A 72,089-nucleotide genomic window follows, 5' to 3' on the forward strand; every position below is an offset into this window, starting at 1 on the left:
TGCATACTTCAAAGCTGTAGAAAAGCTATATGTGTTAGAACTGTGTTTGTGTATGGAGGAGAGTTGTGTGTGTATTTTGGAAAATTGCGTGTGTGATAGTAGTAGAGTTGTGTGTATGCAGGAGAGATGTGTGTATGTAGGAAAGAGGGTGGAAACTTATCAATGCTATAGGACCTATGCAAGAACCTAACATGATCAAATTTGACTCATGACAATACAGCTTTAAAAAATGCATTGGCAGCAATTGTACCGATCATCTACTTTCAATGAATTATCAGCAAATTGGTGAAAGTACACCTATTAAAAAAAAAATAACAGCCTCCTCCATATCCCCTCTAGCTGTCCTGTCCATCACCAAGATAGGTGCGTTTTCTGCCATTTTAGGTAGAAGTAATGTTCAACCAATTTGCTTCTAATTTAGACAAAGTAGTAGGAAAGTTTATCAAACAAACTCTACATATGAGTTCTATCTATTTTACAATACGTGTAATATGTATTCACAAAATGTCCATTTTCTATATGTGTGAACTTCACATCTTTTTTTCTTTTAGTAAGTTTTAGTGCATGATGAGGTGGTGTTTACCTATAGGATCCACCATCTCTTGGACTGGGCACCATTGATGGTATTTATTGGGCCCCACGTTCTTAAGTAAATCTCAATATTGCTTCAAAAAGGTAGCTATGCATATACAGTTTACAGACAGAATGTTAACATATTAAGCAAGAGTGTGACAACTTATCAGTGCTAAATGTGCCATAAAAAAACCCAGCATGTAAAATTCTTAGCTTTGACAAGTGACAACATATCTGGCAAAATGCATTGTAAACCAAATGTAATTTTTAGCTGCAGTAAATTTTAGACAATCAAAATGATGCTAAAATGTGTGTGTTTCTTACAGTCTAGAGGCTGCTTATTCTGATGGAGGAAAACACTGACAGCATCCTTCATGATCACTGAAAGAACTGTTCTCCTTTCTCCTGCCCCACACTGATCTATCTGATCGGTGCAGTGCAGGGGAGAAAGTCACCAGGACTTGCACGGATGTTGCGCATCCTGTGTAGCTGAAAAAACTTCTGCAAGACTAGCCCTTGGACCTCTTTATGAAAAGAAGAACGACACTCCTGATATGTGAGGTGGCATGGATAGGGTCCCAATCAAACAAAGTTGTTGATTAGCCATTGAACCTTTCAGGTCATGTGATCAGTCACATTCCTGGAAGGAATTTCAAGATGTGGTAATGTATACGATGGATGAGTGTACATATATATATATATATATAAGTGTTTGTGTGTGTGGAGCTGCATGAGTATATAAGAGAGCTGTTGGTGTATGTAAGAAAGCTGTGTACAAGTATGTAGCAAAACAGTGCGTGTATGTAACAGAGGTGTAAGTGCATACTTCAAAGCTGTAGAAAAGCTATATGTGTTAGAACTGTGTTTGTGTATGGAGGAGAGTTGTGTGTGTATTTCGGAAAATTGCGTGTGTGATAGTAGTAGAGTTGTGTGTATGCAGGAGAGATGTGTGTATGTAGGAAAGAGGGTGGAAACTTATCAATGCTATAGGACCTATGCAAGAACCTAACATGATCAAATTTGACTCATGACAATACAGCTTTAAAAAATGCATTGGCAGCAATTGTACCGATCATCTACTTTCAATGAATTATCAGCAAATTGGTGAAAGTACACCTATTAAAAAAAAAATAACAGCCTCCTCCATATCCCCTCTAGCTGTCCTGTCCATCACCAAGATAGGTGCGTTTTCTGCCATTTTAGGTAGAAGTAATGTTCAACCAATTTGCTTCTAATTTAGACAAAGTAGTAGGAAAGTTTATCAAACAAACTCTACATATGAGCTCTATCTATTTTACAATACGTGTAATATGTATTCACAAAATGTCCATTTTCTATATGTGTGAACTTCACATCTTTTTTTTTTTTAGTAAGTTTTAGTGCATGATGAGGTGGTGTTTACCTATAGGATCCACCATCTCTTGGACTGGGCACCATTGATGGTATTTATTGGGCCCCACGTTCTTAAGTAAATCTCAATATTGCTTCAAAAAGGTAGCTATGCATATACAGTTTACAGACAGAATGTTAACATATTAAGCAAGAGTGTGACAACTTATCAGTGCTAAATGTGCCATAAAAAAACCCAGCATGTAAAATTCTTAGCTTTGACAAGTGACAACATATCTGGCAAAATGCATTGTAAACCAAATGTAATTTTTAGCTGCAGTAAATTTTAGACAATCAAAATGATGTTAAAATGTGTGTGTTTCTTACAGTCTAGAGGCTGCTTATTCTGATGGAGGAAAACACTGACAGCATCCTTCATGATCACTGAAAGAACTGTTCTCCTTTCTCCTGCCCCACACTGATCTATCTGATCGGTGCAGTGCAGGGGAGAAAGTCACCAGGACTTGCACGGATGTTGCGCATCCTGTGTAGCTGGAAAAACTTCTGCAAGACTAGCCCTTGGACCTCTTTATGAAAAGAAGAACGACACTCCTGATATGTGAGGTGGCATGGATAGGGTCCCAATCAAACAAAGTTGTTGATTAGCCATTGAACCTTTCAGGTCATGTGATCAGTCACATTCCTGGAAGGAATTTCAAGATGTGGTAATGTATACGATGGATGAGTGTACATATATATATATATATATATATATATATATATATAAGTGTTTGCGTGTGTGGAGCTGCATGAGTATATAAGAGAGCTGTTGGTGTATGTAAGAAAGCTGTGTACAAGTATGTAGCAAAACAGTGCGTGTATGTAACAGAGGTGTAAGTGCATACTTCAAAGCTGTAGAAAAGCTATATGTGTTAGAACTGTGTTTGTGTATGGAGGAGAGTTGTGTGTGTATTTCGGAAAATTGCGTGTGTGATAGTAGTAGAGTTGTGTGTATGCAGGAGAGATGTGTGTATGTAGGAAAGAGGGTGGAAACTTATCAATGCTATAGGACCTATGCAAGAACCTAACATGATCAAATTTGACTCATGACAATACAGCTTTAAAAAATGCATTGGCAGCAATTGTACCGATCATCTACTTTCAATGAATTATCAGCAAATTGGTGAAAGTACACCTATTAAAAAAAAAATAACAGCCTCCTCCATATCCCCTCTAGCTGTCCTGTCCATCACCAAGATAGGTGCGTTTTCTGCCATTTTAGGTAGAAGTAATGTTCAAACAATTTGCTTCTAATTTAGACAAAGTAGTAGGAAAGTTTATCAAACAAACTCTACATATGAGCTCTATCTATTTTACAATACGTGTAATATGTATTCACAAAATGTCCATTTTCTATATGTGTGAACTTCACATCTTTTTTTTTTTTAGTAAGTTTTAGTGCATGATGAGGTGGTGTTTACCTATAGGATCCACCATCTCTTGGACTGGGCACCATTGATGGTATTTATTGGGCCCCACGTTCTTAAGTAAATCTCAATATTGCTTCAAAAAGGTAGCTATGCATATACAGTTTACAGACAGAATGTTAACATATTAAGCAAGAGTGTGACAACTTATCAGTGCTAAATGTGCCATAAAAAAACCCAGCATGTAAAATTCTTAGCTTTGACAAGTGACAACATATCTGGCAAAATGCATTGTAAACCAAATGTAATTTTTAGCTGCAGTAAATTTTAGACAATCAAAATGATGCTAAAATGTGTGTGTTTCTTACAGTCTAGAGGCTGCTTATTCTGATGGAGGAAAACACTGACAGCATCCTTCATGATCACTGAAAGAACTGTTCTCCTTTCTCCTGCCCCACACTGATCTATCTGATCGGTGCAGTGCAGGGGAGAAAGTCACCAGGACTTGCACGGATGTTGCGCATCCTGTGTAGCTGAAAAAACTTCTGCAAGACTAGCCCTTGGACCTCTTTATGAAAAGAAGAACGACACTCCTGATATGTGAGGTGGCATGGATAGGGTCCCAATCAAACAAAGTTGTTGATTAGCCATTGAACCTTTCAGGTCATGTGATCAGTCACATTCCTGGAAGGAATTTCAAGATGTGGTAATGTATACGATGGATGAGTGTACATATATATATATATATATAAGTGTTTGTGTGTGTGGAGCTGCATGAGTATATAAGAGAGCTGTTGGTGTATGTAAGAAAGCTGTGTACAAGTATGTAGCAAAACAGTGCGTGTATGTAACAGAGGTGTAAGTGCATACTTCAAAGCTGTAGAAAAGCTATATGTGTTAGAACTGTGTTTGTGTATGGAGGAGAGTTGTGTGTGTATTTTGGAAAATTGCGTGTGTGATAGTAGTAGAGTTGTGTGTATGCAGGAGAGATGTGTGTATGTAGGAAAGAGGGTGGAAACTTATCAATGCTATAGGACCTATGCAAGAACCTAACATGATCAAATTTGACTCATGACAATACAGCTTTAAAAAATGCATTGGCAGCAATTGTACCGATCATCTACTTTCAATGAATTATCAGCAAATTGGTGAAAGTACACCTATTAAAAAAAAAATAACAGCCTCCTCCATATCCCCTCTAGCTGTCCTGTCCATCACCAAGATAGGTGCGTTTTCTGCCATTTTAGGTAGAAGTAATGTTCAACCAATTTGCTTCTAATTTAGACAAAGTAGTAGGAAAGTTTATCAAACAAACTCTACATATGAGCTCTATCTATTTTACAATACGTGTAATATGTATTCACAAAATGTCCATTTTCTATATGTGTGAACTTCACATCTTTTTTTTTTTTAGTAAGTTTTAGTGCATGATGAGGTGGTGTTTACCTATAGGATCCACCATCTCTTGGACTGGGCACCATTGATGGTATTTATTGGGCCCCACGTTCTTAAGTAAATCTCAATATTGCTTCAAAAAGGTAGCTATGCATATACAGTTTACAGACAGAATGTTAACATATTAAGCAAGAGTGTGACAACTTATCAGTGCTAAATGTGCCATAAAAAAACCCAGCATGTAAAATTCTTAGCTTTGACAAGTGACAACATATCTGGCAAAATGCATTGTAAACCAAATGTAATTTTTAGCTGCAGTAAATTTTAGACAATCAAAATGATGTTAAAATGTGTGTGTTTCTTACAGTCTAGAGGCTGCTTATTCTGATGGAGGAAAACACTGACAGCATCCTTCATGATCACTGAAAGAACTGTTCTCCTTTCTCCTGCCCCACACTGATCTATCTGATCGGTGCAGTGCAGGGGAGAAAGTCACCAGGACTTGCACGGATGTTGCGCATCCTGTGTAGCTGGAAAAACTTCTGCAAGACTAGCCCTTGGACCTCTTTATGAAAAGAAGAACGACACTCCTGATATGTGAGGTGGCATGGATAGGGTCCCAATCAAACAAAGTTGTTGATTAGCCATTGAACCTTTCAGGTCATGTGATCAGTCACATTCCTGGAAGGAATTTCAAGATGTGGTAATGTATACGATGGATGAGTGTACATATATATATATATATATATATATATATAAGTGTTTGCGTGTGTGGAGCTGCATGAGTATATAAGAGAGCTGTTGGTGTATGTAAGAAAGCTGTGTACAAGTATGTAGCAAAACAGTGCGTGTATGTAACAGAGGTGTAAGTGCATACTTCAAAGCTGTAGAAAAGCTATATGTGTTAGAACTGTGTTTGTGTATGGAGGAGAGTTGTGTGTGTATTTCGGAAAATTGCGTGTGTGATAGTAGTAGAGTTGTGTGTATGCAGGAGAGATGTGTGTATGTAGGAAAGAGGGTGGAAACTTATCAATGCTATAGGACCTATGCAAGAACCTAACATGATCAAATTTGACTCATGACAATACAGCTTTAAAAAATGCATTGGCAGCAATTGTACCGATCATCTACTTTCAATGAATTATCAGCAAATTGGTGAAAGTACACCTATTAAAAAAAAAATAACAGCCTCCTCCATATCCCCTCTAGCTGTCCTGTCCATCACCAAGATAGGTGCGTTTTCTGCCATTTTAGGTAGAAGTAATGTTCAAACAATTTGCTTCTAATTTAGACAAAGTAGTAGGAAAGTTTATCAAACAAACTCTACATATGAGCTCTATCTATTTTACAATACGTGTAATATGTATTCACAAAATGTCCATTTTCTATATGTGTGAACTTCACATCTTTTTTTTTTTTAGTAAGTTTTAGTGCATGATGAGGTGGTGTTTACCTATAGGATCCACCATCTCTTGGACTGGGCACCATTGATGGTATTTATTGGGCCCCACGTTCTTAAGTAAATCTCAATATTGCTTCAAAAAGGTAGCTATGCATATACAGTTTACAGACAGAATGTTAACATATTAAGCAAGAGTGTGACAACTTATCAGTGCTAAATGTGCCATAAAAAAACCCAGCATGTAAAATTCTTAGCTTTGACAAGTGACAACATATCTGGCAAAATGCATTGTAAACCAAATGTAATTTTTAGCTGCAGTAAATTTTAGACAATCAAAATGATGCTAAAATGTGTGTTTCTTACAGTCTAGAGGCTGCTTATTCTGATGGAGGAAAACACTGACAGCATCCTTCATGATCACTGAAAGAACTGTTCTCCTTTCTCCTGCCCCACACTGATCTATCTGATCGGTGCAGTGCAGGGGAGAAAGTCACCAGGACTTGCACGGATGTTGCGCATCCTGTGTAGCTGAAAAAACTTCTGCAAGACTAGCCCTTGGACCTCTTTATGAAAAGAAGAACGACACTCCTGATATGTGAGGTGGCATGGATAGGGTCCCAATCAAACAAAGTTGTTGATTAGCCATTGAACCTTTCAGGTCATGTGATCAGTCACATTCCTGGAAGGAATTTCAAGATGTGGTAATGTATACGATGGATGAGTGTACATATATATATATATATATATATATATATAAGTGTTTGTGTGTGTGGAGCTGCATGAGTATATAAGAGAGCTGTTGGTGTATGTAAGAAAGCTGTGTACAAGTATGTAGCAAAACAGTGCGTGTATGTAACAGAGGTGTAAGTGCATACTTCAAAGCTGTAGAAAAGCTATATGTGTTAGAACTGTGTTTGTGTATGGAGGAGAGTTGTGTGTGTATTTTGGAAAATTGCGTGTGTGATAGTAGTAGAGTTGTGTGTATGCAGGAGAGATGTGTGTATGTAGGAAAGAGGGTGGAAACTTATCAATGCTATAGGACCTATGCAAGAACCTAACATGATCAAATTTGACTCATGACAATACAGCTTTAAAAAATGCATTGGCAGCAATTGTACCGATCATCTACTTTCAATGAATTATCAGCAAATTGGTGAAAGTACACCTATTAAAAAAAAAATAACAGCCTCCTCCATATCCCCTCTAGCTGTCCTGTCCATCACCAAGATAGGTGCGTTTTCTGCCATTTTAGGTAGAAGTAATGTTCAACCAATTTGCTTCTAATTTAGACAAAGTAGTAGGAAAGTTTATCAAACAAACTCTACATATGAGTTCTATCTATTTTACAATACGTGTAATATGTATTCACAAAATGTCCATTTTCTATATGTGTGAACTTCACATCTTTTTTTCTTTTAGTAAGTTTTAGTGCATGATGAGGTGGTGTTTACCTATAGGATCCACCATCTCTTGGACTGGGCACCATTGATGGTATTTATTGGGCCCCACGTTCTTAAGTAAATCTCAATATTGCTTCAAAAAGGTAGCTATGCATATACAGTTTACAGACAAAATGTTAACATATTAAGCAAGAGTGTGACAACTTATCAGTGCTAAATGTGCCATAAAAAAACCCAGCATGTAAAATTCTTAGCTTTGACAAGTGACAACATATCTGGCAAAATGCATTGTAAACCAAATGTAATTTTTAGCTGCAGTAAATTTTAGACAATCAAAATGATGCTAAAATGTGTGTGTTTCTTACAGTCTAGAGGCTGCTTATTCTGATGGAGGAAAACACTGACAGCATCCTTCATGATCACTGAAAGAACTGTTCTCCTTTCTCCTGCCCCACACTGATCTATCTGATCGGTGCAGTGCAGGGGAGAAAGTCACCAGGACTTGCACGGATGTTGCGCATCCTGTGTAGCTGAAAAAACTTCTGCAAGACTAGCCCTTGGACCTCTTTATGAAAAGAAGAACGACACTCCTGATATGTGAGGTGGCATGGATAGGGTCCCAATCAAACAAAGTTGTTGATTAGCCATTGAACCTTTCAGGTCATGTGATCAGTCACATTCCTGGAAGGAATTTCAAGATGTGGTAATGTATACGATGGATGAGTGTACATATATATATATATATATAAGTGTTTGTGTGTGTGGAGCTGCATGAGTATATAAGAGAGCTGTTGGTGTATGTAAGAAAGCTGTGTACAAGTATGTAGCAAAACAGTGCGTGTATGTAACAGAGGTGTAAGTGCATACTTCAAAGCTGTAGAAAAGCTATATGTGTTAGAACTGTGTTTGTGTATGGAGGAGAGTTGTGTGTGTATTTTGGAAAATTGCGTGTGTGATAGTAGTAGAGTTGTGTGTATGCAGGAGAGATGTGTGTATGTAGGAAAGAGGGTGGAAACTTATCAATGCTATAGGACCTATGCAAGAACCTAACATGATCAAATTTGACTCATGACAATACAGCTTTAAAAAATGCATTGGCAGCAATTGTACCGATCATCTACTTTCAATGAATTATCAGCAAATTGGTGAAAGTACACCTATTAAAAAAAAAATAACAGCCTCCTCCATATCCCCTCTAGCTGTCCTGTCCATCACCAAGATAGGTGCGTTTTCTGCCATTTTAGGTAGAAGTAATGTTCAACCAATTTGCTTCTAATTTAGACAAAGTAGTAGGAAAGTTTATCAAACAAACTCTACATATGAGCTCTATCTATTTTACAATACGTGTAATATGTATTCACAAAATGTCCATTTTCTATATGTGTGAACTTCACATCTTTTTTTTTTTTAGTAAGTTTTAGTGCATGATGAGGTGGTGTTTACCTATAGGATCCACCATCTCTTGGACTGGGCACCATTGATGGTATTTATTGGGCCCCACGTTCTTAAGTAAATCTCAATATTGCTTCAAAAAGGTAGCTATGCATATACAGTTTACAGACAGAATGTTAACATATTAAGCAAGAGTGTGACAACTTATCAGTGCTAAATGTGCCATAAAAAAACCCAGCATGTAAAATTCTTAGCTTTGACAAGTGACAACATATCTGGCAAAATGCATTGTAAACCAAATGTAATTTTTAGCTGCAGTAAATTTTAGACAATCAAAATGATGCTAAAATGTGTGTGTTTCTTACAGTCTAGAGGCTGCTTATTCTGATGGAGGAAAACACTGACAGCATCCTTCATGATCACTGAAAGAACTGTTCTCCTTTCTCCTGCCCCACACTGATCTATCTGATCGGTGCAGTGCAGGGGAGAAAGTCACCAGGACTTGCACGGATTTTGCGCATCCTGTGTAGCTGAAAAAACTTCTGCAAGACTAGCCCTTGGACCTCTTTATGAAAAGAAGAACGACACTCCTGATATGTGAGGTGGCATGGATAGGGTCCCAATCAAACAAAGTTGTTGATTAGCCATTGAACTTTTCAGGTCATGTGATCAGTCACATTCCTGGAAGGAATTTCAAGATGTGGTAATGTATACGATGGATGAGTGTACATATATATATATATATATATATATATATATAAGTGTTTGTGTGTGTGGAGCTGCATGAGTATATAAGAGAGCTGTTGGTGTATGTAAGAAAGCTGTGTACAAGTATGTAGCAAAACAGTGCGTGTATGTAACAGAGGTGTAAGTGCATACTTCAAAGCTGTAGAAAAGCTATATGTGTTAGAACTGTGTTTGTGTATGGAGGAGAGTTGTGTGTGTATTTTGGAAAATTGCGTGTGTGATAGTAGTAGAGTTATGTGTATGCAGGAGAGATGTGTGTATGTAGGAAAGAGGGTGGAAACTTATCAATGCTATAGGACCTATGCAAGAACCTAACATGATCAAATTTGACTCATGACAATACAGCTTTAAAAAATGCATTGGCAGCAATTGTACCAATCATCTACTTTCAATGAATTATCAGCAAATTGGTGAAAGTACACCTATTAAAAAAAAAATAACAGCCTCCTCCATATCCCCTCTAGCTGTCCTATCCATCACCAAGATAGGTGCGTTTTCTGCCATTTTAGGTAGAAGTAATGTTCAACCAATTTGCTTCTAATTTAGACAAAGTAGTAGGAAAGTTTATCAAACAAACTCTACATATGAGCTCTATCTATTTTACAATACGTGTAATATGTATTCACAAAATGTCCATTTTCTATATGTGTGAACTTCACATCTTTTTTTCTTTTAGTAAGTTTTAGTGCATGATGAGGTGGTGTTTACCTATAGGATCCACCATCTCTTGGACTGGGCACCATTGATGGTATTTATTGGGCCCCACGTTCTTAAGTAAATCTCAATATTGCTTCAAAAAGGTAGCTATGCATATACAGTTTACAGACAGAATGTTAACATATTAAGCAAGAGTGTGACAACTTATCAGTGCTAAATGTGCCATAAAAAAACCCAGCATGTAAAATTCTTAGCTTTGACAAGTGACAACATATCTGGCAAAATGCATTGTAAACCAAATGTAATTTTTAGCTGCAGTAAATTTTAGACAATCAAAATGATGCTAAAATGTGTGTGTTTCTTACAGTCTAGAGGCTGCTTATTCTGATGGAGGAAAACACTGACAGCATCCTTCATGATCACTGAAAGAACTGTTCTCCTTTCTCCTGCCCCACACTGATCTATCTGATCGGTGCAGTGCAGGGGAGAAAGTCACCAGGACTTGCACGGATGTTGCGCATCCTGTGTAGCTGAAAAAACTTCTGCAAGACTAGCCCTTGGACCTCTTTATGAAAAGAAGAACGACACTCCTGATATGTGAGGTGGCATGGATAGGGTCCCAATCAAACAAAGTTGTTGATTAGCCATTGAACCTTTCAGGTCATGTGATCAGTCACATTCCTGGAAGGAATTTCAAGATGTGGTAATGTATACGATGGATGAGTGTAGATATATATATATAAATATATATATATATATATAAGTGTTTGTGTGTGTGGAGCTGCATGAGTATATAAGAGAGCTGTTGGTGTATGTAAGAAAGCTGTGTACAAGTATGTAGCAAAACAGTGCGTGTATGTAACAGAGGTGTAAGTGCATACTTCAAAGCTGTAGAAAAGCTATATGTGTTAGAACTGTGTTTGTGTATGGAGGAGAGTTGTGTGTGTATTTTGGAAAATTGCGTGTGTGATAGTAGTAGAGTTATGTGTATGCAGGAGAGATGTGTGTATGTAGGAAAGAGGGTGGAAACTTATCAATGCTATAGGACCTATGCAAGAACCTAACATGATCAAATTTGACTCATGACAATACAGCTTTAAAAAATGCATTGGCAGCAATTGTACCAATCATCTACTTTCAATGAATTATCAGCAAATTGGTGAAAGTACACCTATTAAAAAAAAAATAACAGCCTCCTCCATATCCCCTCTAGCTGTCCTATCCATCACCAAGATAGGTGCGTTTTCTGCCATTTTAGGTAGAAGTAATGTTCAACCAATTTGCTTCTAATTTAGACAAAGTAGTAGGAAAGTTTATCAAACAAACTCTACATATGAGCTCTATCTATTTTACAATACGTGTAATATGTATTCACAAAATGTCCATTTTCTATATGTGTGAACTTCACATCTTTTTTTCTTTTAGTAAGTTTTAGTGCATGATGAGGTGGTGTTTACCTATAGGATCCACCATCTCTTGGACTGGGCACCATTGATGGTATTTATTGGGCCCCACGTTCTTAAGTAAATCTCAATATTGCTTCAAAAAGGTAGCTATGCATATACAGTTTACAGACAGAATGTTAACATATTAAGCAAGAGTGTGACAACTTATCAGTGCTAAATGTGCCATAAAAAAACCCAGCATGTAAAATTCTTAGCTTTGACAAGTGACAACATATCTGGCAAAATGCATTGTAAACCAAATGTAATTTTTAGCTGCAGTAAATTTTAGACAATCAAAATGATGCTAAAATGTGTGTGTTTCTTACAGTCTAGAGGCTGCTTATTCTGATGGAGGAAAACACTGACAGCATCCTTCATGATCACTGAAAGAACTGTTCTCCTTTCTCCTGCCCCACACTGATCTATCTGATCGGTGCAGTGCAGGGGAGAAAGTCACCAGGACTTGCACGGATGTTGCGCATCCTGTGTAGCTGAAAAAACTTCTGCAAGACTAGCCCTTGGACCTCTTTATGAAAAGAAGAACGACACTCCTGATATGTGAGGTGGCATGGATAGGGTCCCAATCAAACAAAGTTGTTGATTAGCCATTGAACCTTTCAGGTCATGTGATCAGTCACATTCCTGGAAGGAATTTCAAGATGTGGTAATGTATACGATGGATGAGTGTACATATATATATATATATATATATATATATATATATATATAAGTGTTTGTGTGTGTGGAGCTGCATGAGTATATAAGAGAGCTGTTGGTGTATGTAAGAAAGCTGTGTACAAGTATGTAGCAAAACAGTGCGTGTATGTAACAGAGGTGTAAGTGCATACTTCAAAGCTGTAGAAAAGCTATATGTGTTAGAACTGTGTTTGTGTATGGAGGAGAGTTGTGTGTGTATTTTGGAAAATTGCGTGTGTGATAGTAGTAGAGTTGTGTGTATGCAGGAGAGATGTGTGTATGTAGGAAAGAGGGTGGAAACTTATCAATGCTATAGGACCTATGCAAGAACCTAACATGATCAAATTTGACTCATGACAATACAGCTTTAAAAAATGCATTGGCAGCAATTGTACCGATCATCTACTTTCAATGAATTATCAGCAAATTGGTGAAAGTACACCTATTAAAAAAAAAATAACAGCCTCCTCCATATCCCCTCTAGCTGTCCTGTCCATCACCAAGATAGGTGCGTTTTCTGCCATTTTAGGTAGAAGTAATGTTCAACCAATTTGCTTCTAATTTAGACAAAGTAGTAGGAAAGTTTATCAAACAAACTCTACATATGAGCTCTATCTATTTTACAATACGTGTAATATGTATTCACAAAATGTCCATTTTCTATATGTGTGAACTTCACATCTTTTTTTTTTTTAGTAAGTTTTAGTGCATGATGAGGTGGTGTTTACCTATAGGATCCACCATCTCTTGGACTGGGCACCATTGATGGTATTTATTGGGCCCCACGTTCTTAAGTAAATCTCAATATTGCTTCAAAAAGGTAGCTATGCATATACAGTTTACAGACAGAATGTTAACATATTAAGCAAGAGTGTGACAACTTATCAGTGCTAAATGTGCCATAAAAAAACCCAGCATGTAAAATTCTTAGCTTTGACAAGTGACAACATATCTGGCAAAATGCATTGTAAACCAAATGTAATTTTTAGCTGCAGTAAATTTTAGACAATCAAAATGATGTTAAAATGTGTGTGTTTCTTACAGTCTAGAGGCTGCTTATTCTGATGGAGGAAAACACTGACAGCATCCTTCATGATCACTGAAAGAACTGTTCTCCTTTCTCCTGCCCCACACTGATCTATCTGATCGGTGCAGTGCAGGGGAGAAAGTCACCAGGACTTGCACGGATGTTGCGCATCCTGTGTAGCTGAAAAAACTTCTGCAAGACTAGCCCTTGGACCTCTTTATGAAAAGATGAACGACACTCCTGATATGTGAGGTGGCATGGATAGGGTCCCAATCAAACAAAGTTGTTGATTAGCCATTGAACCTTTCAGGTCATGTGATCAGTCACATTCCTGGAAGGAATTTCAAGATGTGGTAATGTATACGATGGATGAGTGTACATATATATATATATATATATATATATATATATATAAGTGTTTGTGTGTGTGGAGCTGCATGAGTATATAAGAGAGCTGTTGGTGTATGTAAGAAAGCTGTGTACAAGTATGTAGCAAAACAGTGCGTGTATGTAACAGAGGTGTAAGTGCATACTTCAAAGCTGTAGAAAAGCTATATGTGTTAGAACTGTGTTTGTGTATGGAGGAGAGTTGTGTGTGTATTTTGGAAAATTGCGTGTGTGATAGTAGTAGAGTTGTGTGTATGCAGGAGAGATGTGTGTATGTAGGAAAGAGGGTGGAAACTTATCAATGCTATAGGACCTATGCAAGAACCTAACATGATCAAATTTGACTCATGACAATACAGCTTTAAAAAATGCATTGGCAGCAATTGTACCGATCATCTACTTTCAATGAATTATCAGCAAATTGGTGAAAGTACACCTATTAAAAAAAAAATAACAGCCTCCTCCATATCCCCTCTAGTTGTCCTGTCCATCACCAAGATAGGTGCGTTTTCTGCCATTTTAGGTAGAAGTAATGTTCAACCAATTTGCTTCTAATTTAGACAAAGTAGTAGGAAAGTTTATCAAACAAACTCTACATATGAGCTCTATCTATTTTACAATACGTGTAATATGTATTCACAAAATGTCCATTTTCTATATGTGTGAACTTCACATCTTTTTTTTTTTTAGTAAGTTTTAGTGCATGATGAGGTGGTGTTTACCTATAGGATCCACCATCTCTTGGACTGGGCACCATTGATGGTATTTATCGGGCCCCACGTTCTTAAGTAAATCTCAATATTGCTTCAAAAAGGTAGCTATGCATATACAGTTTACAGACAGAATGTTAACATATTAAGCAAGAGTGTGACAACTTATCAGTGCTAAATGTGCCATAAAAAAACCCAGCATGTAAAATTCTTAGCTTTGACAAGTGACAACATATCTGGCAAAATGCATTGTAAACCAAATGTAATTTTTAGACAATCAAAATGATGTTAAAATGTGTGTGTTTCTTACAGTCTAGAGGCTGCTTATTCTGATGGAGGAAAACACTGACAGCATCCTTCATGATCACTGAAAGAACTGTTCTCCTTTCTCCTGCCCCACACTGATCTATCTGATCGGTGCAGTGCAGGGGAGAAAGTCACCAGGACTTGCACGGATGTTGCGCATCCTGTGTAGCTGAAAAAACTTCTGCAAGACTAGCCCTTGGACCTCTTTATGAAAAGAAGAACGACACTCCTGATATGTGAGGTGGCATGGATAGGGTCCCAATCAAACAAAGTTGTTGATTAGCCATTGAACCTTTCAGGTCATGTGATCAGTCACATTCCTGGAAGGAATTTCAAGATGTGGTAATGTATACGATGGATGAGTGTACATATATATATATATATATATATATATATATATATAAGTGTTTGTGTGTGTGGAGCTGCATGAGTATATAAGAGAGCTGTTGGTGTATGTAAGAAAGCTGTGTACAAGTATGTAGCAAAACAGTGCGTGTATGTAACAGAGGTGTAAGTGCATACTTCAAAGCTGTAGAAAAGCTATATGTGTTAGAACTGTGTTTGTGTATGGAGGAGAGTTGTGTGTGTATTTAGGAAAACTGCGTGTGTGATAGTAGTAGAGTTGTGTGTATGCAGGAGAGATGTGTGTGTATGCAGGAGAGATGTGTGTATGTAGGAAAGAGGGTGGAAACTTATCAATGCTATAGGACCTATGCAAGAACCTAACATGATCAAATTTGACTCATGACAATACAGCTTTAAAAAATGCATTGCCATCAATTGTACCGATCATCTACTTTCAATGAATTATCAGCAAATTGGTGAAAGTACACCTATTAAAAAAAAAAATAACAGCCTCCTCCATATCCACTCTAGCTGTCCTGTCCATCACCAAGATAGGTGCGTTTTCTGCCATTTTAGGTAGAAGTAATGTTCAACCAATTTGCTTCTAATTTAGACAAAGTAGCAGGAAGGTTTATCAAACAAACTCTACATATGAGTTGTATCTATTTTACAATACGTGTAATATGTATTCACAAAATGTCCATTTTCTATATGTGTGAACTTCACATCTTTTTTTTTTTAGTAAGTTTTAGTGCATGATGAGGTGGTGTTTACCTATAGGATCCACCATCTCTTGGACTGGGCACCATTGATGGTATTTATTGGGCCCCACGTTCTTAAGTAAATCTCAATAATGCTTCAAAAAGGTAGTTATGCATATACAGTTTACAGACAGAATGTTAACATATTAAGCAAGAGTGTGACAACTTATCAGTGCTAAATGTGCCATAAAAAAACCCAGCATGTAAAATTCTTAGCTGTGACAAGTGACAACATACCTGGCAAAATGCATTGTAAACCAAATGTAATTTTTAGCTGCAGTATATTTTAGACAATCAAAATTATGTTAAAATGTGTGTGTTTCTTGCAGTCTAGAGGCAGCTTATTCTGATGGAGGAAAACGCTGACAGCATCCTTCCTGATCACTGAAAGAACTGTTCTCCTTTCTCCTGCCCCACACTGATCTATCTGATCGGTGCAGTGCAGGAGAGAAAGACACCAGGACTTGCACGGATGTTGCACATCCTGTGTAGCTGAAAAAACTTCTGCAAGACTAGCCCTTGGACCTCTTTATGAAAAGAATAACGCCACTCCTGATATGTGAGGTGGCATGGATAGGGTCCCAATCAAACAAAGTTGTTGATTAGCCATTGAACCTTTCAGGTCATGTGATCAGTCACATTCCTGGAAGGACTTTCATGATGTTGTAGGAGAGCTGGGTGGTTATATTAGAAAACTCTGTGTATATATGTAGCAGAGCTGTGTATGCATATATAGCAGAGCTTGGTGTGCATGTCCTGTGGATGCAGAAGTGATGTGTTTGTGTGCATTGTAGTGAATGCATATAATTTGCCTGCTGTAAAGCTGTATGAGTATAATACACATGCTGCAGAGAAACATTAATATTAGATCTCTAACTACTCTATTGTACCCTAAACCATTAAAATTAGTGTAATTGACTTCTCCACATATCTACACCTCCAGGAAATTTGTAATTAGTTGGAAAAGTGTTTTTCCTAATTTTTTACTATGTAGTCCTCCTGAGTTTTTTATAGAAAGCATTAAAGTGAAAAATATGATAATTTATGCTAAGTATTAGGAAAATGTTGAAATTACACCTATCAAAAAAACAGCCTCCTCAATTTCCCTTAAAGCTGCCCTATCCATCTCCATGAGTAGCGGGAGTATATATCATTCAAACTCTACATGTGAAGTTCACCTATTTTTCAATATTTGAAATTTGTATTCACAACACTTTAGTTTTTTATATGTCTGAAGTATGCGGCTATGTGCCCACGATGTAGATATGCTCAGGATATTTTCCTGAGCGTTTCTGCATCTCCCTGGCAGAAAAAACGCATGTGGATTGTACATGCGGATTGTACATGCGTTTTTCCTGCCAGGGACATGCGGATGTGAAGCGTTCTTCACATGCATTTCCGCATGTGGGTTGACAAGCGCTTTCCAAGCGATTTTAGCATCACTTGGAAAGTGCTTGTCAACTTGGTCACACTATATAAATCCATGCAAACAGCATGGATTTATATAGTGTGACCCCCAAAGAATGTGAAAATATAAAAAAAATAAATCTATACTCACCTTCCGATGGCCCCCGCAGTCTTGCTACGCTCCGTCCTGGCTGCCGGCAACTCTCGGTGCACTGTACTGAAGGACCTGCTGTCACATGACTATGACGTCAGCGCAGATCCTACAGTTCACCGCGAGATGCCGGCAAAGGAGGACGAGCGCTGCGGGGGCCGCCAGAAGGTAAATATGATATTTATTTTTTATTTTATTTTTTTTTCACAGGTTCTATGGTACCTGGGTCCAGAGGAGAGTCTCCTGTCCTCCACACCCGGGTACCATCCACACATTTCATCTGTAGATGCGCCTTCCATGCGTTCCAGTGATGCGTAATCCATGCGTTCCAATGCAAGTCAATGGCGGCGAAAACGCAGCGTTTCCGCAAAATTAATGGACATGCTGCGTTTTTTTCCGCAATGATAATCCGCAGCGGAAATTTCCGCAGCATGTGCGCAGCACATGCGGATTATCATTGGGGAGCATGGCTGGCCTTCTACCATGCATTTTTTAAGCATTTCTGCAGCGTTTTTGCCGCTGCGGAAACGATTAAAAAACGTATCGTGGGCACATAGCCTACTACGTGTTTTGATAATCAGGTATTAGTACATAATGACGTGGTATTAGCTTATAGGACCCATCCATCTCTTGGATTGGGTGTCATTAACGGTACTTTTTAGGCCACAGGTACCTAATCATGTCTCAATATTATTTGGCCACAGGTACCTAGTCATGTCTTTATATCAGTGTTGTGAAACCAAAATCAAGAGTGAAACATAAACATAATCTATTATGAAAAGATCTGCACCTGTTTTGGGTTTTTCACCCACTCCTGATTTTGGCTTAGAAATACCGATGCCAAATCCAAGCCAAAATGTGTCTGTGTCCTTACAGTGTAAGTATCCAAAGCATGAAGAATGACAACTGTGTTGCAAAATGCATGAGTTACAGCATCAGTTATCACAACCTCCCCCACCCCCTTGTCTCATAAATGTGTAACAGTGTTGGATGAAGCTTCGGGAGCTCTGCGATATTGATGTGAGCGCAGAAGATCAAGTCCTATGGAAAGGATTTATTCCTGTACCCACAGAATGGTGGCAGTAATATGGGATAGGGTTTACATGGTTTCTCCCACAGTTCCCACAGCTTCAGCCGTACAATAAACAGATATGATATGAGGCAACCTCTGCAATCCTGGTACTCAGCAGTACTTCGGTCATTGTTCTGGGGTCCTAGAAATTTATACTATAGGGAGCACAGTGGAGGGGAGAAACACTGACAGGAGAGACAAAGTCTGAATGTTGCTACCTACCTTTTGTAAACGTTTAGAACTTGATTATTGATACTTACCTGTGACTTTGTGATTGGCTTTTTGTGCAGAGTCTGAGATTATTCAATCATAATCTTCCATCTATGGCATGAAGAAAATGCTGGTCTTGTTTGGCATCTAAGGCGACACGTCTATTGGGAAGAAGACTTGTCTGCTCAAGTGATCGGCTGCAACTGGTGCATGTGGAGGATCCAGCTGTGTTATATAGGAGGAGGCTATGATGTCATAAGAGAGAAAAGAGAAGCCAATGAGGTCATAAGAGAGAAGCCGATGATGTCATAAAATAGAATCTGATGATGTCATAAGAGAGAAAAGAGAAGCTGATGAGGTCATAAGAGAGAAGCCGATGATGTCATAAAATAGAATCTGATGATGTCATAAGAGAGAAGAGAATCCTAGTACTAGCATGGCAATATTTCCTACAGCAATTCATTATATAATCTGGAATAAATATTTATTTAGAGATATCTCCTTGTTAAACTTTTTCACCCCAAAAAACTCACTATGGCAATTTACTCCATAACTACTATTATTATTATTGACATGATAAAATGTATAAATATTTAAAGTGCTCATCCTGGCACTATTAATCAGAGCTCATTTTACCTGATGCAGTTACACTATACAGATAAATGAACATACACTGTATACTCTATACCTATATACTATATATACACAAACCTACCATATATACTCTATATGCAAATGCATGTACACTGTATATTGGATACTCTATATCTATATACACAAACCTACCATATATACTCTATATGCAAATGCATGTACACTGTATATTGGATACTGTATATCTATATATACAAACCTACCATATATACTCTATATGCAAATGCATGTACACTGTATATTGGATACTCTATATCTATATACACAAACCTACCATATATACTCTATATGCAAATGCATGTACACTGTATATTGGATACTGTATATCTATATATACAAACCTACCATATATACTCTATATGCAAATGCATGTACACTGTATATTGGATACTGTATATCTATATACACAAACCTACCATATATACTCTATATGCAAATGAATGTACACTGTATATTGGATACTCTATATCTATATACACAAACCTACCATATATACTCTATATGCAAATGCATGTACACTGTATATTGGATACTGTATATCTATATATACAAACCTACCATATATACTCTATATGCAAATGCATGTACACTGTATATTGGATACTCTATATCTATATACACAAACCTACCATATATACTCTATATGCAAATGAATGTACACTGTATATTGGATACTGTATATCTATATACACAAACCTACCATATATACTCTATATGCAAATGCATGTACACTGTATATTGGATACTGTATATCTATATACACAAACCTACCATATATACTCTATATGCAAATGCATGTACACTATATATTGGATACTGTATATCTATATACACAAACCTACCATATATACTCTATATGCAAATGAATGTACACTGTATATTGGATACTCTATATCTATATACACAAACCTACCATATATACTCTATATGCAAATGCATGTACACTGTATATTGGATACTGTATATCTATATACACAAACCTACCATATATACTCTATATGCAAATGAATGTACACTGTATATTGGATACTGTATATCTATATACACAAACCTACCATATATACTCTATATGCAAATGCATGTACACTGTATATTGGATACTGTATATCTATATACACAAACCTACCATATATACTCTATATGCAAATGCATGTACACTGTATATTGGATACTGTATATCTATATATACAAACCTACCATATATACTCTATATGCAAATGAATGTACACTGTATATTGGATACTGTATATCTATATACACAAACCTACCATATATACTCTATATGCAAATGCATGTACACTGTATATTGGATACTGTATATCTATATACACAAACCTACCATATATACTCTATATGCAAATGCATGTACACTGTATATTGGATACTCTATATCTATGTACACAAACCTACCATATATACACTACATACTAATGCACATAGACTTTATATATGCTACACCTACATATCTGCATATTTTCACATCCACCTTATATACATTACACGCATATATACTCACTCTCATACACTGTATAAACACATTCACCTTATATATAAGTAAAAACATAGAACTGGATTATTGATATTTACCTGTGACTTTGTGATGAACTTTTTCTGCCGAGTCTGAGATTAGTCAATCACAATCTTCCATCAATTTCACAAAGAAAATGCTGGTCTTGTTTGGCATCTAAGGGGAAACATCCGCTGGGAAGAAGACTGCTCTGCTCAAGTGATCGGCTGCAACTGGTGCATGTGGAGGATCCATCTGTGTTATATAGGAGGAGGCTATGATGTCATAAGAGAGAAAAGAGAAGCCAATGAGGTCATAAGAGAGAAGCCGATGATGTCATAAAATAGAATCTGATGATGTCATAAGAGAGAAGAGAATCCTAGGACTAGCATGGCAATATTTCCTACAGCAATTCATTATATAATCTGGAATAAATATTTATTTAGAGATATCTCCTTGTTAAACTTTTTCACCCCAAAAAACTCACTATGGCAATTTACTCCATAACTACTATTATTATTATTGACATGATAAAATGTATAAATATTTAAAGTGCTCATCCTGGCACTATTAATCAGAGCTCATTTTACCTGATGCAGTTACACTATACAGATAAATGAACATACACTGTATACTCTATACCTATATACTATATATACACAAACCTACCATATATACTCTATATGCAAATGCATGTACACTGTATATTGGATACTCTATATCTATATACACAAACCTACCATATATACTCTATATGCAAATGCATGTACACTGTATATTGGATACTGTATATCTATATACACAAACCTACCATATATACTCTATATGCAAATGCATGTACACTGTATATTGGATACTGTATATCTATATACACAAACCTACCATATATACTCTATATGCAAATGCATGTACACTGTATATTGGATACTCTATATCTATGTACACAAACCTACCATATATACTCTATATGCAAATGCATGTACACTGTATATTGGATACTGTATATCTATATACACAAACCTACCATATATACTCTATATGCAAATGCATGTACACTGTATATTGGATACTGTATATCTATATACACAAACCTACCATATATACTCTATATGCAAATGCATGTACACTGTATATTGGATACTCTATATCTATGTACACAAACCTACCATATATACACTACATACTAATGTACATAGACTTTATATATGCTACACCTACATATCTGCATATTTTCACATCCACCTTATATACATTACACGCATATATACTCACTCTCATACACTGTATAAACACATTCACCTTATATATAAGTAAAAACATAGAACTGGATTATTGATATTTACCTGTGACTTTGTGATGAACTTTTTCTGCCGAGTCTGAGATTAGTCAATCACAATCTTCCATCAATTTCACAAAGAAAATGCTGGTCTTGTTTGGCATCTAAGGGGAAACATCCGCTGGGAAGAAGACTGCTCTGCTCAAGTGATCGGCTGCAACTGGTGCATGTGGAGGATCCATCTGTGTTATATAGGAGGAGGCTATGATGTCATAAGAGAGAAAAGAGAAGCCAATGAGGTCATAAGAGAGAAGCCGATGATGTCATAAAATAGAATCTGATGATGTCATAAGAGAGAAGAGAATCCTAGGACTAGCATGGCAATATTTCCTACAGCAATTCATTATATAATCTGGAATAAATATTTATTTAGAGATATCTCCTTGTTAACCACTTCGCGCCAGAGCCTGTTTTTGCCTTCGTGACCGGGCCAATTTTTTCAATTCTGACCACTGTCACTTTATGAGGTAATTACTCTGGAACGCTTCAACGTATTCCCCTGATTCTGAGATTGTTTTTTCATGACATATTGTACTTCATGATAGTGGTAAAATTTCTTCGATATCACTTGCGTTTATTTGTGAAAAAATCGGAAATTTGGCGAAAATTTTGAAAATTTTGCAATTTTCAAACTTTGAATTTTCATGCCCTTAAATCAGAGAGATATGTCACACAAAATAGTTAATAAATAACATTTCCCACATGTCTACTTTACATCAGCACAATTTTGGAACCAACATTTTTTTTTTGTTAGGGAGCTATAAGGGTTAAAAGTTGACCAGTGATTTCTCATTTTTCCAACAAAATTTACAAAAACATTTTTTTAGGGACCACATCATATTTGACGTCACTTTGAGGGGTCTTTATGACAGAAAATACCCAAAAGTGACACCATTCTAAAAACTGCACCCCTCAAGGTGCTCAAAACCACATTCAAGAACTTTATTAACCCTTCAGGTGCTTCACCGGAATTTTTGGAATGTGGAAGAAAAAAATTAACATTTAACTTTTTTCACAAAAATGTTACTTTAGACCCAATTTTTTTTATTTTCACAGGGGTAACAGGAAAAAATAGACCCCAATTTTTTTTGTGCAATTTCTCTTGAGCGTGCTGATACCCCATATGTGAGGGAAAACCACTGTTTGGGCGCACTGCAGGGTTCGGAAGGGAAGGAGCGCCATTAGACTTTTTGAATGTAAAATTTGTCTGAATAATTAGCAGACGCCATATTGCGTTTGGAGAGCTCCTGATGTGCCTAAACAGTGGAAACCCCCCACAAGTGACACCATTTTGGAAACTAGACCCCTTAGGGAACTTATCTAGATGTGTGGTGAGCACCTTGAACCCCAAGGTGCTTCACAGAAGTTTATAATATTGAGCTGTAAAAATAAAATTTTCACATTTTTCCCACAAAACCGTTTTTCATCCCTTAATTTTGCATTATCATAAGGGTAATAGGATAAATTGCACCATGAAATTTGTTGTTCAATTTCTCCTGAACACGCCGATACCCCATATGTGGAGGCAAATTACTGTTTGAGCACATGGCAGGGTTTGAAAGGGAAGGAGCGCCATTTGACTTTTTGAATGTAAAATTTGTCTGAATAATTAGCAGACGCCATGTCGCATTTGGAGAGCCCCTAATGTGCCTAAACAGTGGAAACCCCCCACAAGTGCCACCATTTTGGAAACTAGACCCCTTAGGGAACTTATCTAGATGTGTGGTGAGCACCTTGCACCCCCAGCTGCTTCACAGAAGTTTATAATATTGAGCCGTAAAAATAAAATTTTCACATTTTTCCCACAAAAAATGTTTTTCATTCCCTAATTTTGTATTATCATAAGGGTAACAGGATAAATTGCACCATGAAATTTGTTGTGCAATTTCTCCTGAACACGCCGATACCCCATATGTGGAGGCAAATTACTGTTTGGGCACATGGCAGGGTTTGAAAGGGATGGAGCGCCATTTGACTTTTTGAATGTAAAATTTGTTTGAATAATTAGCGGACGCCATGTCACATTTGGGGAGCCCCTAATGTGCCTAAACAGTGGAAACCCCCCACAAGTGCCACCATTTTGGAAACTAGACCTCTTAGGGAACTTATCTAGATGTGTGGTGAGCACCTTGCACCCCCAGCTGCTTCACAGAAGTTTATAATATTGAGCCGTAAAAATAAAATTTTCACATTTTTCCCACAAAACCGTTTTTCATCCCTTAATTTTGCATTATCATAAGGGTAATAGGATAAATTGCACCATGAAATTTGTTGTGCAATTTCTCCTGAACACGCTGATACCCCATATGTGGAGGCAAATTACTGTTTGGGCGCATGGCAGGGTTTGAAAGGGAAGGAGCGCTATTTGACTTTTTGAATGTAAAATTTGTTTGAATAATTAGCAGACGCCATGTCGCATTTGGGGAGCCCCTAATGTGCCTAAACAGTGGAAACCCCCCACAAGTGCCACCATTTTGGAAACTAGACCCCTTAGGGAACTTATCTAGATGTGTGGTGAGCACCTTGCACCCCCAGCTGCTTCACAGAAGTTTATAATATTGAGCCGTAAAAATAAAATTTTCACATTTTTCCCATAAAAAATGTTTTTCATTCCCTAATTTTGCATTATCATAAGGGTAACAGGATAAATTGCACCATGAAATTTGTTGTACAATTTCTCCTGAGTACGCCGATACCCCATATGTGGGGGAAAACCACTGCTTTGGTGTACGGCAGGGTTCGGAAGAGAAAGGAGCGCTATGTTGGCTGGGATAGGCAGCAGACGCCATGTCACATTTGAAGAGTCGCTGACATGCCAAAACAGCAGAAACCCCCACAAGTGACCCCATTTTGTAAACTACACCTCTCAAGGAATTCATCTAGGGAAGTAGTGAGTATTTTTTAATTTTTAAATTTATACCATTGGGCAGTGAAAAAAGCATAATTATATTTTTACCACAAAAAAATGTTTTACCCTCAGATTTTACATTTTCACACAGGACAATGGGTAAAAATGGTGCCGAAATGTGTCACACAATTTCTTCTAAAAGTGGCAATACCCCATATGTGGCTGTATTGTACCGCTCAGCCGTACCGCGAGATCTGGGGGGGACGGAGCACTATTTGACAATTGGAGAACAAACTATTGTAGAATAGGCATTTGGATTTGGGAGCACAAAATTTTCTGAATTTCTTTTGGGGGGCAAGGGTCATTTTGCTTTTCCAGAGCCTTTCTGCTACCAGTAACTTGGAAGTCCCTTATATTTTTAACAGATGACGGACCTGAGTGGGGACTAGCTTTTTTTGAGGACTGAGTTGAAGCTTTTATTGGGAACATTTTACGTAACATTTATCCGGCGCTCTAGGCTGAGCACTTACATCGGGGTTTCCATCTAAATTTCCAAGTGATGTAATTCAGATGAAACCCCTGCAGGATCCATTCACTATAATGAGGCAGCAGAGTTACTCTGGACTCCGTCTGGCCTCTGTTTAGCGGTGTCCTTTTTTTCAGAAGTGCACAAAACTGTGGCCAACCACACTTTTATGCACGCCTAAAACAAATGACACCGTGGGATCCCAGGCTAGACGGCGTCCACAGTGGCCTATATCTGCCTCATTACAGGGAATCTTCCATCATGGGTTCCGGCTGAATCACGTATTTCAGAGATTTACACAGAAACTCTGGTGTAAGTGCTCAGCGCAGAGCACAGGATAAATGTGAGCAGAGCCTTACTGGGATCTTTGGGAGACATAATAAACAAATCAGTAGCAGGTGAAGAATTGGTTTTATTTATTTTTTACGCCGTTCCTAGTGTGATATAACTGATTAGATTACTTTATTCTTCGGGTCGGTGCGATTACAGAGATACCAGATTTATATCGGGTTTTTATGACTGACAGCTGTCACACACTAAAATACGCTTTTTTTGCAAAATCTAGTTTTTGCATCACCATATTTTGAGAGCTATAATTTTTCCATATTTCGGCCGACAGAGTCATGTGATGGCTTGTTTTTTGCGAGACGAGTTGACATTTTTATTGGTACCATTTTTGGGAACGTGACATTTTTTGATCGCTTTCTATTCCGTTTTTTGGGAGGTAAAATTAACAAAAACAAACAATTCAGGAATTGTTTTTTGAGGTTTTTGTTTATGCCGTTCTGCGTGTGGTAAAAGTGATCAGGCAGCGTTATTCTTGGGGTCAGTACGTTTACAGCGATACTACACTTACTGTATTTTTTTTATGTTTTGGCGCTTTTACACAATAAAACAATTTTATAGAAAAAAATATTTTTTTTGCATTGCTTTATTCTGAGCGCTATAACTTTTTTATTTTTCGGCTGATGGAGCTGTATGGCAGCTTTTTTTTTGCGGAACAAGGTGACGTTTTCAGCGGTACCATTTTTATTTCTATTTTGTTTTTTGATCGCATTTTTTTCCACTTTTTGTTTGGCGATATGATGAAAAAGCATATTTTTTTGTTCCGTTTTTTATTTATTTTTATTACGGTGTGCACAGAAGGAGTTAATTAGTGTGACAGTTTTATAGCTCGGGTTGTTTCGGACGCGGCGATACCAAATATGTGTACTTTTTTTGGTTTTGTAAAAATATACGGATTTATTGGTTTAATATTTTATTTATTTTTATTTATTTTGTGATTTTTTTTTTAATAGTTTAAAACTTTTTTTTTACTTTTTTTTACATTTTTACTTAGTCCCTGTATGGGACATTAATTTTTATTTTTCTGATCACTGATCTCATGTAATGTAATACACATATATTACATTACATGAGATCTTCCCTGACTGTTTCAGTCAGTCTCCTGTCTGGCTCAGCTTGCAGGCTGAGCCAGACAGGACACCGTATATGGCAGAGCTGGAGGCGGTCATGTGACCTCCAGCTGCCATAGCAACCCCAGGTCCTGGAAGGAAACGGAGGTCTTCGGAGAGGTAAGATGACCCCCTCTCCTCCTGCTGTCTCCTATATGCCGCGATCACTATAGATCGCAGCATATAGAAGACAGCAAGGGGTTAACATCACTGGGACCTGATCTAATCAGGTCCCGATGATGTTCCCTGTCAGAGCTAACGCTCTGCACTGGAATCGCAGCGCTTGCAGGACCCTGGGGGTCCTGAGCGCTGCGAGACCACCCACCGTTTTTAAACATCGGCGCTGCACAGAGCCCGGCAAGCGCCGACGTTTATCTACAGTGGGCGGTCGGGAACCGGTTAAACTTTTTCACCCCAAAAAACTCACTATGGCAATTTACTCCATAACTACTATTATTATTATTGACATGATAAAATGTATAAATATTTAAAGTGCTCATCCTGGCACTATTAATCAGAGCTCATTTTACCTGATGCAGTTACACTATACAGATAAATGAACATACACTGTATACTCTATACCTATATACTATATATACACAAACCTACCATATATACTCTATATGCAAATGCATGTACACTGTATATTGGATACTCTATATCTATATACACAAACCTACCATATATACTCTATATGCAAATGCATGTACACTGTATATTGGATACTCTATATCTATGTACACAAACCTACCATATATACACTACATACTAATGCACATAGACTTTATATATGCTACACCTACATATCTTCATATTTTCACATCCACCTTATATACACTACACGCATATATACACATTCTTATACACTGTATAAACACATTCACCTTATATATAAGTAAATACATAGTAAAAACATAGAACTGGATTATTGATATTTACCTGTGACTTTGTGATGAACTTTTTCTGCTGAGTCTGAGATTAGTCAATCACAATCTTCCATCAGTTACACGGAGAAAATGCTGGTCTTGTTTGGCATCTAAGGGGAAACATCCGCTGGGAAGAAGACTGCTCTGCTCAAGTGATCGGCTGCAACTGGTGCATGTGGAGGATCCAGCTGTGTCATATAGGAGAAGGCTATGATGTCATAAGAGAGAAGCCGATGATGTCATAAGAGAAGAGAGAAGCCCAGGACTAGCATAGCAATATCTCCTACAGAAATTCATTATATAATTTGGAATAAATATTTATTTAGAGATATCTCTCTGTTAAACATGATAAAATGATGACATGTATAAATCTATAAAGGACTCATCTTGGTACTAATATTAATCAGAGCTCGTTTTGCCAGATGCAGATACACTATACAGATGCACATACACTGTATACTATATTACTATGTACTCTATACCTATACACTATATACAGTGGTGTGAAAAAGTTTTTGCCCCGTCCCTGATTTCTCACTCTGAGCATCCAGTGCTCCATAAACAGGCGGTGCTGCAGAGGATCGGTCGGGGCCTGGTCCGCAGATTTGGGGTGCAGCGCTCTGCTACCCAAATCCGTAAAAAGCTGGCGGACCTGAAATATAGGTCTGCCGACCGAATCGTCAGCATCCGGTCACGGACCCTGCCCCGCCGTGGTGAGTGGTTTTAAAATATGTTAACACAATATATGGCAGCACATTAGTTACAACTGCAATCACCTTAGGTATCTAATGTTATTTGTTTTCCAGCGCCTGCAGCCCCAGAGCCCCCAAGGGAGTCACCTCCAGCCCTGGAGCCCCAGCAGCATTCCTCTGCCAGCTCGCCAGCATCACTCCGTGATATAGGTGCAGCTTCATCTTTCGGTAATGCTTTGACATAAAATACGGTCCATACAACTTGGAAAGTATAGGGCTGTCATGTACTATTAAGTGTTGTGTCTTTCTCTAGCCGGTGGTGCCAGGGGATCCGGGTGGTCCTTAAGCTCGTCATCATCCGAGCAACCTGAAAACCGTAAGTGTTAAATACCAAACATGTACCTCATAGGCTGTGTGCCCACGATGCGTTTTTTAAGGTGTTTCTGCAGCGTTTTTGCTGCTGTGGAAACGCATTAAAAGCGCATGGTAGAAGGTCTGCCATGTTCCCCAATGATAATCCGCATGTGCTATGCACATGCTGCGGAAATTTCCGCTGCACATTATCATTGCGGAAAAAAACGCAGCACTACCAATTATTTTGCATAAGGTGGTTTTTTTGCGCCGCCATTGACCTGCATTATAATGCGCCAATTCCGCAATACTGCATCTGTACTTGCGTAATTAGCGCGTTCTAATGTGCGGATGGTACCCGGGAGTGGTGCATCGTGGGCACATAGCCTTAATTTGATGAATGTACAGAATTATTGGACTTTTAAGTTTAACAATTACCTCCGTAGAAATCCCAACACTACAAGATCTCCTGGCGTCACAACGGAGACTGAGTGAAGAGATCCACCAGCACGGAGTGATGCTGGCAAGATTTGTGGCAGCCCATGACCGTCACGGCAGCCAATAACTTATTTTTTGTTATGTAGTTGATATTATTTGGTTGGTTATATTTTTTATATTTTTATAAAAAAAAATTAGTTTATATCCACTATTGTCTACACTTTGTTACATCTAATCCTATCCTGTGTGATACTGCCTGACGGGTTGTGTATCTAATCCTATCCTGTGTGATACTGCCTGACGGGTTGTGTATCTAATCCTATCCTGTATGATACTGCCTAAAGGGTTTTGTATCTAATCCTATCCTGTGTGATACTGCCTAAAGAGTTGTGTATCTAATCCTATCCTGTGTGATACTGCCTGACGGGTTGTGTATCTAATCCTATCCTGTGTGATACTGCCTAAAGAGTTGTGTATCTAATCCTATCCTGTGTGATACTGCCTGACGGGTTGTGTATCTAATCCTATCCTGTATGATACTGCCTAAAGGGTTGTCTATCTAATCCTATCCTGTGTGATACTGCCTAAAGAGTTGTGTATCTAATCCTATCCTGTGTGATACTGCCTGACGGGTTGTGTATCTAATCCTATCCTGTATGATACTGCCTAAAGGGTTGTGTATCTAATCCTATCCTGTGTGATACTGCCTAAAGAGTTGTGTATCTAATCCTATCCTGTGTGATACTGCCTGACGGGTTGTGTATCTAATCCTATCCTGTATGATACGGCCTAAAGGGTTGTGTATCTAATCCTATCCTGTGTGATACTGCCTAAAGGGTTGTGTATCTAATCCTATCCTGTGTGATACTGCCTAAAGAGTTGTGTATCTAATCCTATCCTGTGTGATACTGCCTGACGGGTTGTGTATCTAATCCTATCCTGTGTGATACTGCCTAAAGGGTTGTGTATCTAATCCTATCCTGTGTGATACTGCCTAAAGAGTTGTGTATCTAATCCTATCCTGTGTGATACTGCCTGACGGGTTGTGTATCTAATCCTATCCTGTGTGATACTGCCTAAAGGGTTGTGTATCTAATCCTATCCTGTGTGATACTGCCTGACGGGTTGTGTATCTAATCCTATCCTGTGTGATACTGCCTAAAGGGTTGTGTATCTAATCCTATCCTGTGTGATACTGCCTAAAGAGTTGTGTATCTAATCCTATCCTGTGTGATACTGCCTAAAGGGTTGTGTATCTAATCCTATCCTGTGTGATACTGCCTAAAGAGTTGTGTATCTAATCCTATCCTGTGTGATACTGCCTGATGGGTTGTGTATCTAATCCTATCCTGTGTGATACTGCCTGACGGGTTGTGTATCTAATCCTATCCTGTGTGATACTGCCTAAAGGGTTGTGTATCTAATCCTATCCTGTGTGATACTGCCTGACGGGTTGTGTATCTAATCCTATCCTGTGTGATACTGCCTAAAGGGTTGTGTATCTAATCCTATCCTGTGTGATACTGCCTAAAGAGTTGTGTATCTAATCCTATCCTGTGTGATACTGCCTAAAGGGTTGTGTATCTAATCCTATCCTGTGTGATACTGCCTAAAGAGTTGTGTATCTAATCCTATCCTGTGTGATACTGCCTGACGGGTTGTGTATCTAATCCTATCCTGTGTGATACTGCCTGACGGGTTGTGTATCTAATCCTATCCTGTGTGATACTGCCTAAAACAAGCAGTGCAGGGGCAGTAAAGCCCACTCCAAAGTCGGCTTTCACACCCTCCTGCTTATTGATGTTATCAGCTGAAGTTGTGTAGGGGCAGGAAAGCCGTCTGAAGTCGGCTTTAATAGCCGCCTGCAAATTGATGTTATCAGCTGAAGTTGTGTGGGGGCATGAAAGCCGTCTGAAGTCGGCTTTAATAGCTGTCTACTAATTGATGTTATCAGCTGAAGTAGTGTAGGGGCAGGAAAGCCGTCTGAAGTCGGCTTTCATTGCCGCCTACTTATTGATATTATCAGCTGAAGTTGTGTGGGGGCAGGAAAGCCGTCTGAAGTCGGCTTTAATAGCTGTCTACTAATTGATGTTATCAGCTGAAGTAGTGTAGGGGCAGGAAAGCCGTCTGAAGTCGGCTTTCATTGCCGCCTACTTATTGATATTATTAGCTGAAGTTGTGTGGGGGCAGGAAAGCCGTCTGAAGTCGGCTTTCACAGATGCCAGCTAATTCAAGAAGAAGAGAGAAGAGGAAAGAATAGGAACATAGTATGAAAACTATAAGGAAGACCTAACATGTTGATCCAGAGGAAGGCAAAAAAAAACCATGCTCCGTTTTGGGAAAAAAAATTCCTTCCTGACTACACATACGGCAATCAGACTAGTTCCCTGGATCAACGCCCTATCAAGAATCTAATATATACAACCTATAATCTGAGTCAGACTCATAGTGCATGGTATGGCAGATCATTGCCATACCGTGCACCATGACTATGACCCCAAAGACTAAAAGAAGGGAAGTAGGAAGAGGAGGGGAAGAAAACCAGCTGTGAAGAAGACCAGAGGACACAGGGAAAAGACAGAAGACAGGTGATAAAGCCTGGAGCCGGAGGAGGAGAAGGGGAGGAGGTGATCACCAGCGGAGAGCAGGGATGGGAATAGACGGTAGAGAATGGAGGGGAGGGAACGGAGATTGGGAAGGGATCGGAGGGCAGGGGTGAGGGGTCCCACCCTCGGGAAGAGGTAAAGCAGAAAATAAGGCAACCAAAAAACATTTTTATTTCAATCAGGGTGAGATCAGAGGGCAGGGGTAAAGTTAAAAAAGAGGACAATAAACCTTGTTTTTATAAACAAACAAAAATATAAACAATTTTAACAATTTAAATAAGTATTAAATTAACAATATTTACAAAATGATAAAAAAAAATTGAAATGAAACATCACTACAGTTCTTCATATCGATTACCTGTATTTGTGTATCCGTGCCTGGGGGAAACAAAAGAATCAGAACACATGGGATACTGTGGGGGGGGGGCAAGGCTTTGTGGACGCCGGATCCTCTGCACTGGTGTGCTGTGAAGTGGGTCCGGCCTATGGGTCCAAGAATGTTGTTGAAAATGGCCAGGGTCAATCAGAGTATGTACAGTAGACGTTTCATTAAGTTCACCGGCTGCCGCTTTATTTAAAGTCTCAAACATGACCCTTTCTGCATGCGCCCTCTGTCGGTCATCCAGCCTCTGTAGTCTCTCGCCAGCATATGTTGCAAAGCTGTCCCGCTTGGCCTGGGTCTGCAGAAGTAGAATCTTGTTCGCCAGAGATACTAGATCTGGCGATGGCGGCAAGCTGGCCTTTCTTTTCCTTGATTTTCTCTGTCGCCGAGGCACAAGGTCTTCACTTGTAGAGGCCATAGGGTCTTCATTCACCGATGCCATAGGTTCCTCATTCCTTGACATAACACTCGCCTCCTCCATACCACGTTCCGTAGCCGAGATGTCGTCATCTTGCCAATGGTGCTGTGGGAACACAAAAATAAAGTTAAGATTTGGTTACAACATCCAGCAGGTATGTTATGACCAGCATGGGTACACGTGCACTAAAAAACAAATATGAGGGGCGGCTAAACTAGGGCATGTACATTGAAAGTATAAATGCTATTTACAGGGAAGCAAAGAAGGTACTTACATCTTCAACAGGGGAGTCAGTCCGTATGTCGGGGTCTTCTTCCGGGGTCTGCCGTATCGTACACACCATTCGCCGAGGTAGCTCCTGGTCACGGGTGAAGGCAAGCAAATCATAATACCATAATGTCGGCACATAAACCTCATCTGTGCCGGTACCTGACTTCTTTGATTTCTCCACCCGGTTGAGTTCTTTCTTATATACGGTACGTAGACCCTGGATCTTTCTCTTCACCAGCTCTTCATCCACCTTCTCGTTGGGGCCATGCCTTTTAAAGAGGGAAATCAATTGCTGGTAGGCCTCCCTCTTTTTCTCTCTATTGCAGTAGTCTGTTGATTTTATTTGCCAAAGGCACGGCAGGGAGCGGTAGAGGTCAATCATTTCCCTCACAAACTCTTCACTTTTGAAAGCCATCTGAAAAGGATAGCAATACAGTGAGCATACATGAAACATTTTCAAACAAAGTAAAAAGTACTACACACCATTTGCTGACTAAAAATGGCCTCCAATATATAAGCAAATATATACTTATTGAGTGTGATAAAAATCCACTAAAATAACTTACCGTGGAAACAAAGCAATATAGCTGCCTGAAGAACCCAAAAGTCAATGTTCAGTCACAGCTGAAGAAAATCCACAAATGAATGGAATCACAGCAGTAGATCGCAACTAGGATCCAAAAATCAGGACGCTGACAAGGCTTCAACAAATCCCAGATGGACGAAACTTGCCCGGAGAACACTGCTACGATCCGAAAGCAAAGCGCAGATAGGAACAAGGGAGCGGAATTGCCCCAACGTCGCCTTTTTAAAAACCCCCGGCCAATCAGAACGCAGTAGCGTCCACCAATCGAAGATGAGTGGGCGCGGAAAGGTAATTTTATGTACGCCTTTCTGTCACAGTACAGTCCCTCAAAGTGTGTATCGTTGAGTGTGGATCGTTGAAATAGCTGCTGTGTGACAGCGTCCCAGCGACCAACGAGATCGTTAGTTAGATCGCTGGGGCGGCCGAAATCGTTGGCAAGTTTACATGTTTGACGGCTCCCGAACGATCTCTCCAGCGATCTCAAAACTGTGACGTAGTAACGATCTCGCTAGCGATCTCGTTATGTGTGACAGGGCCTTAACACTTAAATGTTTCAGATCACAAGACAAATGTAAATATTAGACAAAGATAACACAAGTAAAGACAAAATGCTATTTTAAATAAAGGTCTTTATTATTAAGGGAAAAAGAAATCCGAACTTACAGGGACCTGTGTGAAAAAGTGATTGCCCCCCTCCTTTAAACATAAATTAACTGTGAAAAACTACTGAATCTATCGCGCTACTTACAATATGGTAAGTTATATAGACCCAAAAAAAGGAATAAGTAAAATGATAACCTCAAAAAGAAGTAAAATGTGATATTAAGAACATAGTGATATTAATAGGCACAAGTTAACAGCACAATTTCACAAAATATCAGTTTTCCATAGGATAAATAAAGGTACACAAGATTAAAAAGAGTCCATACAGACTTCCGGTTCCGGCTCTGACAGGGATGCGTCTGAGCTCCCAGCCCCCGTGGCGGTTAAACAGCAACATCGCACCACGCACCGATGCCACAACGCTCAAAATGAGCTCTAAGAAGGCAGCGTCACCGGCAGCAAAGGAGGGACGCATGGAGAGGTGACTCCGCAACACCGGGAGCGAGCACGGAACCTCGTCTCCTCAGCCCCAGCGGCAGAAGGTAACCGCCAAGATGGCGGCGGGCGGGAAGCAGAGGGACACAACGCGGGGACAACGACAGCAGAAGAAGCTGGAGGGTTCCGTAAGCACAGACAGTAGCATAGATGTGGCAGCCAGTGGAGGGGAGTGTAGTGAAGGAGACGAAGAAGTACCCTCACCTGGTCACACTATGCCCCCACTAGATTATAAAAAGCTGGCACAGGAAGCATCACACTACCTAGCAGAAGATCTCAGGGAGACAATCAGAGAGGTGATGAAAGAGGCTCTGCTGGGCTTGCAAATCATATCTGACCAGCATGAATCCAGACTCCATACCTTAGAACAGAGGTTATCTGATTCGGAGGACAGGGTGTCACAACTGGAGAACCAAGTCTCTGATCTTCTCCAACAGTCAGCTTACACTAAAGACAAACTAGAGGATCTGGAGAACCGCTCGAGACGCATCAACCTGAAAATCATAGGGCTGCCTGAATCTATACCAAATGGGGCACTAAATGACATCTGAAAATTGAAATTTCTCGTGCCTTAGGGATTTCGCACAAATGCAAGGTAGAAAGAGCCCACAGAGTTGGCATGCCTCCAGCGACAAGACCAGATTCCAGCAAAATCAACAATTCTGAGTCTCAGATGCGTGAAAAGAACCGCACCTCCCTCCAGTCAAGACCAAGACAAGTGATTGTGCGCTACCTTGATTATAAAGACAAAGAAAATATCTTGCGCACCTTTAAGGGTATGAGACGTCCAGTATTGATTGGAGAGCATAGGATCCTGATTTTTGGAGATTTTTCTGTGGCGGTTACCAAGTTGAGAAAAGCTTTTAGCCCGGCATGTAGCATCATGTACAAGAGGAACATCCGTCTCCAACTCCTGTACCCTGCAGTGCTTAAATATAGAGGCCCTGATGGCAGGCTTAAAGTGCAGCGTGATCCCCAGGAAGCGCTAAGACATCTCACGCAAAGAGAGCCTGCGGATAGAAGTAATCACATATCTCCCAGATCGGATGAAATTAGACCGTCGGGGTCTCCGGACCTTGCCGTGATGCAGACTCCCGATCGCCTGGGCCCCGGCATGGTGAAATCTTGCCCTAGTCATCGGGAGGAGGTGTCCAAACCTTGTCCCCGAAAGAAAAGGGGGGCACAAACTACAGTGGGCCCACATGAGGTCAGCACTCAATCGCTTCTGAACCTTTGCCTATTCAAGACAGTGAAGATTTGTGCTAAGTCTGTCTCTCACTGGTAACATTAAGCTGTTTTTCTTGGGGTTTCTTCCCCTTTTTTTTTAATCTTTTCCCTCTTTTCCTTCCTCCGTGGACTCTATTCTACACTATTGGATGACTTCTTGAGCATTTGGAGGATTGGAACAGGGGTTGAGGAGAGGCGCTATGTATATGCAAAGACGGTTGCTACACTTTAAACTTTGTTCATAAGCCGTTGGGCGGGAGAGAAAGGAGGTTACCTGTCAGTATATGGAAGTTCGTTTACGTCGAATATTTAGAGGGATAATTGTTGAGGGGAGGGGGAGGGTATTTTTACAAGGGGGGGAAATGGGAATGGTTTTTACTGTTGTTGTATAAAGAGTTTTCAGAGCGCGATCCACTTAATGCAACGTCGTCTCAAATTATAATGTGCTGTTATACCACAAATTATGCTTACCCAGTTAGAGAGTACCATCACCTAATCTCACTATATAACAAAGAACATGGTTAAGGTTATAACCTGGAACGTTAAAGGATTAAGATCCCCGGAATAAAGATCAATGATATTGCGACATCTGAAGAGACTTAACGCTGATATTGCCATGTTACAGGAAACTCATTTGTCCCAAAATGAAATGTTTAGAATGCATAGAATGTGGGTAGGGCAGTATATGGCTCTGGGGCGGAAGGGAGGAAAGCAGGCGTGCTAATTCTGGTCAACAGGGCCTTCCAACACAAAATCCTCTCTGAGGTCAGGGACGATGGGGGACGCCTGATACACCTGGTACTGGATAGTCCGTCAGGTAGACTAAGTCTCTATAATATTTATGCCCCTAACTCGGCCCAGAAAGACTTCTTTACATACATTCAAAAGTTGGTCCTGGAAGATGGAGAGGATACAAAAATTTTGGGGGTGACTTCAATACAGTAGTATCTAGCTTAGAAGATAGAAGAAGGGGAGGACGTCATGGACTCTGTGTTGCCCAAAACGAGGAGTTCCAGGAGGGGTCGGGACTACTCCACAATTTGATTTCCTGCTTATGCTTGGGGGATGTGTGGAGAATGTATCATCCCCTATATCGTGGTGAATTCACACATTATTCTCACCCGCATGATTAGTGGTCACGTATAGACATGTTCTTACTGGGGGGGGTGCCGATAGATAGAGTAGAAGATGTGACCATAGAAGACATGGCTATTTCAGACCACAATCCAGTCACTCTACAATTGACAGATTCATCGCCAAGAGGGACAGATTATCTGTGGCGCTTCTCGTCATATCTTAGACGAGACGGGAATTTTGACAAATTATTAGGGGAATGGTGGACTGAATTCTCATTAGACAATGAAGCTCACAGGTCTGATCCACGGTTATTTTGGGAAACGAGTAAGGCCGTAATGAGAGGTAAAATCCTAGCCTACACAAAGACACAGAAATGTAAGGCCAATGAGCAGTTTAAAACTGCTAGCGAGGCCGTCAGGAAGGCGTACACTCAATTGAAAAATCTACAAACGTTGGACTTGAAATCCCAGTGGGTGACAGCTAAACAAAAATTTGACGCATGGGCCAAGAAAAAAGAGCTATTTTGGAAAGCCCAATGGGAGGTTGATTTATATAGATACGGGGATATAGCAGGAAAAATTTTAGCCAATTTAGCCAGAGGAAAGAGGCCGCATACGGCAATAACATCTTTGAAAAAGAAGGATGGTACTTTAGAATCCACTCCAAGGGGGATAAACAATCTACTGGGAAAATACTATTCAGAATTCTACAAAGACAATCTAGGGCCAAGAGAGGGAAGGGAGGACTGGTTGAAAAAAGTAAAATTACCAAACTTAGCAGAGGGAGAACTTGAGGGGTTAAATAGAGAAATAACCCAAGAAGAGGTCCTTGAGACGATAAAAAACCTGGGTTCCCACAAGGCTCCGGGTCCTGACGGGTTCACTGGGGAATATTATAAAGCGCTTAATGATAAAGTTGCCACCTGCATGGTCCCTTACTTTAATAAGATCTTGAGGGGTGAGCGCCTGTCTGATCAAACCAATATGGCATATATTAAACTTTTCCCGAAAGGAGAAAGGGTAGCAACCGATCCCTCCAGTTATAGACCCATTTCACTAATCAATCAGAATCTCACGATTCTGCCCAAGATTATGGCAGACTGTCTGGCACAAATTATGCCACGGCTTATCGGGAGCCAACAATCGGGGTTTATAAAGGGAAGGTCGGCAGTGGGTAATATTAGGAAGGCTATATTGATCCTGGATGAGGTGGGAAGGGGGAGGTTATGCAGGGATGATCCACCGGCATTACTATTGTTGGACGACGAAAAAGCGTTTGACAATGTAAGTTGGGCATGGCTTGATATGGTTTTGGATGCCTTTGGCTTTCTCGGGTCCTTTAGTACCTTTCTAAAAACACTATACTTTAACACAAGAGCGAAGGTGAACACCCCGGGCTTTCTGTCTGCAGCCTTCCCCTTGGAGAAGGGAAAACGCCAGGGATGTCCCTTGTCTCCTTTGCTTTTCAACCTGGCAATTGAACCTTTTTCTCGATTCCTCAATGATGGCGATGCATTTGAAGGAATACGAGTAGGGCAAAGAACTGTTGAATCAGCTTTATTTGCTGACAATGTAATATTATTTTTAAATAGACCGGGAAGAGATATGGGCAACCTGCTTGCACAGCTTGAAGTCTATGGCTCCTTTTCTGGCTTCAAACTAAACAAATCTAAATGTGAGCTGCTCAGACTGGGTGAGTCAGGTCGCAACATCCATCATGAGAGGTTGGTGGACCGGATAGGAGGTATTAAGGTTAGACGTGACCACATAAAATATCTAGGGGTTTATCTGGGGAGGTCTGCGAGCTCTGTGTATTCTCTGAACTTTGGCCCGTTAATTGCCAAGATAGAGAAAGAGTTGGAGGAGTGGAAAAACCTCCCATTGTCTCTATTGGGGAGGTGTCATCTGATAAAGATGATTAGTTTAGCGAGACTGCTGTACCCACTACAGACGATCCCTCTTCTCCTCCGATATACAGACATCAAACGACTCAATGTAGCATTCACGAGATTCTTATGGAGAGGAAAGAGAGCGAGAATAAGAACTGATACCCTGACGCTTCCCAAAGACAGGGGGTGGTTAGGACTCCCGGATATTAGGGGATATAATTTGGCTTGTCTTTCCCGACATGTGCTAGACTGGCTAAAGAAATCTAGCAAACACTCTAACTATGAAGATGAGGTGGAACTATGTAGACCATGGGACCCGGTTAGTCTCCTTCATGCCTCTTGGTCTGACATTCCGCAGTCTTTGAAACACTCATTGATATACAGAGACACAGCGATGTGCTGGAAGCGGTCCGAAAGAAATTTAAGTTGGCGTGGAGGGTTTCAAAATATTTGAATCCCTGGGCCCATATCGGCTTTAAAATGGGAAGGGAGAACATTCTATTCAAGGAATGGAGAGTTAGGGGCATTCAGAGGATGGGTGACCTGTTACATGTGACTAAGAAAAGATGGTTACGTGGGTCGGAAGTGTTAGAGAAGTACGGTCTATCGGCCATGCAGTTGATGCAATATGGACAACTACAGTTCCATGTCTTAAACCAGCTGAAGGATGTCTCGATGGAATGCGTTACAATCTCTTACTTATACAAACGATTGAAAGACATAACCTCATTTGAGGGCGTTGATAAGAGATTTAAAGGTTGGGAGAGATTGATTTAAACTGAAGATCTGGAGGACAAAATACTTAAAGGCTGGGAATTGGTGAGAAAGTATATACCTAATGAAAAGTGGAGGAACATGCAATTCCGTATCATGTATAGAGCGATATTTGGCTTTACCATACCACCAACACCACAAGCACCTGATAGGTTACAAAGTTGCCCAAAATGTGACACCCCTAAGACAGATATGATTCATGGCCTGTGGACTTGTACAGCTATTCAGGGTTTTTGGAGACGTGTTATTACGGCAACACAAGATATTTATAATAATGACATAGGTCACGACCCCTTGACATGGCTGTTACACTTCCCGGCGGAAAAAATTTGGAGATGAAAAGAAGCTAGATTATTGCACATTATAGCTATAACAGCTAAGAAACTTATTTTAAGGGACTGGCTGAGTGGGGCATGCCCCAAGATCCCAGACTTAGTAACAATGCTGAAAGACAACATATTGACTGAGAGGATGGAAACTGAGAGAAACAAGGATATCTTGACAGAAATTTTTTTTAATACGTGGAGAGCCTTCAAAATTTTGCATCTGACCCCGGACGAGTTGGTTCGTACGGTCCTTCCATTTAAAAATTCCAACTGGTATCTACTAGAAGACTTGAATGGTACTCTGGGGATCTTAAAGATATAGAAGTGGTTTTATTGTTTGTGGTGATAGCGGAGGAACCTTCATTCGATATCTTTCAGGACACTACTAGAGTCATTTGATATACATGATAGATGGCTGTACTGCATTTTGTGGATGTATCTATATTGGGGGCTTATGTTTGATTTTGATTTTGTGCTCTTATGATGTTATTTTGTTATTTTGCTATTTTGTACCATTGACAAACTGTAATAAAAATGATTTTGGAAAAAAAAAAAAAAAAAAGAGTCCATAATAATAATATCATAGAATCATAGAATCATAGAATCATAGAATGGTAGAGTTGGAAGGGACCTCCTGGGTCATCTGGTCCAACCCCCTGCTCAAAGCAGGATTCACTAGATCATCTCAGACAGATGTCTGTCCAGCCTCTGTTTGAAGACGTCCATTGAAGGGGAACTAACCACCTCTCGTGGCAGCATGTTCCACTCATTAATCACCCTAACTGTCAAAAAGTTTTTTCTAATATCTAATCTGTGTCTCCTCCCATTTAGTTTCATCCCATTGCTTCTAGTCTTTCCTTGTGCAAATGAGAATAAAGATGATCCTTCTACAATGTGACAGCCCTTGACATATTTGTAGACAGCTATTAAGTCTCCTCTCAGTCTTCTTTTTTGCAAGCTAAACATTCCCAAATCCTGCAACCGTTCCTCATAGGACATGGTTTGCAGACCAGTCACCATTCTGGTCGCTCTTCTCTGAACTTGCTCCAGTTTGTCTATGTCTTTTTTAAAATGTGGTGCCCAAAACTGTATACAGTATTCCCGATGAGGTCTGACCAAAGAGGAGTAAAGACCGATAATGACTTCACGTGATCTAGACTGTATGCTTCTGTTAATACATCCCAGAATTGTATTTGCCTTTTTTGCTGCTGCATCACACTGTTGACTCATGTTCAGTCTATGATCTATTAGTATACCTAAGTCTTTTTCACATGTACTGTTGCTTAGCTCTATTCCTCCCATTCTGTATATGCTTTAGATGATTAGTCAGTATACAGTATAGTTCAAGAGTCCTTAATGTACTCCAACTTTATGGCAAAGGTAAATATCCAGATGTTATTTTTCATAGAAGAAAGTCCTGTTGCGTAGATAAAAGTAGAGATGAGCGGTGTTCGACTCGAACTGTTCGCCAATCTCAAATTCGAGCTGTTTTGGGCGGTGTTCGAGCCGTTCGGCGAACACGAACGATTTGAAAAAAATTCGGCTGTTCGAGGTTATGTTCGATAACTGTTCGTGCACCAAAATCATAACTGGATTTTTTCTCAGTAATGCTGAAAATTAATCTTAATACGCAGTTTGAGTGTACAGCGGGGCGGGGGGAGGGGCAGGGGATGGATCTCTGCACGAATAATGAAGATCTCCATTTTTTTTTTCTTTCCCGCATTTACAGTGGGGATGTGCAATCTGTCAGCCTATCAGCAGCGCACACACGGAGCGAAGTGCTTTTTTTCACACAAGCAAGGGCATGTGTCATTGGCAGTGTATGTCACATGTCGTTGCTCTATAAGACCCAGCCATTTTCCCCGTCGCCACCATTTTCTCACTGCTGCAGCTGCGTGTTAGACGGCACCGCTGTTGCTGTGTGCGCTATACTTTCAGTGTTAATTTCAAGCCAATTTTCGCACAAATCTACAGATAGCTTGGGAGTAGGGAATAGTTCTGATTGCAGTCCTTTTAAGGACTAGGTTACATCATTTCATACGACTTTTATCAGGCAGGTCTGTGCTCTTAAATAGATAGGTTGAGAGTAAAGACTAATTGTAATTGCAGTCCTTTTCAGGACTAAGTTACATCATTTCCTATCACTTTTTGCCAGGCAGGTCTGTGCCAGTGCTGTGCAAGCTTTTTTCACAGCATTTGGCTAAATCTAGCAAAGCAAATCCTTTTTGGCCTATTGCAGAGTGTGTTAGTCAGTGGAGTAGCCTATCTGTGTTACAAGCTACACTACCTGTGTATAGAATACAAATTTTTGTACTGCACCTAGTGAAGTAAAACCTTTTGGGCATAGCATCATTCTATTAGTCCATCTATACTAACCTCCACCAGGTTGCAAATTCAATATAATTTTTTTCTGCATCTAGCTCTGAAAAAATATTTCAGCTTCTAGCAGTGTGTGGGACTTGTTCTATTAGTCCATCTATACTGACCTCCATCAGGTTGCAAATTCAATCTAATTTTTTTCTGCATCTAGCTCTGAAAAAATATTTCAGCTTGTAGCAGTGTGTGGGACTTGTTCTATTAGTCCAGCTATACTGACCTCCATCAGGTTGCAAATTCAATCTAATTTTTTTCTGCATCTAGCTCTGAAAAAATATTTTGGCTTCTAGCAGTGTGTGGGACTTGTTCTATTAGTCCATCTATACTAACCTCCATCAGGTTGCAAATTCAATATAATTTTTTTCTGCATCTAGCTCTGAAAAAATATTTCGGCTTCTAGCAGTGTGTGGGACTTGTTCTATTAGTCCATCTATACTGACCTCCATCAGGTTGCAAATTCAATCTAATTTTTTTCTGCATCTAGCTCTGAAAAAATATTTCGGCTTCTAGCAGTGTGTGGGACTTGTTCTATTAGTCCATCTATACTGACCTCCATCAGGTTGCAAATTCAATCTAATTTTTTTCTGCATCTAGCTCTGAAAAAATATTTCGGCTTCTACCAGTGTGTGGGACTTGTTCTATTATTCCATCTATACTGACCTCCATCAGGTTGCAAATTCAATCTAATTTTTTTCTGCATCTAGCTCTGAAAAAATATTTCGGCTTCTAGCAGTGTGTGGGACTTGTGCTATTAGTCCATCTATACTGACCTCCATCAGGTTGCAAATTCAATATAATTTTTTTCTGCATCTAGCTCCGAAAAAATATTTCGGCTTCTAGCAGTGTGTGGGACTTGTTCTATTAGTCCATCTATACTAACCTCCATGAGGTTGCAAATTCAATATAATTTTTTTCTGCATCTAGCTCTGAAAAAATATTTGGCTTCTAGCAGTGTGTGGGACTTGTTCTATTAGTCCATCTATACTGACCTCCATCAGGTTGCAAATTCAATCAAATTTTTTTCTGCATCTAGCTCTGAAAAAATATTTCGGCTTCTAGCAGTGTGTGGGACTTGTTCTATTAGTCCATCTATACTGACCTCCATCAGGTTGCAAATTCAATCTAATTTTTTTCTGCATCTAGCTCTGAAAAAATATTTCGGCTTCTAGCAGTGTGTGGGACTTGTTCTATTAATCCATCTATACTGACCTCCATCAGGTTGCAAATTCAATATAATTTTTTTCTGCATCTAGCTCAGAAAAAATATTTCAGCTTGTAGCATTGTGTGGGACTTGCTCTATTAGTCCATTTATAGTGACCTCCATCAGGTTGCAAATTCAATATAATTTTTTTCTGCATCTAGCTCTGAAAAAATATTTCGGCTTCTAGCAGTGTGTGGGACTTGTTCTATTAGTCCATCTATACTAACCTCCATCAGGTTGCAAATTCAATATAATTTTTATCTGTATCTAACCCAGCCAATACTTTTGGCCTAATACCACAGTTTGGCCACTCAGCTCTGCTCGGTTCCCATCCATTGTTTTTTTGTGCAAACAACTCCAAAGTTGTGAATTAGTTAACCACCAAAATGAGTGGAAAAAGGCCTGCTGCTTGTGGAAAGGGGAATAGGCATGTTGGGAAGGGGAAAAAAGGTTGTGTCCATGGGGTAGGTGTTAAAGCAACAGTAACATCTGCAGAAGAAAGACCATCTTTAAGCCAAACTAAAATGTCTACTTCTTTTAGCGAACAATGTGATAAGATCCCTTTCTTACGGCCACGCCAATCGCTACAAATTCCAGATGAGGCACAAAAACAGCAGGTGCTTCAACGGATATCAAGTGCTCCTTTAAGTGGGCTCTCCTCCACCTCAACTTCAACATCACAAATACTCCAGTCCTCAGAGGTGTCACCCCAATCGCACTTGCTTCCTCACAGCTCCCAAGTCTCCAGCTGCCCGTCTGAGTATGGGGTAGAACAGATGGTTGAGTCTGCAGAGCTGTTTACTCATACTATAGCCTGGGAATCAGAGGTCGGCTCCAGAGCTTCTGTGAATCCAGACGAGGAAATGATCTGCACTGATGCCCAGAATCTTTATGAGTCGGATCCAGGACCAGACGCAGAAGGTTCTGACCATAATGTAGACCCTCGTTCCCAAACTGTAACTCCTGTTGGTGGAGACAATGAGGAAGATGATGATGAGACTCAAATACCTGATTAGTTTTTTGTCACGGCAGGAACAGGTTGGCTCTGAGGACGACGGGTGTGATAACACACAGGGTGATGATGATGAGGTTGGAGATCCCACTTACTGTCAACCCACAGTCAGCCAAGAGATGAGGTCAGCAGAGGAGGTGGAGGAGGATGCTAGTGACGACGAGGTCAGGTTGCGCCTTCCTGGACAGAGACGTAGTACTGGAAGCACGTCAACAACTGCATCCTCAAACACAACTCTGCCTCTGACCACAAGTCGTGGTGGCTCTTCAGATCGCATGGGTGCTAAGCCTTGCATAGCCTGGGCATTTTTTCAGATCGATAAAGATGACCCAACTCGTGTTATCTGTAACATTTGTCAGCAAAAGCTAAGTAGAGGCCAAAAAATACATAGTTTGAGTACTTCATGCATGAACCAGCACATGGACATGAAGCATAAGTTGCAGTGGGAAGCTCACTGTGCTACAATGTGGCCTAGCCGGCCGTGCCAACCACCGTCTGCCACATCTTGTGCATCCGCGGCCTCTTCATCCTCTGTGACTGGGGGGATAGCAGTCACACCTGTTTTGGGACGCAGACCTGCCACCTCTTTACCCGCAACAGCCAGCGTGATTGGCAGGTCATCATTTTCTTTGGAGGTGGTAACACCAGCTGGTGTTGAGCGCTGTCCGACATCGATAGCACCACCTTTGGATCAAGGCAACCTAACATGTCCGCCTGCATCTTCCTCACAGACCGGCAGTTTGCCGGGGACACCCTTCTCAACCCCGTCTAAGCACAACAGCCAGCCCTCGGTCCCTCAGATGTGGACAAGTAAAAGACCATTTCCTCCTAGCCATGAGAAAGCTAAGAGGTTGAATTTCACCATCTGCAAGCTCTTGGCTACAGAAATGCTTCCTTTCTACCTGGTGGACACAAAGGATTTTCGAGACTTTATGTCCGTCGCAGTGCCCCAGTACCAGATGCCCAGTCGGCACTACTTCTCAAAGAAAGGTGTGCCTGCGCTCCACGAGCATGTCGCACACAACATCATCGCTTCTTTGAGAAACTCTGTGTGACAGGGTGCATTTCACCACAGACACTTGGACGAGTAGGCATGGACAGGGGCGTTACATGTCGCTGACTGGGCACTGGGTAACTATGGTGACAGCAGGACAAGGGGCTGCTGTCCAAATCTTGCCGTCCCCACGAGTTGTGCGTCAGTCCTCTTTATCTCAAAGTTCCTCCACTGCTTCTGCCTCCTCAACCTCCTCTCGGTCCTCCACCTGCACCCAAAGCCTGTCTGGTCATGCCACAAGCTTTCTAACTGCGCAGAAGGGATCCTGCACACCTCCTTACTATGCTGGCAGCAGGGCTCAACGTCATCAGGCAGTTTTTACTTTGAAATGTCTGGGAAATGTGAGTCACACAGCTGAGGAGTTGTGGTCAGCTCTGGAGAACCAGCTTCATGAATGGTTGTCTCCACAGGACCTGAAACCAGGGAAGGCCGTGTGCGACAATGCTGCAAACCTGGGTGCGGCCCTTCGCCGGGGCAATGTCACACACGTGCCTTGTATGGCTCACGTGTTGAACCTGGTTGTCCAGCAATTTTTAGCCCACTATCCCGGACTAGATGGCCTTCTGCAGAGGGCACGGTCGCTGTGTGCTCACTTCCGCCGTTCGCATCCTGCAGCTCAGCGACTTACATCTCTACAGAAGTCGTTGGGCCTGCCACTTCACCGGCTAAAATGCGATGTGCCTACCCAGTGGAATTCAATTCTGCACATGTTGCAGCGACTGTGGCAGCACCGACAAGCCCTGGTGCAATACGTTCTGACATATAGCCTGGGCCAACGAGATCCAGAGGTGGGGCAAATCACGCTGGAGGAGTGGTCTCAGATCAGGGACCTATGCACCCTTCTGCACAGTTTTGAAATGGCGACGAAGATGTTTAGTGCTGACGATGCCATTATCAGCATGACTATTCCGGAGATTTACATGCTGGAGCACATGTTAAACAGAATTCGGAGTCTGGTGGTGGCACAAGAGGAGGTGGAGGAAGTAGAGGAGGAGGAGTTGTATGCGGAAGGGCTAACATCTGCAAAGTCCAGACGGTCGGCAGCACCAAGGCAGCAGGCATGTGAGGGTGGGGGAGATGGTTTTACCAGGGCGCATGGTAGCAGCCAAATTAGTGAGGAAGGTGCAGGAGCCCAGGAAGAAGTGGAGGACGAACTGATGGAAGACTCATCAGATGAGGGAGACCTTGATCACATTTCTGTTGTGCGAGGTTGGGGGGAGAGGACAGAGGAAGGAAGCATGATTGTTACCTCGCCACCAACACAACAGGGACTTGGTGCTCCTGGATGCGCAAGACACATGAGTGCCTTCTTGCTGCACTACCTGCAACATGACCCTCGAATTGTGAGAATTAGAAATAATCCTGACTACTGGGTTGCCACACTGCTAGATCCCCGGTACAAAAGTAAATTTGCAGAAATTATTCCTGCCATAGAAAGGGATGCACGCATGCAGGAGTATCAGCAGAGACTGTTGCAGAATCTTACATGTGCTTTTCCACAAAACACCAGTGGTGCACGTAGTGAATCTCACAGTTCCAACTTGCCAACCGTGGGACCTTCGAGTGTTCAGCACTCAAACCGTAACAGAAACACAGTATCTCCTGGTAACATCAATTTTGCGGAATCATTTCACCACTTTTTTAGCCCATCCTTTGCAAGGCCACAGGAGACAAGCAGTCTGGCACATAGTCAACGCCTAGAGACCATGGTACAGGAGTATCTCCAAGTAAACATTGAAGCCATGACTGTGTCACTAGACCCTTGCTCTTTTTGGGCTTCCAATCTGGATAAATGGCCGGAGCTCGCCACTTACGCCTTGGAGATCTTGTCATGCCCTGCAGCCAGCGTTCTGTCTGAACGTGTGTTCAGCGCTGCTGGTGGTGTGCTGACAGATAAGCGCACGCGGCTCTCCACTGATAATGTAGACAGACTCACGTTCATAAAGATGAACAAATCATGGATCCAAAATTACTTTTCTACCCCTGTGTCATCCTGGGGAGAGTAAAAGCTTGATGATTTGTTAAAATCACCTCACCAACCGTTTTAAGCTTTAAAATTACTAATCATGTTTATCTGTATCATTGCTGGAAAATAATTTGGGTTTGTAGCAGTGTGCAGTACTGATTCTATTAGGCCATCTATACTAAGCTCCACCAGATTTAAAATTAATAATAATTTTTAGCTGCATCTAGCCCGGAACATAATTTTGGGGCTCCTAGATGCGCAAGACACATGAGTGCCTTCTTGCTGCACTACCAGCAACATGTCCCTGAGATTGTCGAATTCGAAGTAATCCTGACTACTGGGTTGCCACACTCTTCGATCAACCTTTTCATTTTAATAAAGAATAAAAAAATGGTTTCTGCTTCAATTGTTTTGCATGAGGACAGAATACCCTCCCAGAGCTGTTGCTTAGATGTGAACTGCCTCCCGCCATAATAGACACTCCTTTTGATGATGCTCCAGAGGTACTCAATGGGGTTGAGGTCAGGGGAGCATGGGGGTCACACCATAAGTTTGTCCCCTTTTATGCCCATATCAGCCAGAGATGCAGATCTGTTATGTGCAGCATGAGACGGTGCATTATCATGCATGAAAATGATCTTGCTGTGGAATACACGGTTCTTCTTCTTGAACCATGGAAGGAAGTGCTGTTTGAGAAACTCCACATACATTATGGAGTTCATCTTTACCCCTTCAGGGATCCTAAAGGGGCCGACAATCTCTCTCCCCATGATTCCTGCCCAAAACATTACTCCACCTCCTCCTTGTTGGCACCGTAGCCGTGTTTGCGTGGGGTGTCCATCAACCAGCCATCCTCCACTCCATCTATCTGGACCATCGAGCATTGCACGGCACTCATCGGTGAACAAAACAGTTTTGAAGTCAGTCTTAATGTATTGTTTGGCCCACTGGAGCCGTTTCTGCTTGTGTGCAGTGGATAGAGGAGGTCGACAGGATGGCTTACGCACAGCTGGAAACCTCTTAAGGACTCTGCATCTTGTTGTTCGGGGGACGTTGGAGGCACCAGCAGCTTCAAAAACTTGTCTGCTGATATAACAAGGCTTTTTTGCCGCTGCTCTTTTAACCTGACGTAATTGCCTGTAGGAAAGAGTCCTCAATTTTACCTTATCAGCACGCACACGTGTGTACTGTGAATCAGCTACATACTTCTTGATTGTGCGATGATCAGGATGAAGTGTCTTGGCAATGTTGATTGTAGTCATGCCTTGACCTAAACACTCCACAATTTGTTGCTTCTCAGCAGCCGACACATCCTTTTTCTTTCCCATTTTGGCAGAAAATGTAGGCTGCTTAATAATGTGGGACAGCTTTCTTAAGTAGTCTTGCCTTTCATTGGACACACCTGCCAAACTAATTAGCACAGCTGTCTGCAATTGCTTACAGTGATATAAAGAGCCCTGACTCACATCACCATCAATGAGTTTAACTGACAAACAAACAAATTCTTCCCTTATAACTCCTAAACACTTTTTGCATAATAATTTGGAACACAGTGTACATGTGCTTTTCCACAAAACACCAGTGGTTCACGTAGTGAATCTTACAGTTCTAACTTGCCAACTGTGGTCTGTATGGAGTTGTTCAATAAAGGGCCCAAAATTAAGATAACATAGACGGGAGAGGTCTCTATGAATACGAATTCCTAAGTATTTGATACCCTGTGAGGGCCAGTCAAAGGGAAAGTTGGACTGAATGGAATCCTGTATGGATTTGGGGAGGGAGACATCGAGGGCCTCAGACTTCGCTGCATTGATTTTAAAATTTGACCATGTAACAAAGTGATCTATTTCAGCCATAACAGCAGGGATGGATATATGTGATTGAGTGATATATACTAGGACATCATCAGCAAATAGAGAGCACTTGTACTCGGTGCCTCCCACCTCAATCCACCTAATATTGGGGTTATGGCGAATTGATGAGAGCAGGTGCTCCGTCACTAGGATGTATAAGAGAGGGGACAGAGGACATCCCTGCCTTGTCCCATTGGTGATTATGAAAGGTGATGAAAATGTTCTGACGTTCCCCTGGGCCTTGGGACACCCGGAGCAGGACCCTTTTTGGTGGATGCTGGTGGTTGTAGTCTCCGTGGCGGCGACCCGGTTCCGTGGCTCAGGGCGGTCAAACCAGTGGCGGAACTATTTATGTGGTTTTGATGTTTAAATGTCTGACTACGCCACCCGTGGATTGTGGTCAGAGTGAACCGCCGTTGCAGGGCAGACCGCTGAGGCTGGTGTTGTGGGTGCAGCAGAGCGTAGTATAACTCCCCACGGGAGGAGTATAGCCTCAGGGCAGTGTATGCGGAGGATGGGGGTGAGTCAGTGATGCAGTCCAGGGCCTTTACTCACAGTTCTTATTATCCAGACCACTTCTGCAGGTAACGGCTGCCCACATCGTACTGTGCTCACCAGGTGAGGGGCTCAGGCAACTCCCAGATAACTTTGGAGCGCTTCACAGGACCCCCTTTGTGTGTGCTTTCTCTGGCCTTTCTTACCCCACCAGTGACCACGCTTCTGTCCGGCTGCTTCGGGCCTCCTCTTGGTAAACTTGGCGCCAGTTTCCCTGACCCTATGTGGTGCCTTCCTAGCGGGTGTAGCGAGGGGCTGCGCCACATAAAATGTCACAGCCTCCGGTTTGTAGCTGAGGGTCGTTTCCTGCCTCCACTAGTTTCGGGGACCGGTCTCCCCCTTTGGCCTGACCCCTCCAGGCAGGTGGATTCGGGCGTGCGGTGGCGACTAGCCCGTCCGCACCCCTGGGATCTCTTCGTTCCTCGTTCCTGGAGCCTTCTCCGCTCCTCTTCCTTCCTTCTCCCTCTTCCAGGCCTGAGCCTCTGTTACTAGGCCCGCCTCCGGAGCAGAGCTCATGCAGAGCCCCTGCTCCCTGTCACTTCTGCTCAGACTTCTCTGCACTGAACTAAGATGGTGCCCACCTTTTATACTCCCTTCTCAATGCACCCAGGAACTGCTTCCTCCCTGCTCCTGCACTACAGGGTTCCCCTTCCTCGGTGTTCCCTCCCCCCACTCCAGCCAGGGACAGGGACTGTCGTGCCCATCTCAGGGGCATATTGGTCGCCCTGCCCCACGGCAATGTGGTGTAATGCATGCAGGTGTCGGAGTCCTGATCCACACTCCATCCTTACCTGAGAGTGAGATATCACACCTCTGGGTGAGGTGCAATACCTCTGTAGCAACCGAGCCCTCAGGTTGCTACAGTTCCATTTATCTTCAGCCTAGGTGACGTATTGCGATACAGGGCTGTGATTTTGGCTATAAAAGGGTCCCCTAGACCCCTACCCCAAGCTTTTTAAGAGAATAATATATGGCGTGCCAGGAGACTCTATGGAATGCTTTCTCAGCATCCAACGAGAGTATCTAATTACAAATTTTTAACTGCATCTAGCCCAGGAAATACTTTGTGCCTAGTAGCAGTGTCTGCTAGTCAGCGGATTATCCCAGCTGTTAAGCAAGCTACACCACCTGTAGTTTGGACACTTTATTTTTTCAAAGGAAATGCTTCGGGACCCCGGGATACTCAGTGAAGAGCATCAGGAGGCACCCCAAGGCATAGGGGCTGGGACTGGCGGTAGGACGCCTTGCGGTGGACCGCCGAGCTCGATCCTTATAAAAGCTTTTTAACTGCAGCAGCTTTAGTGGACGCTACTGGAGCTGGAATTACGCGGCTGCTAGCATGAGACTTGCCCTCCAATAGATCCTTGTTAAAGTGTATTCATTCAAATTAGAGAGACAATTTAAATTAAAAAGGTTAGACCTGCCTCCACCACAGGGGGGCTCGCTCGACCCACCAGCGGACAGGCACCAGTATTGGGAGAGGGGGGCTGGCCGTCAGGGTCCACCGCGGCTCTGGCACAAACCTGGCGACACGGAGGTCGCACGGGCAGGAACGGACTGGCCGTGTCGGCTTCGCACTTTTTCGGTTTTAGAAGGGCATGACATGCCTATATCTGTGTCTCCCCCTCCTTTTACTCCTCCACCTCTTTTCTTTTCACATGACTATATGTACTTGTCACTTTTCCAAGTGTTAGTTGTGTCTTCTGAGCAGTTTGTCAGCTTTTGGACACCTTTGAAGTGTTTTCTATGTGTTTTTATTTGCCTGCCGTTGGTTTTAACGGTGTTCGCAGGTGTTCGACGAACAGTTCGACGAACAGTTCGGCGAACATATGGGTGTTCAACGAACCGAACTCGAACACTACGGGGATGGCTCAACACTAGTTAAAAGGTACTACTGCAGCCGGACATCAGCTGTGAGGTTACTTACTGTAATTATTGTCTGGAGCTGGCAGCCGATGGTGGGCAGTGGGTGGTCACAGATTGCAGGAGCATGGAATAGCGTCCATGTAGTACTCATGCAGACAAGGTGTCAGCTATAAGATTACTTATTTTGCTTGTGGCACCCCAGAGGTCCGGTTGCCACAGTGGCATTGCCTCCCTCTCAGGGGTTGATGCCATGCCTGGAAGCAAGGAGGGGTCCCCTAATCAGCATTCCAGCATACCAACATTCAACACTTTCCTGGCTCCAGACCAGAAAGGGGAGCTCCTCCCCTTTAAATTGGAACCTGGAGGCGGGGTTAGAAAGAGTTAGTTGAAGGGGAGTTGGAGAAAGGAGAGTGACGAGGAAGGACCTGGGGAAGGGAGCTGTGGACAAGCTCGCCCCAGAGAGAAGTGCAAGGGAACCGGACACCGGAGTCCGTGGTTGTGCGGGCACTGAAGGCCCAGCAGCTAAATCCGGAGGGCAGGAGACTGCAAGTCTCCAGGCCCCACCAGACACCTGGCGGCTCAGCAGCATCCTAGGGCCCAGCACTGCCACGATGGAGCGACACTTGAGGAAGGCCCAAGCTGCCTGCCATACAGGTGAGGAACAGATGTTTTGCTCAAGGACGAGGGTCGCAGCATAGCTTCAAGCAGCAGGGCCAAAGAGAATAGCGCAGAGGGAAGGCCTATAACTCTAACTGGCGAGGTGGATCCCCAATTTGCTTCTACACCGCCCGATCCTCCACCACCTCCACCTCCACCAGCTAGTACCAGTGCCCCGGTCTGCTCTGACAAACCGCAAGTAAAGATAGAGGAAACCACCCTTAATTTGTTGTCTGGTCATTATCTGTGCCCTCAGCCCTGCATTACACCGCACCAACAACATCTACCTCCACAATTCATCATATACTGTCCTGGAGCTTAGCTCTGCCTGTGGAGAGCTGAACCAACTCTGCTGCGTCACCATCAGCTCCAGTGGAACTGCACCGCAGCGGCGGCCCCATATAGCCGCATACCACGGGTGGCGTCACAAATACATTCCTCAAAATTTACTTTTACACTTTTCCTTCATTTGACCACCCAGGGCCACGGACTGGGTCACTGCCATCGTGACATCCCCAACACTTACCAGCCCGGCACCGAGTACCTCACAGCCCCAGATTGCGCGTCATACTTGGCACCACGAACAGGATGAACCGACCCTTTACACTGGGTCCTGTGTGCCACAATAACTGTGTATAACTGTATAAACTGCAGCTATTACTGTAGCACATGCACAGTTAATGATATGTGGGGTGTCCCATCATGGGCGGAGCATCGGAAACTGTGCCAAAATAGGCCCCTCCCACTTGCTTAGACTGTACCAGAGTTGTCTGTCACTCAGGCTGAAAGGTGCCAGCCTTCCCCTTTGCATCAGACTGAGGGGGGAGATTGTCGCCTCCTCCTGCAGAGGGCTGTGTAATCCATCCACTCATCCGACGATCCCAGCTGCTGCAGCTCTGTGAATATAACACAAGTGTGAGAAGCTGTGCAGCAAGAGTGCGGCTGTACAGTGACCAGCAGAGCAGTCTCGGTGACCGGCTGTGCAAAGAGCGACAACATAAGCATCCCGAGCGGTGAGTCCTACCCTGGCAAGGGTGAACTAAGGGAGAAGAAAGATGCCTAACTTAGGTGAAGCTCCAGCAGCGGGTGCTGCCGCAGCCCTCATAATGCCACTGTCTATGCCATACATCCCAGGAGCGGCCTGGTTACCACAATACTCAGGAGAGACGGGGTGGTATGCGCTTAATGTGCAGAAGGCGAGCGCGGAGGACATGCCCCTGACTTCTGGTGTCGCTGACCCTGGCCGTCCACAAGCAGATTCTGCTCCGGCTGCAGCTAAGTACCCAGGAGACAGAGTCACCTACACCCGTCACCATGGAGAACAGGGGTGGTATGCCCTACATGTCAGGAGGGTGGAAGTGGAGGAAAACCCACCCCTGCCATCGGAGGCTGATGACCCGGCTGGGCCATCCAGTGGTGGACAGATGTTTCCCCTGAGGGAGCACCACTACTGAACTGAACTAAGTAACCATCAGAAAAAAATGTGTATATAGTTACCCGGAATAGTATTAGTGTCACTATTGTGTGAAAAAAATGTGTTTAAAAATAAAAAAAAACACAGTTTTTATAGTTACCTGGTTAAGTAAATAAAAAAAATAAAAAAAAAGACTTATAGGTTCTGGACATTGAACAGCCAAAAACTTTTATTGTACAAAGTTAGCACTTCTTAAGGTGCTTCTTGTTGGTTTTATAAAGACCACTGAACAAAAACCCGTTTGGTGTGGCCGAAGACGTGGTCCAACGACTGGATCAGCTATGCCCTGCAGCCACACCCAGGGCCTATGTTGGGGCTTTGTTGTGGATGGGTCTCCCCACTTTGCACTTACATCAGTGAGATGGACACCCTGGAAGGGATCTCACTACAGCCTGTTGACATTTACTTGAAGAAGCAAAAGAATGTTTTACGTTTGATAAAAAGTTATTTAAAGTGATTTTATAGAGGTACTGCATCTCACCTAGAGGTGTGGTACCCCACTCTCAGGTGAGGACGGAGTATTACCTGGGACCCACACACCCACATCCAATACACTCCACTTCAGTAGGGAAGGGCAAGATTGCTCATAAGGGAGAGCACAGTCCCTGGTCCCTAGCTGGAGGGTGGAACTAAGTAGAGGAGGTGGGTGGAGGAAGAAGTTCAGTGGGGCACAGACAGGAAGAGTGTAAAAGACAGAAACATCTAGAAGGGGGAGTTGGGTTCAGTTCAGAGAGGAGTTTGTTGGGAGGGGGAGCTCAGGAGAAGCTCCACTCAGGAGAGCAAGTAAAGTGAAGAAGACAGGCAGTGAGGAGAGCTCCAGAGAGACAGATGGGATCCCAGGGACATGGCAAGTGCAGGATGCCACCCGTGTGCCCGAATTCACACTTACGTGGAGGGATCAGGCCGCAGAAGGGGATCGGCCCCAGACTAGTAGAGAACAATGTGGCACCCTGCTATTACAGGTACCACAGGACCCAAAAGGGTGCATGGACAGACTTCTCCACAAGAGGCCCTCACTACACACAGACACCTCCACCCTTTCACCTCATACCACCAGAGGGAGCCCTGTTAGGGATATATATACTGGAGGGTGGAGTTAGGTAGGGAGAGTGTGCTGGCACTTGAGATCATTGAAGAGGCAGCACCTGATGTGCTGCTGTGCTGAGGGCCTCGAGTGTGGCCGTAGGCAAGGAGAGGAGAGAGGAGTTAAGGGGGCAGAGGAGCAAATTAAGCTCACCCCAGGACACAAGCCGGACACCGGGTCTGTGCCTACAGGGTCCTCTACACCCAGTAGGGATAACCAGCATACCAGGAGAATTACAGACCCCTGGTCAACCTGAAGCTATAATCATTTACAGGACTAGGAACCACAAAGGCCCCAGCATCCAGGGATAGTGGTTGCCAGAGAAAAGTTCTACTACCAAGCCGACAGGTGAGAGAATGAAACAGCATAGAAGCTAGGCCTTGTTCCAGGCTGGCCAGGAGCTTTAGAGAGAGGAAGAAACGGACCAGGAGGCCTACTACCCGCTCACTGGGGAGAGTCCAGAAGTGCACCCTTGCTACTGAGTACCCTGGACCATACCTGCCATTACACCAGTAAAGGTACTGAAGCGAATCCCCTGTGTGCGTGTCCGTCATTCCCCCTGACCCAACCGGGCCACCTCTCACCTGCATCTCTTCCATCAACCCTGCCCCGGGGGCCCGCTCTGCCTGTGGGGAGCCAAAGCATCACAGCTGCCATCCCATCACCCCTGGAGGTCTGCAGCAGCACTGATACCCATTACCAGAAACCACAGGTGGCGAGACAAAACTGTTATTCATCCCTCCAAGTAACAAGCCCCTTTTAAATATTGACCACAGAGTACGGGCCCGGGAGCCGACTGCCATGACCTCCCAAGAAGGTAAAGGCCCGGGTTCCGAGTCCCCCATATCCCCCTGGGCGAGTCATCTCTTCCTGGGGTCACGAACAGGATTTCGTACCCGTTGCCACCGGGTACTGTGTGCCGTATATAAACTGTGTTTGAAATGTGGTGAAAATCGGCGCCATAACCGCGTCGCCGCGCGGGAAGAAGAGGGGCATAACCGCGGGAATCAGAGAGGCGGGCCGTTGGTAGCGCGCAACGCCCAAGCCCCGCCTCATGCTCTAACGCAGCACCGGGAAGCATCAGGTCCTGGAAGTAGACGGCAATCTGTGGAGCTGCGGCCTACCCGATAAAAGCAAAGAAGGTAGGCTATGGTTTACTAGGGGGGCGCAACCATGGCCGACGACCAGCAAAATGCCGGAGCACCGGTTAACACTCCCGATGCTCAACTCGTGCCCGGCGTTGCTCAGGCTGGAGCGGCCGCCCCACCAGCAGGGGTCGTGACTCCAGTGATACTCATGGCCCTGCCGTACATCCCAGGAGCGAAATGGCTTCCCCAGTATGACTGCAAACCAGACACCCTGTCTGGGTTCAATAGAAAAATATGCGCTGTATTGGACATGTACTCAATGACTGGTAAACAGAGAGCCGCTGTTGTGCTGGGACAATTGGCTGATGCCGCAGAGCGGGAAGTTGAAACCTGGCCAGCCGCAGACCAGGAATCAGTATCTATTATATTTAAGAGACTGCAAACTGTCTTTGAAAACCGCACTGAGACAGATCTTCGGATGAGGTTCTACCACTGTACCTAGAAACCTGAGGACAGTATCCGGGACTATGTCTGGCATTTACAAGAGGCCCCGCGGGCCCTGAAACAGGTTAGTCCAGCCAGCATACATGATGAGGACAAAATGCTGATAGAACAATTCATCCGGGGGTTAAGGTCCCAGGAGGAGAGCAGAACTGTACGGTGGTGGGCCTTAGAACATCCAAACGCCACCTTTGACGCCCTGAAGGACATGGCTATTAAGGTCCTTCAGCCCCTGGAAACATCAGATACTGCTATCCAGCGTTACCAGGGTGGGGCCACCCCAATGCCCACAGCACTCACTGCCCCTTCATTAGCGGCTGAGGCAAAAGTGCAAACAGCGTCCCCTAGCGAGCTGGACAGCCTGCGCTCTGAAGTGCGTCAGCTAAGTAAAACCCTGACCACTGTCCTGCGCGCCTGCGGCTACAGACGGAGCCCGAACCGGATGGAAGGATCCTACTCACCGACAGTCCTGAGGATGTCCCCTGGATGAGAAGAAGGAGGACAACGCCACCCCGTGGGAGGACCAACGACTGACCTCGCCCTCCAGGAGAACTCATTTGCTACCGTTGCCACAAGGCAGGCCACATCACATGGACCTGTCCTTTAAATGGGCAAACCCTGGGGCCAAGGGCCGACACCCAGGAGTAGATCAACCAGGCCCATCAAGCTGGTACGACCGGTTTGTAGGAGGAAGGCCTTTCCTGTCCATCGTGCTGGACGGCATAGCAACACCTGGACTACTGGACACCGGCTCACAGGTAACCATCATACCTGATGTCCTCTACAAAAGGTACTGGTCCATAGATGAACTCCACCCGCCAGACCCAAACCTCTCTGTGTATGTCTCCAATGGCCTTCCTCTTAACCTAGTCGGGGTTAAGGACGTGACAGTGAAGGTGGGAAGAGTGGAACTAAAGGACCAAGGACTGATTGTAATAGAGTCTAACCCTGGTGATACAAACCCATATATGATACTTGGTACAAATGTTGTTGGTAACTGTTTGGGAGAAGTGTTGTTCTTACTCCAACAGATTGCTGACACTGCCAGACCAGGGCAGAGGAAGGTGCTCCAGAAGGAAATTTGTGCCCTCCTGTACCAGCGACAGGTAAAACTAACAGGTGGTGAGATTGGTAATGTACGGGTGACAGACCTGATACCCATTGTGATTCCCCCACTTAGTGAAATGCTGATTTGGTGTAGGGCAGCAATAGGTCTCAAGGGACAGAACTACCAGGTGCTAGTAGAGCCCATTAACTCAGAGCACAGACCTACACTCCTAACTGCTAGAGGGGTAGTTCATGTATGCAATGGGAGCGTACCCATACGCCTCCTAAATTGTAGGGAGGAGGAAGTCAAATTGCCAAGATACGCCACTGTTGCCAGACTGTATACTGGGAATAATAACACACAGTGGAATCCTTGACCCCACCAGATACGGTGGAGGGCAATGACTCCAAAACCCAGCTGGAGGAATGGTGTCAACAGCTCCATGTTGGAACTGACACCACTCCTGTCCATCAAAAACACGGTGTCTACAGAGTGGTTCAGGAATATGAACAGGTGTTTAGTAAACACTCACTTGATTTTGGAAGGGTCAAAGGGGTACAGCACCACATACCCACAGGTAACCATCCACTCATTAAGGAGCGTTACAGACCCATACCACCAGCACATTACCAAAAAGCAAAAGAAATGTTGCATGACATGAAAAAGGCAGGGGTAGTAAGAGAAAGCTGGAGACCCTGGGCAGCTCCCCTGGTCCTGGTCAGAAAGAAAGACGGTAGCATGAGGATGTGTTTAGATTATAGACAAATTAATCGAATAACACGTAAGGATGCATACCCTTTGCCCCGTATAGAGGAATCCCTGGCTGCACTAAAATCTGCCAATTATTTCTCCACATTGGATCTCACTAGCGGGTACTGGCAAGTCTCTGTTGCTGAGGAAGACCGGGAGAAGACAGCCTTCACCACCCCGATGGGATTATGCGAATTCAACAGCATGCCATTTGGACTCTGCAACGCACCCGGAACGTTCCAGAGGTTGATGGAGTGTTGCTTGGGACGCCGGAACTTTGAGACAGTGCTGCTATACCTGGATGACGTTATCGTGTACTCAAGGACGTATGAAGGCCATATAAAGCACCTGGCGGAGGTATTTGAGGCATTGTCCTGGTATGGGATGAAACTAAAACCTTCCAAGTGCCGCCTGCTCAAAAGGAAGGTTCAGTACCTGGGACACGTAGTCAGCTCAGAGGGGGTAGCACCAGACCCGGAGAAGGTCACTGCCATCCAGAAGTGGCCTGAACCAAGGAACATCAAAGAACTACGTCAATTTCTGGGACTGGTAGGGTACTACCGGAGGTTCATTAAGGACTACACCAAAAAGGCAGCACCTTTACAAGATCTCCTAGTAGATCTATAACTCTGTACATCCTGGTACAAATGTTAACCCTCATTTTAGCCAGTTTTAACCTAAAAGTCAATGTCCAAACTTGAATTTTAGACTGCAGCATACAGGTGTAAATGATGTGCCAATTCTAGTTCTTAATCCAGTATATCTTTGTTCAGCGCTCCTATGGCTGCTGAACAGATCTGAATCCTCATCTACACTGTGCTCCAAATTATTATGCAAATAATATTTTCTCCGATTTTCCCAAATTACCTATATGAATTGCAGTCATTGTAATTTTCCAGTCAAATACCTATTAGAGTACAATTGAAAGGTTTTTGTACAAACTGCCTATGATAACAGTATATTTAAAAAAAAATAAAAAACTCAAACTGCACTCAAAATGCATGTTCCAAATTATTATGCACAGCAGAGTTTTCAACCTTTTCATTTTAATAAAGAACAAAAAAATGGTAATTTTTGAAATTATAAGCATTAGCAGGTTATTACAAACTGAAATCAAACAGTTTTCAACTCAAAACTTTATTCTAGGTGATGTTACATTTGCACATAGGACCGCTTGTTCGAAAGGAGCTTCTGAACTCTCTCGTCCATTGAATTTGTCAGGTTTTGGATGGTTTCTGCTTTAATTGTTTTGCATGAGGACAGAATACCCTGCCAGAGCTGTTGCTTAGATGTGAACTGCCTCCCGCCATCATAGACACTCCTTTTGATGATGCTCCAGAGGTTCTCAATGGGGTTGAGGTCAGGGGAGCATGGGTGCCACACCATAAGTTTGTCCCCTTTTATGCCCATAGCAGCCAGAGATGCAGATATGTTATGTGCAGCATGAGACAGGGCATGTGCAGAGCAGAGGTGACCTATGAGCAGAGCAGAGGTGACCTATGTGCAGAGCAGAGGTGACGTATGTGCAGAGCAGAGGTGACCTATGAGCAGAGCAGAGGTGAACTATATGCGGAGCAGAGGTGACCTATGTGCGGAGCAGAGGTGACCCATGTGGGGAGCAGAGGTGAGCTATGGGCGGAGCAGAGGTGACCTATGTGCAGAGCAGCTGCACAGCGTCATCGAGGGGAAGTGTCATCTGATGGATAGAGGATGAGGTCAGCGGGGTCAGGTCAGTCAGGGATATAGCCGGCCCTGGAGAGAGGTGAGAGATCACAGCCCTTTCTCCTCTGTGGCTGCTCAGCACACCCTCCCCCTCCTGCAATGTACACACAGCTCACAGTCAGGACGGGGGAGGGTGTGCAGGGCTGACAGGAGGTTTCTTCTGTACAATCCTCCCTATGGCTGCTGATTTTCAATGTGAAGACTCCCCCACTGCTGTCATTGGAGAAATACTGAAGAAGAAGGGAGTGAGTATGTACAGGTCATGTATTTGTATATATGTCTGTATATTTAGAATGTTTATATGTGTATATGTACAGGTCATGTGTCTGTATAATGTGTATATGTAATGTATATACGTGCATATATAATGTGTATACTTACAGGTCATGAGGATATGTACTGTATAATGTGTGTGTATATATGTATATGTGTAGGTCATGTGTCTGTATAATGTGTATATGTAATGTATATATGACGCGCCCCCTGGGCCTGTGCTGTGCAGGGGGATACCCGGAGCCGGATCGCTGGGGGTTGTAGTCTCAGTGTGGCGGTGACCCGGTCCGTGCCCAGGGCGGTCAAACCAGTGGCAGTCTTAAGTAATAACAATGTCCGACTATGCCACCCGTGGATTGCGGTCAGTGGGGACCGCCGCTGCGCTGCAGACCGCTGAGGCTGATGTTGTTTGCGCAGCCGAGTATGGGATAACTCCCCACGGGAGAAGTATTGCCTTAGGGCAGCTAGTGTGGATGATGGGAGTGATGGTGTGAGCGTCCCAGTAGTAATGGTGCTGGTGCGGCGATGAAACACAGAGACGTGTGGTGCAGTTCAGGCTCTTTACTGATGGTATAAAGCTGACCCTCCGGGAGTACTGGTTAGCAGTAGGGGTCTGGTCAGTCTGTGAGCAAGCAGGATCTCCCCTGGCCAGGTGGAGTTGTAGTCCTCCCCGTCTCTCTGCACTCTTTCCTGGCTACCTTGCTGTGTGCGGGTAGAAGTAGCCCACGTCCCTGAGTATACCGTGTGGTGCTCACCCGTATGGCCGGTGACTTGGGGCCTTCCGTTAGCCTCCGCTTCACGATGGCAGTGCTGGTCCCTTGCTTGTGACCGTGCCTCCGGGCTTCTATGGCCAGAGGACATGGAATCCCCTGCCGGTTGGATTCTGCTGCTGGACCTGGATGTCCCCACAGCCTCGGACTCCGTGTCCGGGTTTAGTGTCTTCAGCCAAGGCGAGCTATCTAGCTTCCAGCCTCTGGCACTCGCTCCTGCTCTTACAGAGCTCCTGTTGTAACTCTCCCTGTGTCTGGAACTCACTTAATCCCGCCCCAGACCCAGTTTATAAGGGCAGATTCCTCCCCTCCCAGGTCTGGGTGGGCCGTGTTGCATGCTTAGGGCTCCTGACCAGAGAAACCTCCCACTTGCTTTCAGACATAATATTTCTATTACTGTGGCAACCAGACCCCTGGGGTGCCACATTCCCCCCTAGTAAATTTTAGTAGTTCGGGACTAAACACATTTTTTTAAAGAAATATAAATGCAGGGTATAACAATAACACAATAACATATTTACAAGAAGCTTTAGTTCTTTAAAGGTCACGGCGTGTCCGCAACCGGGTGTCCATATCACCCAAGGTGAAGTTTGTGATACAAGAGGGTGTCCATGTCACCCAAGGTGAAGCTTTAAGCGAAGTAGGGGACCTGTCCAAAGCAAACCCCTTGCGTTGGCCTTGGGCGTGGCTGCAAGGCTGGAGCTAGCTACTTTGGGCCGCAAGTAGGCCACGTCAGACAGGTTTTCTCTTCTGCGGCCATCTTCGCAAAAGGCACCAAGGTGCAACTATCTACAAGAATTGTTCCGGTTATCCAGTGTCCATAACCTGTTAGTCCATAGAAATCTGCAGGGTAACTGAGAAACATAATTAATAACAGGCAACAAACATAAACCATAAACAGTTAAACAGATAAATTTACAGTGCATTACTTTATATTTCCCAGCGAGCGGGCATCTGACCTCTAGTGACTCTAGTAGACCTACGGAGCTCACTAACTGGCCCTGCACTACAGGGTGTAGGAGGGGTTATGGGCAGGCTGGGCAGCTGTCTGCGCACTCTTTGGCTCACTAGGGGCACAGCAGGCTCACTACTAGCAGAGGGTTGATCCTCCTGCGCTGCTGGTGTGGACTCTTCTGCCTCCTGGGCCGGATGCTCTTCCAGCTCTACCTGGTCTTCTGTAGGCACTTGAGGGGCTGGCTGGAGAAAGGTGAGGACGGGCACCACGATAGCGTTGTTTACTTGTGTCCAGGACCGGGGAAAGTCTCCGAGTACGGTGCTGATCATTTCCTCCTTTTTCTCTACGGGTTGAGGGTCTTCCTGATCTTCATCCGTGCTTTGCAACTTCTCGGGGCACTTTTTCAGGTGGTCTCTGGAGACAGTGGCTGTGGTCTCTCCTCCATCCTTGCTGATGACGTACACCTTTGGATTATTGTGGCTTGAGGGCAGTACGGTGTACGGGTCCTTTTCCCACTGGTCGTCCAACTTATGGAGCCGCCTTTTTCTTTTCAAGACCTGCTCTCCAGGTACCAGGGGAACAGCGGGAGCATGTTGGTTATAAGTCCTCTCCTGCCTTTCTCTTGATTGACAGAGACTTCGCTCGACGCTCTCCTGTACTTTCCGGTACTGCTGCTGCCGTTCTGTATCCCAGTCTGTCTCTGGCGAGGTGTCCTCGGGTATCAGGACTCCCATATCCAGGTCAACAGGCAGCTTACCAGGTCTTGCTCGCATTAGGTAAGCAGGGGTACAGTTGGTGGAACCTACCGGGATGTGGTTATACAGGTCCACCAGATCGGGTAGTTTCTCAGGCCACAGACTGCGTTCTTCCAGGGGCAATGTTTTCAGCAGATCTATCACCACCTGGTTCATCTTCTCGCAGAGTCCATTGATTTGGGGGTGATAGGGCGTTGTTCTTATCTTCTTGCAGCCATACAGGTTGCAGAACTCCTGGAAGACCTCCGCTTCAAAGGCTGATCCTTGGTCCGTCAGCACTTGGTCCGGGTACCCGTGTGGGCGGCAGAAGTGCAGCTGGAAGGCTCTAGCTGCAGTCTGAGCCGTCAGGTCTTTGACAGGGACCACCACCAGGCATCGGGAGTAGTGATCCACGATGGTTAGGGCATAGACATACCCGCTTCTGCTTGGAGCCAGTTTAACATGGTCCAGAGCGACCAGTTCCAGCGGCTGCCTGGTGATGATGGGCTGCAGGGGAGTCCTCTGGCTGGCACGGTCCCTTCTTCTTAGATTGCACGGGCCACAGTCTCTACACCATCTCTCAATGGCTCCTCTCATGCCTATCCAGTAGAACCGTTCACGCAGCAGGAACTCCAGCTTCTTCCATCCGAAGTGCCCTGCCCCATTGTGGTAGGCCTCCAGCACCATAGCTGCGTCCCGTCTCGGTACCACAACCTGCCAGATCAGTTCATGTGTCCGGGAATTGACCATTCTGCGGCACAACTTCTCCTTGTAGAGAAACAGTCTGCTCTTTTCCGTCCACAGTTGCTTGGTCTCTTCCGGAGCATCTGGGTCCAGGCGGGCGTCAGCCTAGGTCAGCATCTCCTTCACCAGACGGACTGCGGGGTCACTGTCTTGCGTCTCCACCCAGTTGTAGTGGGGTAAGGGGTTGAACGTAGCGGATCGCTGGCCCCTCACACGGTGGGAATACTGGGTAATCCCATGACGGTGAAACGCAGGAAGTTCAATCTCTTCCAATTCTTCTGGATCCTCCCCTTCGTCCGGTAGGTTTGGCATCCTGGACAGGGCGTCCGCGTTGGTATTGGAGCGTCCTACCCGGTATTTGATCGTGAACTCAAAATTGGACAGGCGGGCCATCCATCTCTGCTCCAGGGCACCCAGTCTTGCAGTGTCCAGGTGTGTCAACGGGTTGTTGTCCGTGTACACGGTGAACCTGGAAGAGACAAGGTAATGCTTGAAACGTTCGGTTACTGCCCACACCACTGCCAGGAACTCTAGCTTGAACGAGCTGTAATTCTCAGGGTTTCTTTCTGTGGGTCGCAGTTTTCGGCTGGCGTAAGCAATTACCCGTTCTCTCCCCTGCTGGATCTGGGACAGTACGGCTCCTAGCCCGATGTTGCTCGCGTCCGTGTGGAGGATAAAGGGCTGGCTGTAATCAGGGTACGCCAGGATTTCATCCCCCGTGAGGGCCATCTTCAGCTGGCGGAATGACTCCTCTTCCAGCTTTTCCCATTTGAAGGGTGGCTTCTGGTTTTTGGCCTTCCTGGACTGGCCTATCAGGAGGTCCTGCATAGGAGCTGCCTTCTTGGTAAAACCGGGAATGAATCTTCGGTAGTAGCCTACCAACCCGAGGAACTGCCGCACTTCCTTTATGCTGGATGGTCTTGGCCAGTCCTTAATCACGGTGATCTTGTCAGGGTCGGGGGCCACTCCGTCAGCACTCACCACGTGTCCCAGGTACTGTACCTTTGGCTTCAGTAGATGACACTTTGAGGGTTTTACCTTTAGGCCATAGTTTGCCAGGGCTTCAAACACTTCTGCTAGGTGTTCCAGATGGTCCTCATAAGTCTTGGAATAGACGATGACGTCGTCCAGGTATAATAGGACCGTCTCGAAGTTCTGGTGTCCGAGACAGCATTCCATCAACCGTTGGAAGGTTCCTGGTGCGTTGCAGAGCCCGAACGGCATACAGTTAAATTCGCTGAGTCCCATCGGGGTGGTGAATGCGGTTTTCTCCCGGTCCGCCTCTGCTACAGGAACCTGCCAGTACCCGCTAGTGAGATCCAAAGTAGAGAAGAAGTTAGCAGATTTTAATGCAGCTAAGGACTCTTCTATCCTTCGTAACGGGTACGCATCTTTGTATGTGATACGGTTGACCTTCCTGTAGTCTACACACATTCTCATGGTGTTGTCTTTCTTTTTCACTAAGACTAGTGGAGCTGCCCAGGGGCTACAGCTGTCCCTAATTACCCCAGCCTCCTTCATGTCTTTTAGCATCCCCTTTGCGTGTTGATAGTGTGCAGGGGGTACGGGTCAATATCTCTCCTTTATGGGAGGATGGTCTCCCGTGGGGATGTGATGTTCTACCCCCTTTACTCGCCCGAAGTCCAGCGGGTGTTTACTAAACACTCTCTCGCACTCTTGAACCACCCGGTAGACTCCCTGTTTTTGGTGTGAGGGAGTGGAGTCAGTACCCAAATGCAGTTGCTGACACCAGTCCTCCATTGGTTTCTTAGAGCCGTTACCTTCCTCTGGTTGAGATGGAGGCAAGGGTTCCACGGCCTGTACAGAGTTCTGGTTGATGGTGAACAATTTGGCTAGCGTGGCATACCGGGGCAGGTATACTTCTCTCTCCCCGATATTTATGATGCAGATGGGCACCCTCCCATGGCGTACATCGACCACCCCCCGTGCTGTCAAAATGGTGGGCATTGTATCTGTCGCTGGGTCTTCCTCTGGCCGGTGGGGTCCTCCTCAGTCGGCGCCACGGGACGTCCTCCGGTCCGGATGCCAGCTGGATCTTTCCTGGAGAAGAGACCTGTAAAGACTGCACAGTTCTGGTTAGCGCGGCAACACTCTTAGTCAGCTCTTGGACCTGATGGTGCAGGTCTGTAGCCGGGTTATTGTTCAAAGCCTGCGCATCAGCTCCCACAGGCCCTGCAGACAAGGGCGCCGCGTCCTGGTGATAAATGATAGCAGGGCACCTGTGAGTCACAGTGCCACCTGGTGCTGGTTCTCGGAGCACCCGGGTGGCTCTGTCCTAGAACTGTGCAAAGTCCAGGTCAGGGTCCTGTAAGGCCATTACCCGCAACTGGGTTCGGTGGGCATTGCACAGTAGACCCTCAATAAATTGTTTGGTCAACAGCTTGTCTTCATTTCCCACGCTGTCAGTGTCTGCCTGCTTAATGGCTCTCAGGGCCTCTTGTAAGTTTAGAGCATAGTCCCTTATACTTTCATGTGCCCGCTGTTTGCACCCGTAAAATCTGAGCTTTATTTCGGCTGAGGTGCTAGTATTTCTCTGACAGTCCTCTTCTTCCCAGGTGACCAGGACTTTACCTCCCTTTGGGCTGCCCTGATTAACTGGGCCACCAGGATGCTTACTTTTTGCTCTTCTGTGAGGGGGTATACCTGGAAGAGGCTATCCAGTCTTTCCCTAAAGTCACTTAGGGTATGTGACTCCCCTGAGTACTGAGGTAGCCAGGTTGCCCCCGGGATATAGGGCATGGTGAATGGCATGACCGCTGCAGCGGTTGCGCTGGCGGCCGGTGTGGCGGTGGAGCTCCCCTCGGTGTCCGACATCCTCCTTCCCCCCTAGTGGACCGTGGCCTACCTGGCGATGCTCTTCTTCCGTAGGCCGCGGCTCCGCAGTCGATCGTCGGGGTTGAGGACCTGGCGTCGCGCTCCTGTGACGTCAGCGTCGCTCTTCCTCCCTTCCAGGACCTTACGCAGCATCGGAGCGTGGGGCGGAGCTTCGGATCTCGCGCGCTTTCGGCGTCCACGCCCATCTTCTTCCCGTGCGGCGTCCCGAAGATGGCGTCCGATGGCGGGAAGCAGCTGCGGATGGCGGGAAGACGGCAGAAGATGGCGGGAAACGGTCCAAGATGGCGTCCAATGGCGGGAAACGGCTCCGGACGGCAGGAAACTTCACCACAGGTAAGTATAAAAGTCTTTTTCAGGCACGCAGTACCCGGTGGTTGCGGGCACGAAATCCTGCCGACTACGCCAAAGTTGACGCGCCCCCTGGGCCTGTGCTGTGCAGGGGGATACCCGGAGCCGGATCGCTGGGGGTTGTAGTCTCAGTGTGGCGGTGACCCGGTCCGTGCCCAGGGCGGTCAAGCCAGTGGCAGTCTTAAGTAATAACAATGTCCGACTACGCCACCCGTGGATTGCGGTCAGTGGGGACCGCCGCTGCGCTGCAGACCGCTGAGGCTGATGTTGTTTGCGCAGCCGAGTATGGGATAACTCCCCACGGGAGAAGTATTGCCTCAGGGCAGCTAGTGTGGATGATGGGAGTGATGGTGTGAGCGTCCCAGTAGTAATGGTGCTGGTGCGGTGATGAAAACAGAGACGTGTGGTGCAGTTCAGGGTCTTTACTGATGGTATAAAGCTGACCCTCCCGGGAGTACTGGTTAGCAGTAGGGGTCTGGTCCGTCTGTGAGCAAGCAGGATCTCCCCTGGCCAGGTGGAGTTGTAGGCCTCCCCGACTATCTGCACCCTTTCCTGGCTACCTTGCTCTATGCGGGTAGAAGTAGCCCACGTCCCTGAGTATACCGTGTGGTGGTCACCCGTATGGCCAGTGACTTGGGGCCTTCCGTTAGCCTCTGCTTCACGATGGCGGTGCTGGTCCCTTGCTTGTGACCGTGCCTCCGGGCTTCTATGGCCAGAGGACATGGAATCCCCTGCCGGTTGGATTCTGATGCTGGACCTGGATGTCCCCACAGCCTCGGACTCCGTGTCCGGGTTTAGTGTCTTCAGCCAAGGCGAGCTTTCTAGCTTCCAGCCTCTGGCACTCGCTCCTGCTCCTACAGAGCTCCTGTTGTAACTCTCCCTGTGTCTGGAACTCACTTAATCCCGCCCCAGACCCAGTTTATAAGGGCAGATTCCTCCCCTCCCAGGTCTGGGTGGGCCGTGTTGCATGCTTAGGGCTCCTGACCAGAGAAACCTCCCACTTGCTTTCAGACATAATATTTCTATTACTGTGGCAACCAGAACCCTGGGGTGCCACATATATGTACATATATAATGTATATATGTATAAGTCATGCAGGGCCGGCTCCAGGTTTTTGTGGGTCCCGGGCGAAAGAGTCTCAGTGGGCCCTTTTAACACATACCACAATTCAAGATGCACCCCTTCACTGTGTACGCCCCCCAACATGCAGCCCTGTACACGCAGCTTCAGTCAAATTCCTTGTGCAAGAGGAAAGAAATGCAACATCACCCCCTTACATATGCAAGGTCCCACATGCAACATTAACCCATTCCCTGTGCAAGCCCCCACAACATGCAGCACATGCATGCATCATCCCCTTCCCTGTGATAGACCCTCAACATCACTTACATGCATATGCAAGCCCCCAACATGCAACATCACTCCCCTATGCAATCCTCCACAACATGCAGTGCCATGCTTGCATCGCCCCCTTCACTGTGCAAGTCCCCCCAACATGCATCACTGTGCATGGAGCAACATGCATCCATGTGCAAGACCAATGACATACAACATAACCCCCCTTCACTGTGCAAGACCCACAAAATGCTACATTAAAGGAGTTGTCCCGAAGTATCGGCCGTCGCAGTCCCGGGGTTCTTGTGCGGTTGTTCTGACACGTGATTCCGGTGCCCAATCGCCGTCACTGTCCCCACCTTTGGAAGTCCGGGCTGCAGCTGATCTCTGACTTCCCCTTCATGTTAGATTTGTCCAAAGGTGGGGACAGTGACGGTGATTGGGCATCGGAATCACGTGTCAGAACAACCGCACGAGAACCCCGGGACCGCGAGTGCCGATACTGCGGGAACGACACCAGCACGGGAGGTGAGTATAAGCTTTATTATTTTATCGAGGCCAAAATAAGGGAATGAGAAGGGGTTGTACTAGTAGTGGACAACCCCTTTCCTGTGAAAGGCCCTAGAACATGCAGCACCATGTAAGCATCACTCACTTACATAGCCCCAACATGCAACATTAACTCATTCCCTGTGCAAGCCCCAACAACATACTGCACATGCATGCTTCACCCGTGCCCTGTGCAAGACCCCCAGCATCACGCCGTTACTTATGCAAGCCCCCACAACCTGCAGAACCGTCCATGCAACTTATGCACATTCCCTGTGCAAGATAAACGACATGCAACCCCATATGTAGTAACTTGATCCACTTTTTATGCTCCCAAAACACAGTATTAGACCCTTTAAACTTAGACCTATATACTGTATACAAAACTAAAATACATAATTGCTGTCTCCACACTGACCCATTATGCAGCTCCTCAGTCCTCTCAGGATCTGTAGTGAAGTATCACCATTCACCTCATCTCCAGCAGCACCACGGACTCCTTGCCAGAGACGGACTACACCTCAACAAACCCGGGAAACACACATTCGCCAGGAGACTCGCAACACTCATCAGGAGGGCGTTAAACTAGAAGAAGAGGGGATGGGAAGAAAAACGCCGGACACGAGCATGAAACCAGAGAACATACTAATGAAAGATATGAAGTGCGACAAAGAAGGTACAAGACAAGATACTTGGAAGGGAGGTAAGAAAATTTCTAATACAATCCACAGGGAGAAGATTGGAACAAAACAAAATCGTGTAAACTGCGTGCTAGCAAATGCCAGAAGCCTGACAAACAAGATGGATGAACTGGAAGCAGAAATATCTACAGGTAACTATGACATAGTGGGAATAACCGAGACATGGTTAGATGAAAGCTATGACTGGGCAGTTAACTTACAGGGCTACAGTCTGTTTAGAAGGGATCGAAGAAATCGGAAAGGGGGTGGAGTCTGTCTATATGTAAAGACGTGTCTAAAGCCTACAATACGTGAGGATGTATGGGAGGGAAATGAGGAGGTCGAGTCCTTATGGGTGGAGATACATGGGGCTAAAAACAATAATAAAATTATCATAGGAGTCTGTTATAAACCACCAAATATAGCAGAAGCCACGGAAAGTCTATTAATGAGACAAATAGACGAAGTAGCAAAAAATAACAAGGTGATTATTATGGGGGACTTCAACTACCCCGATATAGACTGGGAAACCGAAAGCTGTAGATCTCAGAAAGGAAACAGGTTTCTGTCAATTATCAAAGACAATTATTTGTCACAACTTGTGCAGGAACCAACTAGAGGGATGGCCCTTTTAGACTTAATATTAACTAACAGGCCAGACAGAATAACTGAGGTGCAGGTCGGGGGGCACCTGGGAAATAGTGACCACAACATTATACAATTCCACATGTGCTTCAGTAGGGTGCCCAGCAAGGGAGTCACAAAAACACTGAACTTCAGGAGGGCAAAGTTTGATCAGCTAAGAGATGCCCTTCACCTTATAGACTGGGATAGTATCTTCAGTAATAGGAGCACGGATAGAAAATGGGAAATTTTCAAAACAGTCCTACATAGTCACTGTAGAAGGTACATACCTTATGGGAATAAAAGGGCTAGGAATAGGAGGAAGCCAATGTGGCTAAATAAGGAAGTCAAGAGGGCAATGAAAAACAAAAAAAGGGCTTTCGGTAAACTTAAACAAGAAGGCAGCGAGGAAGCGCTAATATCTTATAGGGAAAAAAACAAAATCTGTAAGAAACAAATAAGAATAGCAAAAGAGGAGACAGAGAGACTAATTGCCAAGGAAAGTAAAACGAATCCCAAACTTTTCTTTAACTATATAAACAGTAAAAGGATTAAAACTGATAGAGTTGACCCATTGAAAAATAACCTGGGTAAAATCATAGAGGGTGATGAGGGTAAAGCAAACCTACTCAATAGCTTCTTCTCCACTATTTTCACAAAAGAAAACAATTTATCGGAGGAAATGCAGAGTGATAAAGTAAACCCTCCGCTAAATATCACCCACCTAACCCAGGAGGAAGTTCAGAAACGCCTAAATAATATCAAAATAGACAAGTCACCAGGCCCAGATGTCATACACCCCCGGGTACTAAAAGAATTAAGTAATGTGATAGACAGACCGCTGTATCTTATATTCAAGCACTCTTTATGGACAGGAACTGTCCCACTAGACTGGCGCCAAGCAAATGTGGTACCAATATTCAAAAAGGGGTCTAAAAGTGACCCTGGGAACTATAGACCAGTCAGCTTAACGTCTGTTGTGGGTAAATTGTTTGAAGGATTTCTTAGAGATGTTATTGTAGAATATCTTAATGATAATAACTGTCTAACTCCATATCAACATGGATTCATGAGGGATCGCTCCTGCCAAACAAACCTGATCGCCTTCTACGAAGAGGTGAGCTCACAGCTGGACCGGGGAGAGTCAGTGGATGTTGTATACCTTGACTTCTCCAAAGCGTTTGATACCGTGGTATATAAAATGAGCTTGGTCTGGGGGATAATGTGTGAAAGTGGGTAAATAGCTGGCTGAGTGATAGAAAGCAGAGGGTGGTTATCAATGGAGTAAGCTCAGGGTGTGTCAGGGTTACTAACGGGATGCCTCAAGGGTCTGTCTTGGGCCCTATATTATTTAATATATTTATTAATGATCTAGTGGAAGGGTTGCATAGTAAAATAGCAATATTTGCAGGTGATACTAAACTTTGTAAAGTTGTTAATACAGATGAGGATAGGCCACAGCTACAGGAGGATTTAGATAAATTGGGGAGTTGGGCCAAAAAATGGCAAATGAGGTTCAATGCCGATAAATGTAAGGTCATGCACATGGGAAAGAAAAACAGCAGTCACCCATACATATTAAATGGGAAACCGTTGGGGAAATCTGACATGGAGAAGGACCTGGGCGTCTTGGTTAACAGCAAATTAAATTGGAGTGCCCAGTGTCAGGCAGCAGCTGCGAAGGCAAATAGATTCATGGCATGCATCAGAAGAGGAATAGGGGCATATGATGAGAACATTGTTCTTCCTCTGTATAAAGCGCTGGTAAGGTCGCACTTAGAATATTGTG

At 43.8% G+C, this 72,089-nt stretch overlaps 1 protein-coding gene across 1 annotated transcript; it reads right to left on the minus strand.

Moving 5' to 3' along the window:
* Positions 1–32,352: 32,352 nt before the first annotated feature.
* LOC141243141 (uncharacterized) lies at positions 32,353–33,810 on the minus strand. The gene is made up of 2 exons (XM_073668894.1): positions 33,252–33,810; positions 32,353–33,082 (listed from the first exon to the last, which is right to left on the minus strand). Exons 1-2 carry the CDS (start codon positions 33,699–33,701, stop codon positions 32,513–32,515), a joined length of 1,020 nt encoding a protein of 339 aa, XP_073524995.1. The 5' UTR covers positions 33,702–33,810; the 3' UTR covers positions 32,353–32,512.
* Positions 33,811–72,089: the final 38,279 nt, after the last annotated feature.

This window comes from Phyllobates terribilis, unplaced genomic scaffold, assembly GCF_046119375.1.
Source record: "Phyllobates terribilis strain yellow unplaced genomic scaffold, ASM4611937v1 Scaffold_1118__1_contigs__length_406537, whole genome shotgun sequence".
NCBI lineage: Eukaryota > Metazoa > Chordata > Amphibia > Anura > Dendrobatidae > Phyllobates > Phyllobates terribilis.

Coding starts and splice junctions, on each gene's coding strand:
- LOC141243141 (XM_073668894.1), bottom strand. CDS start 33,701: ATGTTTCATGTATGCTCACTGTATTGCTATCCTTTTCAGATGGCTTTC. Junction 33,083..33,251: donor CTGACTCCCCTGTTGAAGAT/GTAAGTACCTTC, acceptor GTGTTCCCACAG/CACCATTGGCAAGATGACGA.